At 35.5% G+C, this 72,089-nt stretch overlaps 2 protein-coding genes across 2 annotated transcripts; one reads left to right on the forward strand and one right to left on the reverse strand.

The window, feature by feature from the left end:
• The first annotated feature begins 6,950 nt into the window (after positions 1-6,950).
• LOC149552585 (uncharacterized) lies at positions 6,951-57,275 on the forward strand. The gene is made up of 2 exons (XM_089788180.1): positions 6,951-7,450; positions 54,465-57,275. Exons 1-2 carry the CDS (start codon positions 7,147-7,149, stop codon positions 56,645-56,647), a joined length of 2,487 nt encoding a protein of 828 aa, XP_089644306.1. The 5' UTR covers positions 6,951-7,146; the 3' UTR covers positions 56,648-57,275.
• Positions 57,276-58,720: 1,445 nt separating this feature from the next.
• On the reverse strand, positions 58,721-59,992 carry LOC149552586 (glutamate decarboxylase 2-like). Its single transcript, XM_089790213.1, has 4 exons — positions 59,960-59,992; positions 59,472-59,659; positions 58,951-59,230; positions 58,721-58,894 (listed from the first exon to the last, which is right to left on the reverse strand). The coding sequence occupies exons 1-4, from the start codon at positions 59,990-59,992 to the stop codon at positions 58,721-58,723; spliced, it is 675 nt and encodes a 224-aa protein (XP_089646339.1).
• Positions 59,993-72,089: the final 12,097 nt, after the last annotated feature.

Raw genomic sequence — 72,089 nt, forward strand, 5'->3', positions numbered from 1 at the left:
TTCCCTAGTTAACATGTCTGGTGTTATTGTGTATGGTTATCTTCTTATGGTTGTTGTTTGTATTGATCACATGTTTGAGAATTGATAAGGTTAATAAAAGTTGTTTTGATCAGATAACTAATTCACCCTCCTTCCTCTTAGTTATCTTGGTGGACTTTGTTTTCTAACTCATATTAATGTTCACAAAATTCGGAGGGGTGTCTAGATGATAATTAAAAGTGGAGGCAAATACTCATGCATGGCTTTGAGTTGGTGATTAGACAAATGCTTTATTACCACATTTGATAATAATTACAATGATTTGAAAGCTCTCTTAAGTGTTAAGATTAGTATTGTTAGATTGCTTATTGTTAGCTCTATTTGCAATAAGGGTTTATGTTAAGTGGGAATTCTAACATTTGTCATTCTAGAGTTTTCAGAGGGATTTAGGAAGAGTTGGAGATAAAAGGAGATATGGTGTGGGTTGAGCCTCCAAAAATTGAGTAAACCATGCAGAAATGCCCTTGTGCTTGAATGAAGATTAAAGAGGGAGGCCTACTTTCTTTGATGGAGTCTATGGAAGGGCATGATGATTTTTTTTCTACCCAATTTGTGAGCTCTTGGAATGACAAGAAGATCACCATTAATGACTTAACTCTTCAAATCAATGAGGAAGTAATTGTTATGGCCACTAGTTTATTGAAGGAGGGTATGCAGTGGAAAAAAGTCACCAAGGTATCAGATGAGACCAGTTTGAATATATTTTTCAAGAAAGATGAAGCCCATGTCAACAATGGGTTCAATTGTTATCTTTTTCTGGACATGTGGAGAGAGGTACATTTCATAATCATGAAATATCTCACCTTAGAGGGTAGATGTGAAGTCTGTTATTACTATCACTTTCCCTTATTAAACCGTTTAGGCACCATGATATTATCTCTATTCCATTTTCCCCATTACATGACTTAGAGGCTACTATTGCAAAAGTTTGTGAGAGAAGTAAGGGTAAAAACTTTATGATTTTCTATCAAGGACTTATTCTCTATCTATACAACTTCTATTTAGCTCTACACCCTCCCTATTCTATTACTATCCAAGATGCCCATGACCCTCCTAACCCACCTATGGCCTTAGGAGGGAATAACTTTGTGGTCCCCACTCCCTAACCTTCACCATCTTCCACGTCTTCTAGGATGTCTAAAAGGGAAAAAAAAAAGACATTGTTAGGGCTCAGGTGACTACCAAGAAAGACAAAACTAAAGTGCTTGTAGATCTTAACCTTGTGGAATTGGAAGAGGAGGCTAATGTTGGCCGTTAGAGGTCAGATTAACTAACTAAGAGTAAGACAAGATGGAAGCAAATGATGACTAGAAGGATGGATATTGAGGAGGATGATTTGGGGTCGAGTGTTAGTGCTAAGAAGGAAAGTTTAGAGAAAGAAAAAAAGTTGTCAGGGATATGTATATTGAAGAGGATGAGGAGACTACGAACTTAGAGAATGCGAAAGATAAGAAGGATAAATATTCTGGCTTGGATTCGACCTATGTTTCTACTAGCTTCACAATTAACACTATGTATTTCACCTCCCATGTTGTCCCTATTGCGAAAGACAATTCTCCTATGACGATCAGGTCCCTAGTGGATGCTAAGAAAAAAGGAAAGGAAAAAGTTTTTACTAACCCTAGTGTGATGCAGGATAAAGCTAGCAAAAAGTATAAGGATAATTGTAATTGTAACCTTGAGTCCCTGTAGATCAAACATTCCTCTTTTGACGAGAGTTTCAATAGTTTGACAAAATTTGCTATGAAGGTCATGAATACCGTTGGGACTATGTTGCCACTCCTATAACAAGAGAAAGAGAAAGAGACTAAGAAGGGAGGTGACTCAAGGAAGCTCTATGAATTTCTAGGAGATGAATAGACAAGGGTCCTTTCAAGGATGGGGAAAGATTTTGCCAAAAATTAGTTTGGTTATTTATAGTTCTTTCTTGATGTTTTTATGGACTCGCTAGGATGTCCTATTTGTTAAACTTTTAAATTGGCCTTGTGCGGCTAATTATTATACTAGAAATTTCAATTAGTAGTATTAGGACTATTTTGATTATGTTTCTATTTCCAAGTAATATTAATTTTAAGTATAGTTTGTTATTAGATAGATACTTTATTTGGTTATGTAAGTTCTACAGGACAAGTTTTAGATATTATGTTTATTGTATGTTATTAAAGGTTTTTCCTTTGTATTGATGGACTAGCCCCCTAGTTTTAGTTGTTTTAATATGAAAAACAATATTGTAAGAAAACAAGCATTTACCTTATGACAATTATTAGTATACATTTGACAACTATTGAATTCCTTCCCTAAGAAGGATACGATTCTACATGAAGGTCTCATCAGCTCATGTACATATATTGAATGCTTGGAAACTCAAAAAACCCCTAAGAAGTGTAAACCTAGGGCCCGTTTGGTTAATGGAATATGAATTGAGAATTAGCATTCAAAATTCAGAATTTGGGATTCTGAAACTTAAAATCTAGATTACAGTTTTGGGAATTTGATTTGGGACCATTTGGTTCAAATCCAAAAAAAGTGATATTTAGAATTTGTTATTCCAAACCTATTTGGTTCAAACCTAGAAATTCAACTTTCCATATCAGAATAGTTGAATCTTATGAAAGACAAACAAAAATACAAGCTTCAAAAATGAAAAGAAGAAAAAAATGGGAGATTATACTTGGCCAAAAAATATTTGTTTCCTTCAATTGGATGATTAATTCAATTTTGCCAGCATTTCAATGGTTGTCTTGCATTTTATTTTCTTATAAAGCAATGCATTCTTTCCCTACTTTGCATCTAAAAAACATACGTAATAATGGAGTTGAAAATTATGTGTTGTGCAGGATGTATAACAATGTTGATCTTCCCCACATTCTTAAGTTGTGATTGTTGTCTTCACAAATTGAAAGTAGCCTGGGGGAGGGGACATAGTACTTGAAAACCCTAACTTCACGCTTATGAAAATTCTACGTGAAAATTTCAAATTGCTTCTATTTTTTGATAGCAACTTACTTGGTAAGTCGCCTACTTATAACTAAGGTTTCAAGTCCGCATCACCCATTATGATGCCACATCAACATGCCTTTTGCAAAGTTGTCCAAAACAACCCAAATAAAAAGTGAGACTAATGGTCATGCATAAAAGGGTACCCATAGTTGAACAACTGATGTGACATCACTTCATGCTACATCATTAGTTAATTTTTATAACTAAGGGTACATTTTATTCAATTTCAATTAGAAAGCATTACACTAACAACTTTAATTACTCAATTAAAATTGCAAATGAACTATTTTCTAATGAAGATATAACTCTAGGGATAAAGAGATTAGCAAGTGGAAAAGCTTGGGATATTGATGGGCTGGAGGTTGAATTCCTAAAGTGGGGGACAGATTTGTTGACTCCACACATCAGGAACATTTTTAATATGGTCACGCAAGCCTGCTTTCCCACAAAGTGGACCACCAATGTAGTTATTCCTCTCCTTAAAAGTGGGGATGTCAATGACCCTTCTAGCTACTGCACCATCATGGTGAACCCCCTCTTAAGCAAGCTCTACAGGAGTATGGTAGAGCAGAGAATTAGTGGATGGGCAAAAAAAGAAGGGAAAAGAGCTACGGGATAGGTGGATTTCAGACCAAAACATTCCACCATTGATCACTGCATTACCCTAAGGTTCCTCATTGAAAAAGTGTGGGATAAACATGGGGAAGATGCTTTTTGTTGCTTTTTTGACTTTAATAAAGCTTTTGACACTGTCCCTAGGGATAAGCTATGGAATAGGATGGAAGAATTGGAGGTCCCAACATAGTATAGTGTTGTTGTTTATAAACTTTGCAAATAGGTTAAAGCGAAAATCAGAACTAAAGTGGGCATGTTAGAATGTTTTGGCAGCAGCATAGGTATTAAATAGGTGTGCCCGTTATCTCCTACCTTGTTTGGCCTCTATATTGACAAGTTAGAGGAATGGCTAAACAAAGCTAATGGAGAGGGAATTCAATTGGCTGAATATTTGATCGAATTGCTTCTTTATGCTGATGACCTTATTCACATTGCTAAAATAACATAGGGGCTGAGGGAACATTTGAAGAACTTAGAAACTTTTTGCATAGAGATAGGGATGCAGGTCAACATTTCTAAGACCAAGATCATGGTATTTTGTAGTGACCCTAGCTAATCACTACTATTATTATACTAGGGAAATTAATTGCTTCAAATAAATGTGCTATTTTGGATTATTGTCTAACTCTATTACACCAGGAAAATTAATTAAATAATCACAGCTAATGCATATAATAAGAAGTCTACCATATCTCATTATTTATCAACATTTGTAGCACTGTCAACCAAACATATAATAATCAACGGGAACCTGTTTGGCGACCCAAAATGCGTGGCGCCACCATCTTGCAATTGAAAAATGGCATCCACCAAGTACAATATCGGTGAGCTCAGACTTGGCGATGTCCACTGGTCGGATATGAGCACCGAACTCGTGTGGAGCCGACGGTAGAAATGTCTGGGTCTGCCGTAGAGGTGTAGTTTGCCGCTAACGATGCCAAGACCCACAAGGAATGCCCTCTCCTGCCCGACGGTATTGTCTCTGTCTAAGATCGTGGTGGCTGGTCTGAAGATTAATATTGGCCCAATTTTAAAATCGCGGCCTGTTCATTTCATGTCATGACCTTTCGAAAGGAGCACCCGCTAATCTTCACCCTTTTATCCTTGGACCTGCAAAATGGATAATCATGCGTCACCGAGAATTCGTGGCATAAGAAACTATTGAGAACTTCGTCTATGAGCTGTAATTTATTCCCCCCCCCTCTGATTGGAGACGGATATCAGACTCTTATCTGGTTTGATTGATATTCTGGCTTCTTCTACGAATTCGCTCCAATCTTGCAATGACTTGAAGTATGGTGATCTATTCTTCTTGAATCTCCCACTTGGCCTTAGGACACAAATTTTGCCCTATCAAAGTGACTGCAGTATCACTTTCAGATTGCAATAATTCGGATGATATTCCACATCCTCAAAATTGCAGATCTAAGAGAGTTTCCGTTCTCTGAGACCTCTAAGAATTTGCAGGCCGGGGACTACAAATTGCTCCAACTGAAAATAGAAATCGAATCATTAAACTGCTTGCTTTCAAAAGGGCGCCCTATGTCCTCTATTTATCTCCTTGCCGAGAAGTTTCTGGAAATTATCCGGAATCATCTTGCACTACAAATATTAACTTTATAAAATTAAATAATTAACTTTATAAAGTTGGAATACAACCTTTATTTAATATTGGAATGAGTAGGCCCCGCTTACTTAATTTGGAAGACAAAATCGACCCTCCTCCCATAATTATTTGCCTACGAGAGTCAATGATAGGCAAATCCCCTGTTATAATTATGTTGCTAAGAGAGGGACATGACATATTTTCCTTGAGGAAAAGAAAACAACAATGCACTTTCATATTTAATGACAAAGCGTTAGAAATTGTAGAAGAATACAAGTATTTGGGGATAGATTTCCATTATAAGCTAAGTTGGGAAATATGCAGATTAAAAAGGATATAGGGGGGATGGAAGACATCTTATCTTCTTCAAAACAGGTGTAGGACAGGGGAGTTATGGGACTGGAAGACTAAGAAAACCCTTTTTGGGTTGTTGGTGATACTGGTTATTTTATATGGCAGCGAGGTATGGGGGAGCAACATATCAAACCATAAATGATGACAAATTGAAAGAATTCAGAAACACTTCATCACAACTAATCTCAAAATCAAATCAACAGTTCCATACGAGATTATCTTAGCGGAAGCAGGCATGTTCTCGGTGGAGGCCTCAACAATTGATAGATTGTTGAGCTATCTAAAAAAAGTGAGTAAAATGGATGCCCATCGCTGGCCTAGTAGGGTGGATGATGGAGAACTGGCTCGTTGGAAGAAGACATGGAAGAAACAAAACGATAAATGGTTGAACAAGTGGAACATTGACTACCAAGAGTGTTCGGAAAATAATTTTGAAATAAAAAAATAGGTGGCAGAAAAAATCAGATTTGCCATGTGGGCAAACCAGTTAGGTAGAAAAAAAGCCTATTATGTCAAAGCATTTAATCCCACATGCGAACATGACGATAAAGAGTATTTATGAGCCAAGATCAAAGGAAAGACAGAAATCCTAATCGCTCAACTGAGATCTGATTCACACCGTCTGAGATATGAAACTGGTAGATGGATGGTCCCTAAGGAAGAGTGGGAGGACATAATTTATAGATTTTGCAATGAGGGTGGGATGGAAATAGAGTGACACTATCTGAAGGATTGTACAACATACGAGGACATTCACAACCAACACAAAAAAACTTTAAAAGTGAACATAAAATACCTTTTCAAAGGACCAAGACTACTCAAGTGGGCCATTTTACTTATGCAAATTCACAACAAAAGAGACAGTCTAGAGAAATTACATCAGACTGACTAAGAGTTCTATGTGGGTCCCTTAGGCTTATGGCCTTGTGGACGTCATTAAGAATCTTTCATTCATTCATTCATTTAATGTTGTCAAAAAAATTGGGCATTAAGTCAAATAAGTGTAGGTGTCAAATCAACAACTCCCATCACAACTATTGGAACACATTCAAGTAGTAGATCCTCTCCCTTATTACTCTTCCTTCAAGGCTATTAATGATGAGTATATAATACACAATGAGAGCATGTGGGTATGAGTCCTTTGCAATAGGTGTGAGTGGTGGTGATATGGCCTGAAGGAAATTTCTTTTAAAGCTTAAAAAGGTGGCTTGCTAATTACACAAATGAAATGAAATGATTTTACTAATGTCCATGAGACGAAAGGTCTATGAGACCATATAAAGGGAATGAGTAAATAGCCACTAAATATCTTGCTGGATTTTTTTGAGGCTGTCCCTTCTTTTGTGGAGCTGCATTAGCAAGACCCTTTTTTGTGGAGTTTCATTAACAAGACGGCCGGCCACCTTGTGAAGTCTTGGTCCCTCGTGCTAGATTTTATTTCCCTCACCATTGTCGAGTCCACCTAACCACACCCCAGAAACGGGGGTTTGAAAAGAAGAGGAAGAACTAACACTACAGGCGATCTATACAGTATGTTTGCTGGGGGATCAATCGATGATTATACGGTTAGCAGGAGGAGAAAATTAGTGAGTGGGTTTGGTCTTTGGACAATCTACAAGCATCTGAACAACCTCCCGCATGGTCGGCCTCTTCCACGAACCGAACTGACCCCTAGAGATTTTGAAATATCCCGGTGTGAAAGCAGAGGACATCATTCCATTTTGTCAGAAAACTTAAGCCGGATCATGAAAAAATACCCATTTCCTCATCTTCATTGCAGTTGCTGGACTTTTCAAGCGCACTTATTGCAGAGACATACAGATCACGCACAGGCAGGTAGCACCAATTTTTATATTTAGCTATGTTTCCTCTGCATTTTGCGAATTCTTTTTAACTTACTACACTCATTTAGCTTTAAAAAGCTACGCGAATTGTTCGGTTGTTTAGTAGATTAAAACTGCAGTTTACCAATCCCATCTCTTCGATTCAACTGTCGTGTAGGGATAAACTGGTAGACGTTTACTGCATCTGGCCCAGGTGAGGATTGTTTGGAATTCTTTGGACTGGGAATTCCCATATGACACCATCCACTTATTTAGCTGACTGAACCACGAAAAGGGTTTTCAACCAACAAATCTTAAATAAAGGAAAATTTGCAAATTTTGTGGTGAATTTTTGTACGGTAAGAGGTAATGCCAATTTAAATGGGTGAATTATACTAATCTACTCGTGCACGTTTATTAGATAGAGCTAATGCCACGATCCGTTTTGGTGATGAGTTTTCCATTGACTGTGCTTCCTGACTTTCGCAGTTTGTACCCAACTTCTAATCACTTCCTCTTTCTATTACTGTTACCCTGTATGAATTTCTCATTAAATCCTTTGGGAGGTAGTTTATGATTCTTTTTACCACACGGTCTATCACTCAGTTGCACCTATCTTCATGGATTTTCCCTATGAATTGCTAATTAGATGATACATGCAAAACAATGCATCCCGGATACTATTTTTTCCTTTCCCACGACCACCTTTCCATTCTCACCATCGATAGAGATGTAATGTCCTAGGTAGGATGGTTAGCTCAAATCCACCAAATTTTTAACGATCAACCTGAATTCTAGTTCCTAGTTCTTGATATAAGGAAGATGAAGGCATATGGGGATTAAAATGTAATATCCCCTACTAATAATTACCATATGTCATTAAACATCATTATGCCTTAAACTATTCAGATAAGAAAACAGCCGATTCTTCTAATAATAAATAACCAATTATATTTAGGGTTTGTCCTCACTATTTACTTAACCCTAATAGAGGATGGTGAAATTGTTGTGCTAGGGTGCTTGGAAACCGTCTACAAGTAAGCTCCCTTGAGGCTTCAGAAATACATGACCTTCGCCCATCTTTGGTTTACTCGTCTTGTGAGGAATTACTCAGCCTCTCCCTCCACAAACCCCACCTTTTAATGAAAGTGTTAGCAGGAGACTAATGGCTAGGCCATGAATTATATTGGTCTCTCATGTATTACGAATTTGTATGCATATAAGTGAAATTGTGCATGACTGTCATATAAATCCGAATTCCACTATATGCATATCTTCCAAGACCACAATATATATTTGAATATGCTGTGAATTCCATTTCTTATTGGATCTGATCTGCTCCTTTCCTCTAATGAACCTTCTTCCCTTTATGTCTCTCAATGTGAGGGAGAGGTCACACCGTTTTTTATCATAAATGCCTTTGGCAAGAGACACAACCTTTCACCATTACTACCCTTGAAATAGTGCAACACTTTATCATTTTTGATCTTTGAAAGCTACACAACTTTTCACCATTACTACACTTGAAATAGTGCAATACTTTATCATTTCTGATCTTTGAAAGGGACACAACCTTTCACAACATATGTGCACATATTATTTAAGTCAGATCATTACTTTTGGATCCTCCCTTTCTGATTATAGAATAAACACTTATTTCAGATCATTACTTTTGGATCCTCCCTTTCTGATTATAGAATAAACACTTATTTGCTTGATCCTTTTTGAATCCCCATTTCAAATGAATCCTTGTCCCTTTTATATCTTCCCATACAAGGAAGGAGTCTTGCCTTTTCATTATTCCACCCTCTTGAACAAGTTACAATTATCCTCAGGTCCAAAGGTATAAAATCAACTTTCTTCAACACCTCCAAACTTAATCAAACTCATGAACAATACATCAAATAAAATTGTTCATCAGCATTCAACTTATTCATTCCATTTTTTCAGTATGTGCCAACTAGTAGAATAATATCATAGTTAACATTAAACTTCAAACTTAAAAATAGTAAGTAGCATAAACACATAAAAAACATCCACATAAATATTTAACATAGAAATCCAATTGGGAAAAACCACCAAGTAACATGTTACCTCTTTTTCACTCTTCTGAAGTGAGCTTTGTAGGAGCCAACCCTGTTAAAGGTTACAAAACACATTGTTAGGGTGTGACCCTGTTAAAGGATTTAATCACCCTGTTAGGAGTGACCTTGTTAGAGGGCTTTAGAACATTCCCTTAAAATGTCACCTTGTTAAAGGATTTACTAATAACTATTAGATCAACCTTAATCAAAAGGATTTTACTATTGTCACAATGATTGGAAAGTAACAACTAGTTTTGATCTAATAACATACAACTCACTTTGCAAATTCAGATCTCTATTCGGCCCAACCTTGGTTCATTGACTGGACCATCATTCTCAACAACTCAAATCTACTTGGCAATTCTTCAAGCAATCTTCGACATTACAAACTTCACACTTCTCCTTTGCAAGTTTGTTCTCCACTTGTCTCCACAAATTCCAATCCAACAACATAAATAATCTCATATGCCTCCTTATAGGTAGCTTTGATCTTTTGCCGCTTAAACAAAACCGTAGATCTTAGGGTTACGATTAGATTCAATAGATTCAATGAATCTAGCCAGCTTCCATTCTTTGTCTTCCTTCTTGATACTTCTAGAAACATTCCCTCAAATCTTAGCCTTTGATCTCTCAATTAATCCTTTCCATGCATTAAATAATCCAACTCATCAATCCTTATCGTCAACACATTTTGATTATTTCAAGAATTCAACTGTGTCGGTCACAAATCTTGTCTTTCTCAAACTGTTAATTTGTTGACACTCGGTCATAACTATGTTCAGCTGCTCGGTCATCACTGGATCACTCGATCATCACTAAATTGTCTTGCTCGACTTACATTGCGCAACTTGGTCGTTATTGTCACTTGGCATTCTCTGTCACTCGATCAATATTGATACTCGACAAAGCTTAAGTTTCTTAATCTTTTGCTTCAGATACTCGGTCAAATTTATTAGCTCGGTTGCTTCAATTAACTCTTTTTGCTCCTCAACTGATCTTTTGTCCTTGCTTATTGTAATGAATAAACAACACATTATCTTGTGAAGTACTAACTTATCAACTGCCCATTGTAATTCCATCACACTTTCACATCTCAACTCAACCTTTCACTAGGTCATCTCATAATCTCTTCTTTTCACATCATCTTCATCAATCAAATGATATGACACTCTACATTGTTAGCAAATGTCTTACTAGTAAGGTTTGACATCAGTGTTAACATAATAATTATTCCATAGTTGTAGTTCCTACAATGGGGAACTCCACATTTGTTTTGCTTAGTAGTGTATTGGTTTGCTAGTTTAGTTGATAGGCTATTTGTGGGAACTTTGTTCCTGGAAATTGAATTTTTGACGGAAAAGTTCTTGTCTGGAAAAATTCTCAGTTTGGCCGGAAAATTGGGAATCCTTCCCGTTAATTATTTATCGGTTAGTTTTTATCTCACTCCACTTTTAACTCTTGCTTTGATATTTATTAGTTGTTTTTTCTACTTTAATCTATTATTTTTCTTTTTTTCTTTATTTAAAAAAAAAATACTTGTGATCTCCACATTAGCTCATGTTGTGATCTTATTTATTTAACTTTTAATTTTTAAAATTGATTTAGATTTTAGTTTTTAAATTATTTTAATTTATGTTTTCTATTAGTTTAGTTTTTTCTTTAAATATTGTTATTTAGTTTCGACAATTTATTTAGTGAATAAAATCTTTGTTAGAGACGTTATTTTTTCATTTTATTTTTTTGTATTTGTCTATTAATTTTTCATAATAGATTTTTTATGGTTTTTTAAATGAAATAAATTGAATTTAAATAAATAATATTTATTTATCTATTTAAAATATTTTAGTAAATATCATGTTATTTAAATTGAAAATTATTAATAATCTAATTTGTTCACTTAAAATTATATTTTAAATCTCCACTTTCAACTTTTTTTCCCTATTTATTTAAAAAATAATTACTTGTGATCTCTATATTAGCTCATGTTGTGACCTCTATTATTTAACTTTTGATTTTTAAAATTGATTTAAATTTTAGTTTTTAAATTATTTAAATTAATTTTTTAATATTAATTTAGTGTTTTCTTTAAATATTATTTTTTAGTTTCTATAATTTATTTAGTCAATAGAATATTTGTTGAAGAGGTTATTTTTTCTTATTATTGTTTTGTATTTCTCTTATTAATTTTTCATAATAGCTTTTTTGATGGGATTTTTTTAAATGATTTTTTTCATGTTTGATAAATTGAATTTAAATAAATAATATTTATTAATCTATTTAAAAGATTTTAGTAAATATTATGTTATTTAAATTAAAAATTATTAAAAATCTAATTTGTTCACATAAAATTATATTTTTAAAAAATAATTTTATTATCGAGCACCTATTGGCTTATCGTTGCAAGCACAAAAGCATGTAACTGCTAGTTTAGTCTTAGTTTGATAGTAATTTTTAAGTCTTAGGTGTTGACAAGGTAAGAAGTTTGAGCAAGATTAAGATGCAAGTTGATTCGTAGTTTTGCAAGCCAGGATTTTGGACTAAGAAGTTTTAATCGTCAAGTCCTGATCCATATGCTTAGTGAAGTCTCTGGTATGATCCTAATCAAGATTCCTCAAGAGTACCTCATTCCCAACTTGGATGAGCCATTTTGACCAAACAACCAACTAATTGGTAGAAATTTGATCTCTGCTTCATGGTGAAAACCTTTGGCTATCGTGGAAATTGCATTGCTTGTTGATTAAACTTCAAGCAAGTGTAAAATTCCAATTCAACCCAAGGCAATTTGTGCAAATAGGTGATGGAATTCGATCTGAATATTGATGGAAACCAAAGAAAACAAAGAAAAAATCTGATTGCTCCAAGCTGAGTTCCCAATACTTAGTGAAATTTTTGAAGTCAATCGAAGTACAAGAGCCCAAGAGGTTGGGAATCCGACCTCCCTTGGGACAAGTTTCCCAAACCAAGGCTAGATTTCGACCTGCCTATGGAGAAGAGTTTTTATTACACATTGGAATCCTGGTTTGATTTCAAATGGAATTTCTGAAAACTATCATTTTTTGCAATCTACCACGAGGGCAATTTATGCAAGCAGGTAATAAAATCTTATTATCATATTGATGTGAAATTTTAAGGTAAGATGAAATATGGCTATTGTGAGGGGAGGTTCTGTTGAGATAATGGGTGTTGCACACATTGCATAATATTGTTATTTTATTATGTAATGTTGTACCTAGATGGACGTGCAACATGTAAAGATTCCCATGAAATATTCTTGATGAATTGTATTGTAACATTGTGATAATATTTCATGTAATTATTTAATATTGGGGAAAAGAATTAAATGCCCAATATTAAATGTGGGGTCAGTGGGTTAGGTAGCACATGGTTTTAGCGCATGGTTTATGTAATACCACTTGGTGGTTTTGTGGGACTTCCTACTATATAAGCAGCCACAAGGGTAGTTGTTGTAGAGAGAGTAAAAGTGAGAAAGGCAAGAGTCGAGCAGGACAAGGCTTGACAGGTTAGCCAAGGGAGCATTTGTGAAGGTTGGAAGCATGGCATGGGATGTGTGGATTCATGCTTGTTCACATAGTTTGCTCGGTTGTGGCTATGGCTATGAAGGCTTCCATGGTTGTATTGCAATGGTGTTTTTTGCTGAATAATACATGGTGATGGATGCTTTTGGAGGTTGGGTTTTTTCCCTCAATGAGGGTTTCCCAAGGTATATCTTGTGTCACAATTTTGTGGGTATGTTGTCTATTCTCTTGCATGTGGATTTTAACTGCGTGTTTATTTGAGATTTATTATGGGTTATGTGGAAATGGTTATATTCTTTATTGCCAGGTTTTCTTACAAGTGGTATCAGAGCTATGGTTTTATTATTGTAACCCTAGATTGAATCCATGGGAATGCATGAGAGGATAAAAGAAAGAGCAAGATTTATTGCAGATCTAAGAGATTTGGATTTGCTGTTATGATGGGATGTTAAAAGATTTGGGCATGGGAAATTGTTGGACAAAAGGGTTTTTCGGATGTTTCATTTAAAATGAGGGTTTTGGGGGGTAGCTTGCAAAAATGACCTCCTGGGTAAAAACAGATTTCACCATTGGATCCGAGTCGACATTTCCATAAATTTTGATATATAATATGCCCTAATTTGGCCATGTTCAAAAGAAATGGAAGAGTTTTTTAGTTTTAGTCCATGATGGCTGTCAAATTTAATCTCGTCGGAATTTTCGTCACAGAAAAAAATAAAAAATGAAAAATCGCCGTGAAACTGGTAAAAAGACTGTCTTAGTAAAACGGCCATAACTTTCTCTCAGAATATCGAATTTCAGAGTTCTTACAGACGTTGGAAAGCTAATTCAGAGCACTACAACATGGTGTAAGTTTGGTTCTATGATTTTGACATTTTGTCAGGTTTTAAGAGCCCTAAAGTCAGATGTTGTTTATTTTGAGCACGGATTAGGGCATAACTTGGGCATACGGAGTCGGATTTTGGACTTCGAGTAGTCAATGGAAAGCTCTTGGAGAGCTCTACACATTGGTTCAGATTTGGTGCAAGTTTGGCATAATTTATTTGGTGATATATTGATCTGAACAGTTTATGGTATATTTTGACTATGGTAACATTGTGAGTTTATGGCTTTGGAGATTTAAGAATTGATGTCATTGTATACTCAGTTCATATTTCAGTTTGGTCTCATGATGATATGGTTATTAGTGTTTGGTTTGGATATGTATGTTGACTTGTTGGATCTACAAGTTGTGCAGTGTTGTAAGCGGTCTATACTTACAGGTTGCATTTATAGCTTGGTTATGGGTTGTCTTTGCCCATTGATCTTTCATTATTGATGCATATTCAGATTGGTGGCTTGGATTTGGGTTGTCTATGCCCTAAGTCACATGATTTACTATTTTTTTCATGTAGAAGGGATGAGATGTTTTTACCAGGTACAATCATGGTGGAGGATTGTGGTTGACTATTTTATGTTGACAGGTTAGACATATTGAGAGCTAGATGCTCGGTTCACAGATGTGATCATGGTGCTATGGATTTTGGCATGATATGATTGGATATATAGGTACATCCTTGATGTTTATTAGCTTGAATTTTTTTTGATTTAGTTATGGTGATATATCTTCTTGGTTGAGGATCATGGTTATTTAGTTTCTTTTGAAGAGCTCATGATGTGCACTTTGAGTTCTTTGATGTTTTGATGCCTTGGTTGATTCTCATGGTTAGAGGATGGGTTTTTCATCATGATGTCATGGATAGCTTGGGTACACGGTTTAGTGGGAGCTTGTGATAGTGATGGGGTGACAGTGCAGGATTATTTCCTGGTTTTGGTTTGGATCTTCAAGTAGGAGATGGATTTTATGATGCCATAGGTGACTTGGTACCACGGTTGAGTGGGAGTTGTTGGCATTGATATATTTATTGAGTGTTTGCAGATGTTGGAGGTTTGTCTTAGATCCTGTTGCTGCAGAAGCGTTTTTGACATTTGCATGGTGCACTTGTTATCTTCATGGTATGTGGAGATGGTTCTTCCTGGTATGTGGAGATGGTTTTCTTCATGGTGTGTGGAGATGGTTGCATCTTGAGGACTCAGAGGGTTCTTGGCAAAGGTGTGGTTTATGCATTTATTTGGCATGTTATCTTTGGTATGAGGATGGTTTAATTATTATGTCATGGTATACTCTTGATACGCGTTTAGAGTTGTGACATGTTATAGTATGTTCATATGGAGCATGTTATCTCTTTAGTTGAGATGGTTAGATCATGTTGTCATGTTTATGTTCCTGAGGCCATGGTTGGAACTTTGACATTGATCTTGGTTTAGTTTTTTAGTTTTTTGGTATTAAGTACACTGATCATAAACTGGATACTTCATGATATTGCTATGTTGCATTTGGAGTTAGCATGGATTGATTGGTTACAGGTGCTCATGGATACTTAGAGACGGTGGTGATGCTGATTTCTCTTGGATTAGAGAAGTATTTGTTGGGACGGTTGATGGTTTCAGCAGGAAGTCCGAGGGGCAGTCACCTGATATGGACTTGAGAGGAGATTGTTCTTAGATGAGTCTTGGTTGGAGACTTGGGTATCTTGATGAGCATTCTCATTCCCCACTCTTGGTCTACTTGGCAGTTTGCTACTTGAGAGGTATAGCCCATTTTTTCTCTCAGTTGCATTATATTTATGCTTGTCTTTCATGGATATGGATCTTGAGCTATGGTACATGAGTTAGTTCTGGAGGGTTCATTTGAGAGATGGTTTAGCATTGGTTATCTCCATTTGCATATGTTGTTATGCTAGTTGAGTTTGGAAGATGGTTTTATATTGGGCGTATTCCTTGATTTAGGAATGGTTTATTGAGTTTGATCTTCTTGTGAGAGGCTTACATCCATGATTAGTTATATGGTATGGTTTGGGTGTTGTTGAGGCTTCTTGTTGGGGTTTTATGGAGGAGATCATACTTGCACAGTTTACATCTAGAGGTGTGTGTAGAAGGACATGATACAGGTTATGATTTGCATGGTTTCTCTGGTCTTGGTTATCTTCTTGGATGTTCAGTTTTGCCTACATTGGATTTGAGATTGGTTAGATATTGTGATTACTGGTTTGTGCTCATGTATGTCATGTGAGTGATGACATGGTTATTTCTTTATCTCTTTCCTCTGTTGGTTGTGGAGAATTTGGATGACTATTGGAGACTTGTTATGAGAGTTTTTTCTTGCAAGATATTAGTTTATGTATTGTGGATGTCCTTGATACTACATGGATTCACTTCTTTGAGATGTTGTGAGTGGATTGGTTATAGATTTGACATTATCTTTTGCAGTGGGAGCTTCTTGGTATATATGTGGCAGGTATTGCTCTTGAGGCTTGTGATTGCAGGTTATAGATTGGATATGTCAATGATACGAGATTCACTTGTTATACCTTAGAGGTATGCATAGTTGGATAGGTTTGGCACTTGCTGTGGGTGCTATTTCAGCTATGGATATTTTGACAACTACGGATACATGTGATTACCTTTGGATCAGGTTATTTGTGCTTGGAATTTCAGTTGGTACAGGATTTTATGATCTTCTAATGCGACAGGTTGGGTGGTTTTCTCTTTGGATGGCTTCTATGTATGTCCAGTGGCAGTGGCATAATAGGAGGTGAGATCATTCATGTTCGAGATGCTGGATACTTTGATTTTGTTGTGGGTACCAGGATGGAGCACTTGGTGTATTTTGATCCATGATGGTGGATGTGCTGGGAGGGATTGTTCCCTTATTCATTTATGTGGCTACGGATTGACCCTATGCAATGTATATAACAAGTGGGAGATTGTTGAGATAATGGGTGTTGCACACATTGCATAATATTGTTATTTTATTATTTTATTTTATTATGGAATGTTGTACCTAGATGGACGTGCAACATGTAAAGATTCTCATAGGATATTCTTGATGAGTTCTATTGTAACATTGTGATAATATTTCATGTAATTATTTAATATTAGGGAAAATAATTAAATGCCCAATATTAAATGTGGGGTCAGTGGGTTAGGTAGCACATGGTTTATGTAATACCACTTGGTGGTTTTGTGGGACTTGCTACTATATAAGCTGCCACAAGGGTAGTTGTTGTAGAGAGAGTAAGAGTGAGAAAGGCAAGAGTCAAGCGGGACAAGGTTTGACAGTCGCCAAGGGAGCATTTGTGAAGGTTGGAAGCATGGCATGGGATGTGTGGATTCATGCTTGTTCACATAGTTTGCTTGGTTGTGGCTATGGCCATGAAGGCTTCCATGGTTGTATTGCAATGGTGTTTTTTGCTGAATAATACATGGTGATGGATGTTTTTGGAGGTTGGGTTTTTTCTCTCAATGAGGGTTTCCCAGGGTATATCTTGTGTCACAATTTTGTGAGTATGTTGTCTATTCTCTTGCATGTGGATTTTAATTCCGTGTTTATTTGAGATCTATTATGGGTTATGTGGAAACGGTTATATTCTTTGTTGCCAAGTTTCCTTACAAGTTGAAACACTTGGTAAAAACTTCTGATCTGATCCCAGGCAATTTCCAAACAACATGTAAATTTCTGCCTAACTTACGAGATTGTCCTTGAAATTCCAACTTACTTAGACAAAGGAACTATCTTGAGGCAAGGTGAATGGTCTGATTGTTCTAGGATGGATTTCTCAAACTTAGTGATTTTTTTGAAGTTGATTTTAATAAGAAAGACCAACCAGCATCGAAAATCCAACCTCCCTTGGCTTAAATTTCCCAAACCAAGGGTGAAATTGACTAGCCTAGTGATGAAAATGCTTAAATGAATGGTGAGATCTGGGCATTGTCGATGAAGTTTCTAAGCATCAATCAAATAACTCAAGTGTTTGCCATGTGTTTGTCCAATAAAATTGCCAAAACTTTCAATCAGCATTGTGTCCAAACAAGCACTATAATCTTGATTTGCATTTGAAAGTAGAAATCCAAAACAAGGTAGAATATCTAAACTTTGCATAGGTAAACTGTAAACACTTTGATTTTTTTTGAGATGGCCTCAGTGAGAAGAGTCCAAGAGAGGTCAAAAGTCTGACCTACCTTGGGGCAAAAGCCCAAGAAAGGTTGGAATCTGACCTCCCTTGGGGCGAATTTCCTAAAGCCTAAGAAAGGTGAAGTCGACTTGCAGTCTATGAAAAAGCTTGGTCTAGTTGTTATCAAAGAGATTGTCAAACATTCAAGCAACCCAAGCTGATCACCACGCACTTGTGCAGTTAAACATTGTAAGATTTCAAGTTGAGAATGAAGACTTGATTTTGCATTTGGAGAAAGAAATCCAAGAGCATGGCAAAAATCTGAAATTTTCATGGTAAAATTTCCAAAAACTGGCAAAGATCTAATATCATTTCAACATACACTCTAGTGAACTTCGCAAACTGATTTAAATTGGAGAACCCAAGAGAGGTCAGAAATCTAACCTCCCTTTGGAACACAAGCCCAACTAAGGTTGGAAATCCAACATCCCTCAAGCTAAAAGCCCAAAGATATGATGATTTCTTCCCAGCAATTGGGACATATTCCAAAATGCAAGATCAAAGCTGATTTAGATAGAATAAGGTGAAAAAGCAAAGTGATTGAAGGATTTATTTTTTCACCAAAGTGAAAAATTTGAAGGAAGGAGAGAAATTTGATTTGTAGTGGGAGCAAACATGGGCTTGCAATGTCATTCAAACAAGAGCCCAACCAAGATCCAAAATCCGACCTCCCTTGGGCAAGATTATAAGTGCATCTTCAAGAAAGTCGACCCAGGTTGAGTGGGAAATTCAAAAGTTCAAATCGTGTCAACCTTGTTAAGTTTTTAACCCATAAACAGATAAACAACAACAAAAGAGTATAAACATTACACAAAAAATTGAATACATTTATCCTGGGAAAACCCTTCCACTTGAAGGGAAAAACCCAGCCACACCAACAAATATCTCTTTTATTGATAATAAAGAATGTTTGAGTACAAAGTTGTCACTTGGTTTATTGACAATATACCAAGCATGTTAGATTGTGGTGACTGATGAGGAAAGTACTGTACATACTTCATAAATTCTTTGGGGTTCAAATTTTTTTTTTGGGCCGTGGCCGACGTTGTAGCTGACATATGGCTGACATGTTGTAACCCTAAAACGACATATAATACTTGTATAAAAGGGTTTAGGGTTAGGTATTTTTCATTATGTTGTGATGCAAAATTTAGTTCTTGCTGGTATTGAGCTGTAAGAGATTACAGATTGTAATCAGGTTGTATTCATTGGATCGTAATAATATCGGACTGGCTGTTTGGTGGATGTGGCCCAAGGATTGGGTGAACCACGTTAAATCTTGGTGCCTTGTGTTCATTTCTGTGTGATCTATTATTTTTTGTTATTGGTTATATTTGCATGTAGTTTTTATTTCTGTCCGTGATTTTATCCTAACAAGTGGTATCAAAGCAAGGTTGTCTTTCAGTTATCCTTTGCAAGAAAGCCTCACGATGAAGTGGGAGGCTCACGGTTGAGTGGGAGCAATAACAGATGAGGGTAAGTTGAGGGTTGATAGGTTTAATGGGCATAACTTTTAGTTATGGAAGATGCAAATGGAAGACTATCTGTATCAGAAGGATTTATGGAAGCCGTTGGAAGACAAAGTCAAGAATCAGGGAACTATGTCAAATGATGAATGTGATCTTTTGGACAAAAAGGCACTTGGAAGCATTCGATTATGTCTAGCACCATGGGTGGCATTTAATATTACAAAAGCAAAGACGACAGAAGAATTGATGAAAACCCTAGCGACACTATATGAAAAGCCCTCCGCTTCAAACAAGGTATTTCTCATGAAGCGTTTATTTAATATGAAAATGGTAGAAGGTAGATTTGTTACAAATCATTTAAATGAGTTTAATACTATTACTAGTTAGTTATCTTCTGTGGGTATCAATTTTGAAGAAGAAATTAAGGCTCTTTTGATTTTGTGTTCTTTGCTTGACAGCTAGAATGGCTTGGTAATGGCTGTGAGTAATTCTGTTCCTGGATCTAGTACCTTAAAATATGATGATGTGATTGGTGTTATTTTAAGTGAGGAAACTTGTAAGAAAATCTCAGGTGGATCTACATTAGGAAGTGCTTTGAATGCACAAAGCAGGGGCAGAACGATTGAGAGAGGAAGTAATTCTAAAAATCGTGGGAAAGTCAAAGGGGAGGAGGTCTCAATTGAGAGGACCCAATGACTGCTGATACTGTGGAAAACCAAGGCACAAAAAGAAAGATTGCTAGAATCGAAAGAAAAATGAAGGAGATAACTTAGATGGAGATAAGGAGGCAAATATGGTAAGTAACAAATCCGAAGAGGATGCTTTGCTTCTGTCTTTAGAAAGTGTTGATGATTCATGGGTATTAGATTTTGGTGCTTCATTTCATGCTGCACCTCATAGAGGTTATTTCATTGATTATGTCCAAGGGGATTTTGGGCTTGTTTATTTGGGGGATAATGAACCGTATCAGATTGTTGGAAAGGGAAAAATTAAGATTAAGTTGCAGAATGAGAATCATTGACTACTATATGAGGTAAGACATGTTCCAAGGCTGAGTAGGAATTTAATTTCAGCAGGGCAACTCGGTGATGAGGGTTGTGTAGTTACTTTTAATGATAAAAATTGGAAGGTTTTAAAAAGTTCCCTTGTAGTAGCAAAAGGTGTGAAAGTAGGCACCTTATATCTTTGTACAGGTTATATTGTTCCTTCTACTTTAATTGTTTCAGAGAAAAATGAATGTTCAGGAACAATTGCTGCAGTTGAGCAGGGAGAACAAATAGTTGCTATAGATTTTGATACAGCGCCGTGGCACAACAGACTTGGGCACATGAGTGAGAAAGGTATGAAAGTTCTTCATTCAAAGAAAGTTTTACCAGGTTTGAAATGTGTTAATATGGATTTCTGTGAAAGTTGTGTGTATGGAAAACAAAAGAGAGTGAGTTTTGCAAAGATTGGGAAGGAAAATAAAAGGGAGAAATTAGAGCTTGTGAATACCGATGTATGGGGATTGGCTCAGGTATCTTCCCTTGATGGCTCTCATTACTATGTTACATTTATTGATGATGCAACTATAAAAGTATGGGTTTATTTCTTTAGACAGAAATCTGATGTATTTCAAACTTTTAAAAAATAGAAATGCTTGGTTGAAAATGAGACTGGTAAGAAATTAAAATGTCTCAGATCTGATAATGGTGGTGAATATTGCAGTCATGAATTTGAAGATTATTGCTCCACTAATGGTATTCGTAGACAGAAAACTGTTCCAAGGACTCCACAAGAAAATGGAGTGGCTGAACGCATGAACAGGACTATAATAGAGCGCGCAAGGAGCATGAGGTTGCATGCTGGGTTGCCCTTACACATGTGGGCGGAGGCTATCAATACTGTTGTATATTTGATTAATAGAGGTCCCTCTACTCCTTTGGGCTGTGGTATTCCAGAGGAGGCATGGACTGGTAAGAAAGTGAGTTATTCTTTTCTCAAAACCTTTGGTTGTGAAGCATTTGCTCACATAGATTTTGAAAATAGAACTAAGCTAGAAGCTAAGTCAAAGAAATGTGTATTTGTTGGATATGACATTAATGAGTTTGGTTATAGGCTTTGGGATTTTGAAAATCATAAAATTGTAAGAAGCAAGGATGTCATATTCAATGAGAAAGTGTTGTACAAAGATTTGTTGCAGCAACATGAGAAGAAAGAAGATGATTATGTAGTGCTGGATGATACTCCAAAAGTTGATGTTCCAGCCATTCCTCATGATGTGCAACAACCGCAACAACAAATACCACACACATCGGTGAATGTTAGACGGTCAACAAGGCAAATTAGACCTCCACAAAGATTTTCTCCCTTGATGTATTCTATTTTACTTACTGATGTTGGTGAACTTGAAAGTTATGATGAAGCTGTGCAGGTGGATATTAAGATTCAATGGGAGTCTGCAATGAAAGATGAAATGGACTCTTTGCTGAAGAATAAGACATAGGATTTATGCAAGTTGTCTGGAGGTAAAAAGGCTTTACATAATAAGTGAGTATACAGGTTAAAAGAAAAGGATGGAGGTAAGAAAAGATTTAAAGCCAGGTTAGTTGTAAAAGGATTTGCACAGAAAAAAGGAATTGATTTTGATGAGATATTTTCTCCTGTTGTTAAAATGACTTCTATCCGTACTGTTTTAAGTCTAGTGGCTACTGAAGATTTGCATTCAGAGCAACTAGATGTTAAAACAACCTTCCTTCATGGTGATTTGGATGAAGAGATATATATGGCTTAGCCACAGGGATTTGCGGTCAAAGGTAAGGAGAACTTAGTGTGCAAATTGAAGAAAAGTTTATATGGCTTGAAGCAAGTACCTCGGCAATGGTATTTGAAATTTAACAGTTTTATGCATGAGCATGGTTACAATAGGTGTCATTCAGATCATTGTGTCTACTTTAAGAGGTTGGATGATGATAGCTACATTATCTTATATTTATATGTTGATGATATGCTTGTAGTTGGGTCTAACATGGATCACATTAAGGGGCTAAAAAGCCAATTAGCACATGCATTTGCTATGAAGGATTTGGGGCCAGCAAAACAAATCCTTGGTATGAAGATTTGCAGAGATAGGAAGAACAGAACATTGATGTTATCTCAGACTGATTATGTTGAGAAGGTGTTGCAACGTTTCTCTATGGAGAATGCTAAAGCTGTTAGCACACCTTTACTTGGTCATTTGAAATTGACTAAGGAAATGTGTCCTAAGACATAGGAAGAGGAGGATAAGATGTCCAAGGTACCCTATGCTTCAGCTGTAGGAAGCTTGATGTATGCTATGGTGTGCACTAGGCCAGATATTGCACATGCAGTGGGAGTCGTTAGCAAGTATATGAGTCATCTAGGAATTGAGCATTGGAATGCAGTCAAATGGATTCTCAGATATTTGAGAGGCACATCCAATAAGTGTTTACACTTTGGGGGCTCTACTATTGATTTACAGGGCTATGTTGACTTAGATTTGGTGGGGGATATTAATACTAGGTGGAGTACTACAGGTTATGTCTTTACTGTTGGTGGGGCAACCGTGAGCTGGGTTTCTAGGTTACAGAAGATTAATGCTCTATCCACTATAGAGGCAGAGTATGTTGTTGCTACAGAGGTAGCCAAGGAGATGATATGGCTTCAGTTCTTCTTGCAAGAATTGGGACATCCTTAGAAGGATAATTATTTGTTCACAGATAGTCAGAGTGCCATTCATCTTGCAAAGAATTCAGCTTTGCATTCAAAGACCAAACACATACAGTTGTAGTACCATTTCTTTCGATTAGTTTTGGAGGATGGACAGTTAAAGCTGGAGAAGATACATACCAATGACAATCTAGCAGATATGTTGACAAAGGTAGTAACAAGGGAGAAGTTGAACTCCTTTTCAGCTTCGGTTGGTCTTCTAGACTGAATATTAATAAAAAAACAATAGAGTCTAGGGTGGTTTGATCCAGTGGGAGCCCCATGTGTTAGCGGTATTACTACAGGATTAGTGTCCAAGTGGGAGATCGTTGTTTAGTGTGGAGCCTGATCAGTCCCCAAGTGGGAGATTGTTAGATTGTGGTGACTGATTAGGAAAGTACTGTACATACTTAATAAATTCTTTGGGGTTCGAAATTTTTTTTTGGGCCGTAGCCGACGTTGTAGCCGACATATGGCCGACATGTTGTAACCCTAAAACGGCATAAAATACTTGTATAAAAGGGTTTAGGGTTAGGTATTTTTCATTATGTTGTGATGCAAAATTAGTTTTTGTGGCGGTATTGAGTTGTAAGGGATTACAGATTGTAATCAGGTTGTATTCACTAGATCGTAATAATATCGGACTGGCTGTTTGGTGGACATAGCCCAGGGATTGGGTGAACCACGTTAAATCTTGGTGCCTTGTGTTCATTTGTGTGTGATCTATTATTTTCTGTTATTGGATATATTTACATGTAGTTTTTATTTTTGTCCGTGGTTTTATCCTAACAAAGCAATCACAATAAATAGATTGCATAGACTCTCCATCTTTCATGCGAAGGTCTCGTTGAATCCCAAAAAATAAGACCCACCATTTTTGCCAAATATTCAACACTTCATATTTCCATATGCATGCCTCTTTGCATGACATATGTCACATGTCTTTTTATATGATATTATCACAATGTCTCTCAGCTGAAGATGACCATAATGGCCATAACAAACATATTTCTATATCATAAAATTTGAGATAAAGATCTCTATCGCAGCTACAATCTTTTACAAACCTTGCTAGGAGATGCAAACAAAAATGTTATTTGCTAATCAGGTTGGCGTGCTTAGAGGATGATAAATCACAAAAGGAAATTGTTCAAGTGCTAAAGAGGTTGGCCTTGTAAGCCTAATGGACATGTCTCTTGGATGGATACATATAAAAACCTTTATCCCAACCACAATTCAACTTGGTCCATTGAAAGCATGTAGATTGAATTAAGTTAGATCAGACTTAAAAAAAGTGAAAATTAGAATTAGAGAGTGAGTTTAGTGTTTGGTAACTTTCAAAGAGGATCAAGATTGCAAGCTGAAAGGTTTTTAGAGTAATAGCAGACTTAAACTTTGAAGAGAATTCAGAATTACCAAAATTTCAATCGAGTTTGAGTTTGAAAATAGAATGTGCAGTGGTGAAATTTCAATCAAACTGGGTAATTTGCTGGGCATGTTCAAGTGAAGAATCAGGCGTTAAGTGTGAAAATCAGAAATTGATTTTGTGATGAATGATGGGTGGTGATCAAGATGTCATGGTTCTTTAAGGGTAAATTTGCAAACTAGGTGAAGTTACAAGTTGATTTCTTTTAGTGTCTTGAATAAAAATGTTAAAGATCATGTTCTTACAAAGTATTCTACTCTTTGCACAAGTCTCTCCACTTGTTTTGTAAGGATTCATACATAAGAGGAAGAATTTCAAGTGAAAGACGATTTTCAAGATAGAGATAACAAGCAAGAAGATGGCATAGGCTAAGCACTTCACATGCAAGGATAATGTTTAAGATTGAGCCTTATCATGAACAAGGGAGAAATCATTGCAACATCCAAGAGCAACATGAAGGAATAATGCACCGTTGATGTGATGATAAATGTTGTATATCCTAATTTTTTGGAAGCAACAACCAGGAGTAATGATCGAATAGCAAGTATGCATCTCATGGATTAAGTCAAGATGCAAATCAAGTTCAAAGACAAAGTGATTGTGAGGGAAGATGAAGGTTGAAAAGATCAAGTCATGAAAAAGGATCAAGATCAAATGTCAATATAAGAACAATTTAAAGAACATGTTAATGAGAAGATTTTGAAAACAAGGAAGTTGAAACAAAGATTGCAAGATAAACGTGTTGGATGACATCCCTTTATCTCCTCAATCAGGTTGTTTGAAGTGGACATGTGGAATGTATTTAATGTTTTACCCCATCAAATTTTCTCATTTGTTATTATTTAATGCTTGTAAGTGGTAGTTAGGGAAAACCCTAATTAGGGTTATTTTAAAATTTAAATAATCTCTGCCATTGATTTTGAATCAATTTCAGCCATCCATTGTACTTGAGGCCTCTATATAAGGCTTGCTCAAATCATTTGTTAAAAGGGGAGATTTTGGAGTTGTTGCTGAAATGCTGCCGAAGTAATTGCAGATTAGTTGTTGATTTCATCGTGATTATGTGTGTTATTTTGGATTGTTGCATGCTATCCTACTTTTCACTTAGGTAGGATTTGTTTATGTAGAGTAGTTGACTAGAAGATAAAAGATACTATTGTTGGTGGCTCATGGTGAAATTTATGTCATACTTTTTGGTTGCAAGTAATAGTGCAAGGTTAGACTGAACTCCATTGCAGAGCACATAATTTCAATTGCTTCATGCTCATTGATTTGCATATTTAATGGTTTTGATGTGTATGAGCAATTTGGAAATCATCTACGCATCCTTAGAAGATAGAACCTTGCTTTGTGTAGTTGTTTAAGTTGGCAAAACAAGGATTGATTTAGTTTCAGCACATCATCAATAGTCTCTTGCATTGGTAGAGTTAGATATGGAGCTGGGTTTGTTAATGTTCTGGTCGCTGTGAGAGAATCCTTCATTCCTATATTTGATCCTTCAATGTTCTTCATCTATGTCGGAATGTATATTCAGCTCTGGTCCTAATCTTTCTGATCAGAGATGCCTTCTTGAATGCATTTCTCTTTAATGTTTGTTGCCATCCAGCTAGAGTCACTGTGGGGCTTCTTTATTATGATTGAACTTTTCTATTTGATGTTGATTTCTTTCATATATTCTTCTTATTATGTTCATCTTCTTCTCTGCTGGATTAAGATGACATGGCACTGTACTTGGATGACTTGGCGTTACAGTTCACTTTGTGTTGTATGTCGACGATACAAGTCTATAGTATGCCGATGGTTTATACTCATTGTATGCTGTAATTGCAATGAAGTGTGTCAGTGGTGACAACTGCGTCCTCATATTCCACTGTGAAGCCATTCAATTCTGTTGGAGTCTTTTGATTAGTTGGTGATGTGTAAGAAGAGTTATGTACGACATTTTATTTCTGGACTTCAAATTTAGTGAAGAGGCTATATGAAAAACTGTTCATTTATTCTTGTATTTTTGGTGATACATATTTTCATTTTGGTATGCATTATAGAATATAGAGCGGTGTTATTTTGTGCCTTCAATCATACATATGATTGATATATATTTTGTAAGATTTTCAGTGTTAGAAGTATCTGCAAGATAATCACGATTTTTGCTTTATCTGTTATGAATAGTTGAAGTATTCAATCTGCGTCTTTTGTGAATAAAGCTTATTGGTGGTCTGTTTAGAATCTTCAATCATAAGCGGAAGAACATTGTTTTTTAATTTTGAAAACTCAATAAAGGATCAAGATTTTTGTGTGCTGGGTTTTTTGCCCTCAAGTGGAGGGTTTTCCCACGATAAGTTTTGTGTTCTGTGTTTTTTAGCATGTTTGAGGCTCAGTTCTTTGCATATTAATATATCTTGATCAAAATCGAACATGGTAGTAGAGCGGGTCTAAGGACACGATTCATAACCAATTATTTTTAGTTTTGAATTACTTTTTTCTCTACTTTCAGTTTGCTTGTTTCAGCTTCCTATAATGGTGAGTGGACTGAAAGTTGAAGACAGGTTGGATGGATGCTTTAATTTCTCTTCATGGAAATTCAGATCCTAATTGTGCTTGAAGAGAATGATCTTCTTGACTACATGAATTCTGATGTTGCTGAACCTTCTGATGATAATGAGAAAGCAAAGTAGAGAAAGAACAAAATCATGGCAAGGTAGATTCTAATTGATTCTATTAAGGATAATCTTGTACCTATCATATCAAAGTTGAATACAGCTAACAAAATGTTTGAGACTCTGGAGAACTTACATCAACTTCTTCATGTTAAAATGGCTAGAGGAGAATCTGTTTTTTCTTTCTTTATGAAGATTACATAATTCAAGGATCAACTCAATGCTATTGGAGATTCCTTTGAGGACAAAGATCTGGTTAGCCATGAATGGCCTTCCTAACTCTTGGGAATTTTTTATTCAAGGGATCAGTGGAAGAGATGAACTACCTAAGTTTGATCGTTTGAGAGCCAATTGCATTCAGGAGGAATGTAGATTGAAGGCTAGAGGAAATAGACATAAATCTCAACATGAAGAAGATTATGCCCTTGCCCACATACTTCTAAAGGGAAAGGAAAGAAAGCTAACTTAAAGAGGTATAGAGATAAGAATTTTCAGTCCGCTCCTGAATCTAAGGAGAAGGATCTCTCTTGGATTCAGTGCTTCATCTGTGACAAATATGGTCACCTTTCTAGAGATTGTACAACAAGACATTAGCATCAAGTTGCTGCTACAAATGTTGAAAATGCTTCTTCTCATAGAGAGTCAAGTGAACATGTAGAAGGGTTCGTATTTTTTCTGCTCTTTGAAGTAATGTTCCTATTGATAGCGATACTCGGCTAATTGATCGCGGAGCCTCTCATCACAGTACAGGTTATCATGAGCATCTCTCTAATCTGAAAGAAAAAGATTCTCACAAGTTATTGTTAGCGGCGATACTTGATATTCTGTGAAGGGTGCTGGTTCTACATCTTTTCATTTAGATTCAGAAATTCCTCTTCATCCGAGTGATGTGTTGTTCGTTCCTGGAATCAAGATGAATCTGATTTCTTTCAATGTTGGAAGATAAAGGCTATAATGTAGTATTTGCTGAAGGCAAAGTCCTCGCATGAAAGAACACTAGCATTAAGACAACTCGTGAGATTGGTGTCACCATGAAAGCTTGAATAAACTTTCAGTTTGTCCTATTCAAGCACATGATTCAATGAGTAGCAGTGAGCTGTGGCATAAAAGATTCACTTATCTAAATTTCAGAACTTTGTCTTCCATGGAGAAGATGGTTGCTGGCCTTCCAAAGCTAAATCAAGAGCATGAGGGTGTTTGCAAAGGGTATGCTCTAGGTAAGAACATTAAAAGCCCTTTTCATAATAGTGAAAGTAGAGCAAAGGAAATCCTAGAGCCAATTCATTATGACTTGTGTGGTACTATGTCTATAGCTTCATTAAGTGGTTTTTGGTATGATGTAACTTTTATTTATGACTTCTCTTGTAAGCCATGAATTTATTTTCATCAAAATTTAAAGAGTTTGATGAAGTACTGTCTAGGTAAAAAGAATTTAAAGCTCTCGTAGAAAACTTGTCCTATAGAAAGATCAAATTCCTAATTATCATTATTTAAGAGATATGGTTCAAAGGAAAGTAGTTGAGCTCAAGTATATTTGCACAAATAAGCAGGCAACATACACTCTCACCAAGCCTCTTCCTAGAGTGACATTTTCCTATTTTTGAAATATGCTTGGTTTTGTGGAGAAAGATGCTCTTGCTAAGAGGGATTCTCAACTTTTATGATGTTTATCCATGTTAATGCATTCTTCTCTACGAGAGAAGTTTGAGGTGCAAGCCCTTGTTAATGCATTCTTCTCTAGGAGAGAAGTTTGAGGTGTAAACCCTTGTTAATGCATTCTTCTCTGTGAGAGAAGTTTGAGGTACAAGTCCTTGTTAATGCATTCTTCCATGCGAGAAAAGCTTGAGGCGAAAGCCCTTGTTCAACCCTATGTGAGTGGCCATGGTGGATCTACTCTGTGGGAGTACCCATGGTGGATGTCATGTGAGAGACTCCATGACTTAGCTCTTGTTTTCTTCTAGGCTCAGAGAGTAGCCATGGTGAATGTCATGTTGAGATGACAATATAATATTGAGAAGATCTATAATAAGGTCTTGTTATTGACACTTCTTGGGTGCATCTTTTTGTGTGTGTCATGGTGAGAAATATCATGACATATGAATGATCTCACTCTTGCTAAGAGAGAGTGTTAATGTTTTGGTAGCTGCAAGAGAATCCTTAATTCCTGCATTTGATCCTTCAATGTTCTTTATCTATATCAGAATGCATATTCAGTTCTGGTCCACATTATTTTGATTGAAGATGCCTTATTGTATGCATTTCTCTCACTGTTCTATTTGTTATCGTTTTCTTTCATATATTTTTCTTATTATGTTCATCTTCTTCTTTGGTGGATTAAGATGACATGACACCCTACATGGATGACCTGGCATTATGGTTCGCTTTGTGTTGTAATTCAATGGTATGCCGATGGTTTATATTTATTGTTTTTTGTAATTGCAATGAAGTGCATTGGTGGTAGTGACCTTGTCCTCACATTCCATTGTGAAATCCATTTGGTTTAGTTGGAGTCCTTTGACGAGTTGGTGATGTGTAAGAAAAGTCACTTATTATATTTTGTTTCTGGACTTAGGAAAGAGGCTTATGAAAAATTGTTCAGCTGTTCTTGTATTTGTGGTGATACATATATTCATTTTGGTAATGCACTACAATATATAGAATAGTGTTTTTTGTGCATCCAATTATATATATGATTGATGTATATTTTGTAAGATCTTCACAATGCAAGAAGTATCTTCAAGATACTCTTGATTTTTGCTTATTCTATTATGAATAGCTGAAGTAATCAATCTGTATATTTTGTGAATAAATCTTATTGGTTGACTATTTAGAGTCTTCAATCATAAGCATAAAACATTGTATTTATTTTGAGAACTCAATAAAGGATCAAGATTTTTGTGGGCTGGACTTTTCACCCTCAACTGGAGGGTTTTCCTAGGATAAGTTTTGTGTTCTTTGTTCTTTAGTATTTTTGAGGCTCAATTATTTGCATATTCACATATTTCGGTCCAAAAATTTAACAGTCTTAGCTTTTCTAAACCCGATCCTTTTTGCATTTTATTTTTTTAGAAGTAATTGAAGAGCTCAAATTGCCAAATCACTCACATTAGAAAGTTGATATATCCCAATGAATGAATAGTGTAAGTCCCCACGTGGTTACTAGCAAATCACATCACATTCATTGAGTTTTATGCAACACAAAAGTTGTGATGAAGGGTACTTCCCTTATTAACTCAAACACTCACAACAAAATAGAGAAATGACAACAATTAGCAAAAACAAGAAACTTGCTTTTTATTAATTCCAATGAAATGGAATTACAATATCCAAAAATATGACATGCACAACCACATGGGCATTTTGATTACAATATTTTGTAAGCTAGAGACACCATATACATCCTTAGTAGTACCATAGATAACCTTGCGAGCCTTTGTAATGTAGGCAATTTTTAACCGCCCAAGAAGGTTCTATTAATTTTAACACTAAACTTTGAGGCCGACCATCCCCAAGATATTATTATTTATATTTTATTACATTGGAATAGGCCACAAACAACTTTCAGAACTCGAATGAGTTTTTGAAGGAGTTTAATTTTTCTATTTTAAGTAGTGCGACTTCTGAAGCCCATAACTCTTCACTTGTTGACCCAATGGGTTATTATAACCCCATTTCGGAAATGATGTAAAGTGCTTTACAAAGATGACTTGCAAAGTCTTGGTCACCCAAGGTTTGACCCCCTTTCAGAGCCTCCAAAGCCTTCAAAACTGAGTTCGAATGTTATTTTACCCTTCTGCCAAAATCAGAAATTTTCAATATCTTTAAAACAAGACTTGATCTTGCAACAAAACTTTTCCGATAGGCTGATATAAGCAAAGTGAACCTCTAGAAAAGAAAATAGCACATTCTGAGCTTCGATGAACAATTTACTAAAAATAGTAAGCGCCCAAAATTACACTGTGATAACTCTTATTGACAAACCAAATAATATTTTTGGGTGATGCAAGATTGCCCTTAGCCCCAGGATGCTCTTGTTAGAAAGTAAAGTCCACCAAGATAATTAAGGTGGGGGGGGGGTTGAATCAGTTATCCAGTTAAAACAATTTTTATCAACTTTATTAAATTCGAAACATGTAAACAGTAGATTCAACAACTATAGCAAGATCACCATACACAATAATGATAGATTTGTTAACTAGGGAAACCCTTGATCAGAGGGAAAACCCTGGTGGGGATGGTACTCACAAAATGATGTACTAATATATAAGTTCTTTGTAAGAGGATGGATTATGTTAGGAGTTAATGAATTACACTTAGTAATATCAGTCCTTATTAGGAGACTTTGAATCTCCATGAGGAGATTCCAACCCTGTTAGGAGTTGTGGAAGGCAAAAGGACCCAATGTCCAAACAACTTCAGGGGCAAGACCACCGAACATACTGTTCAACTGGCCTTAGTACTATTCTTTGTAGAATAATATGAATAAACAATTGTCCAGAACAACCTCTTTACCAAATACAGTCTCTCTGTTAGCTCGCTATGCCTTAACCGCACCAAACACGTCTCTTATCTCAAGATACTCAATACCAGGTTCACTGGATCTCACATCTAAGTTCGCATACTCGCATTATATGTTCATCACTTAAATCGCACACTTACTCCAAGGAAAACAACTTTCCTTAATAGCAAGTCCTTGAACTAATTATTGAGTCGGCCTTGAGCCTTTCCCAATTTACAATTATAACATAGGACCACATTAAGATAATATAATACACGTTATATTACAACTTTACATCTTTTCGCAATTACAACCAAATTGTCGGCTCATAGTCTTCACAACTCATCATGCAGTGCTTATCGGGATGTACGCATTTGACCATTGCATTTTTGTCATGTCTTCTGCCTCTGTACAACTGCGCTCAACCAAATTCTATCTCTGTTAGGTGATATAATCAAAACATTGGTAGCTGCTTTTCAAGAACTCTATTTGAACACTGTCTTAACAATTGATATAAATTCTAGCTCTATAACTATGCTTATTCAATAAATCTCAAATAATTGTCAAATGGCTTCATGTTTTCGCATGTACACTTAACCACATCATTAGGAAACTCTATAGAACATGTCCCCAACTGCGTATAGCCTCATTTGCAATCCTCGAACCTTGCGACCTCAATCTCTGTTTGTTGCTCTGTAAATCATCTATAGAATAACATGTATGTTGACATCAATGAAAAACACATTCATGAATGCAACATACAATCACCGTATCATCTCTCCAACAATGTTTGGATACTCCCCCATAGGAATACCATCAACATTCATGCTAACAACTCTTCCATCAAGTTGCTAGTTTGCAATGTTAACATTGGGTCATATTATTTGATTAGACAATTACTATATTGTTTAGCATATGAGGTTTCCTTGTTTAAGAGAGGATATAATACTTAGTATCTAATGTCCCCATTTTTAGTAGGTTCCTGTAGTTGGCTTGGTCAGTTTACCATTGTGAGCCTCATGAGTTGATAGTGGGATTTGAGGGTCTTAGTTGTGGGGTTATAGACTTTTCAGTAGCCCATGGTGTGTATTGGCTCCATTTGAGGGACATACTATTTATAATAAGTCAAAGTGTTGGTTCCGATGAGCTCAATTGAGTTAGAAGAGTTGATTGATGCTCTAAGTTTTTATTTCAGGTCTCTGGTTTGGGTTCCAAGAATCTTGGAGAAAGTGCCTATCCATAGTAAGTTACCCTGTCAGGTTCATTTGTCATCTTTCTTCATCATGATCACCCTGGTGTTGTCAGATTTGAATTTTGATGCTTCTACAGTTGTGTTCGCAAAATAGATTATTATTATTCATCCAAATATGTTGAGGTTGCTATTTTTGTTGGTGTTGTATGTTGCTCAACCTCAGTATCACAGCTTGTTGGAATCGGGTCAAAAAGTTTTGAATCGTGGGCACAAGAAACAGTGGCCTTGTGTGTCAGACTATTATGTTATGGTGGAAAAGGTCATTTTTGGGAGCCAAAAGCAATTAATAAATCATATTATAATGACACTTTATTATCTTTTAATGTTGTGGAGTTTATTTGAGAAACTCGTGCCATTTTGGAGATTATAAATATGAGCCCATTTGATGAGAAAAGCATCCAATTATTTGATTATCTTATTTTTCTCTTGTTGTCTTTGTGACATTTCTTTGGGCTGCCTTTTTTGTCGAATTATGTTTGTTCAGGCTTCTGATTTTTTTGAGTTATTTCAGTTTTGTGAACTTGGAATTTTGATACACTTGGACTTGAACAAAATGCAATTTGATAGCAATCTGATTCAAAGAGTGAAAAGATAAGGCAAATTGGATTTGGTTTTTGGTGAGATGGAGTTTAAAGTTGGACAAGGAATCTGAATTTCTCTCAGCATGCTAATTCTGCCTTGTGTTTGGGGGCTTACACATTATTCATGCCCTTCTAAGTTACAAGATGACCAATGAAATGAGCAACTTAAGTGATCCAACAAGTTTTGTTGGTAGGGAATGAGATAGTATGAGGAAAATTCCTCTAAGGGTGGTAGATTCCACCACACGAAGAGGAATCATCTTTCCTCTTATGGGTATGATCTCCGCCTTCGTGTGAGAAACAAGTTATCTTGGGCAAGGTGGCTGCTTGGTTGGAGATGATTTGGAGAAGATGAAAGTCAATGCCAAGGGGGCTGAGTTTGACGAGAGCTGAAGCTTTTGAGTCCAAAATTCCTCTCACCCCTTTGATTTTCGCTAAGTGTGGTGGGCCGAGAACATGAGTTGACTCCAAACTTGGGGGATGTTCAAAAAGAAGTAAGAGATTAAGTATGGACCAAAAGTAGGAGAAAAGCTAAGCTTGAGGGAAATCGAAGGTGTACGAGGAAAATTCCCTTGAGAGTGGTGGATTTTGCCACCCTTAGAGGAATCTTCATTCCTCTAACTAGTCTAAATTCCGCCCCTTGATAGGATGATAATGAAACGCTTTTTTTTCTTTCCTAGATGCTGATTGAAATCTGATGGTTGTTAACAAATTGGTCTTGCCACCAACTAATCACTTCCTCGATTATTTTGTCTTCCTCCCTATATTGATCATTAAGTATTGTTTGACAATGATTAATCTCCATCCATATATCATGGATCCCTGTGGTACCCTATCACATTCTTCCTTATGTAATCATTTAGTCTTCTTATTGCAGTCTTCTTACTTAGATCGTTGATAATTTATCTAGGCAGTTTTGTGCCAATTTTTAAAATTTGTTATAGACTTAAGGTTGTATGATTAAATATTCCAAATATCTATCGGTTCATAGCTTTGTACTTGGTTTTTTATAAATAATCTTAGATCTTTAATTAAAATTTATTTTAATCATACTATAAATGTTCTGATTTGGGGGACATTATAGACAACCACCACATTAATGTTGGTATGACATTCCTCATACTTCATCGCTTGAAGTACATTTGAATATGTTCCTATGAGATGGATAATTGACTTGGATAGGAAAGTTCTCTTGGAGTAGTTGCAACATCAAATTTGATCATTAATTGTGACTTGGATCATGTAGGTAGGTAGGTGCGATTAAATAGTTCAAAAAGTTAGAGTTTTGAGCATTAAGGTGTGGGCATACCTCATGACCCATACCACATGTAGAGGATTGGGGATTAGGTGTACATCATACGTTATGCCTAAAACAAGTAAATAAATGTATCCTTGTATCAATGACTCCAAAATGATATGTGGTTGAAATTATTGAGAGGTTGGGGATACTATAGAACTCATCTCACAAGGTGTGCAAGTAAAAATGGTTTAAACTAAAAGACTTAGTAGAATAACATCACGAGCAATGTTAAGGATATAATGGCATCTTCAACTTTGAAAAGTATATGAAGGGAAGCTTTGGAAGTTTGGGATTAGGGATACCAAGTAATCAATGCTATAAGGTATGCAAGTAAGAAGATGACTAGCATTGTGACTCTAAAACGCGATTTAGCGTAAAGTGTTAGTGTCGGGGTCCAAGGAAAAGAATTTTGCTAAGAGTAACTTTGAAACTCTAACAAGGACAAGGGAAAAATGTGGGGGTCAAGGCAAAGGTATGCCAAGCTGGCAAAATTTGAAACTTGACATTTAGCATAGACCTTATAAAACTGAACATAAAACCCACTCATTTTTTCAGTTTCTTGGGACTTCTAACATATGATAGGCACATAAGGGATGGTAGAGAACAACACTTGTACAAACTTTGACCAAGGAAGACACATTAAGAAAGTATCTCAGATTGATTATAAATGATGAGAAAGATAGGGTTCAATGCACAAAAGAGTTGGGGTTAAAGGAAAATTTAGCATTTTTAGATTGAATCCCAATAGGAAGAAGAAAATTTTGCATTCACTAAGTAAATCCCAATAGGAAGAAGAAAATTTTGCATTCACTAAGTAAAGTGGAAGAATTAGGTCATCGTTTTATCACTTTGCTAGAAGCTTTGCATCCTTTCTAACCAAAAATATCACTTCAGAAATTCACACTCTTTGCAAAGCCAGTTCATAGGTCTCCTATGGTAAAGTTATAGCCTAAGTTACAGATCCTGATTCTATTTCAGGTTCAGATTTGGGTTCGGTTATGTGGGTTTGGCAATTTTTGTTTTGCTTGGTTTCCAATTCCGTATATAGACACCCACACACACATTGATATACTATAAATTTATATTAACATTACAGAGTAATACATATTTTTTCATCCTTTGTTCAAACTTCAAATATATAATAATACTAATAAGTTGACCAAAGGCTCGCTTTAGATGTTGAAATTAGGGATTTTGTTGTTGGGGCCTGTTTTAGAGCACCCAGAGCTGTGGGTCCCTTTTTTTGGATTCCACCCAGGTCCTTCAGTGGGGGCCAAATCCTCTATGGGTTTTGCTGGACTAGTCCCACAAAGAATCCAATTTCCTAGGAAGATCCAGGCAGAACCCAAGTAGAATTGTATCATAACGGGGCCATAATCAAACTTGTACTGAATTATAGGCCAAAATACAAGAATCCAGTAAGTTAGGTTCTAGTTTTCCATCCAAAACCAAGAAACTTCCATCTTGTTAAGCAATCTCAAATCTTAGATCTTCACTTTTATCGAAAGGAGTAACCCAAATTTGTAAGAGGATAAACAACAATAAATCAAATTGGATCCTTTGAGGATACAATGCTTGATAATTCTAAAGAACCTTTGTCAAAGATATAAGTAGGTTTTCTTGTTTTAAATTTTGTTGAAGCTTTTTAATTCTATTTACTAGCTTGGAAGTAGTGATTAGATAGTTAAAAATTGGCTATTGATAGTATTTGGTTATTGCTTCTTAGTTAGGTTAGAATTAATTATTGTGTCACTTCTTACATTAGATTAAAATTGCTTCAAGATTAACTTCTGCAACTGTTCAAGAAGTCCTCAATAATTACAAGGTAGTTCAATCCAACACTTCAACTTAAGTCAAAATTGAAAATCCGACAGCATAATTTAAATTGCATTCAAACCATATAGATTTGTTAATTGTGAGTGGGTAGTTAGATCATATTAAACTTCAGAAAAAGAATGAAAAAACATAGAAGACATACCATTAGCATTCGTTTAGATCTCATTATTATTCTAAAAATATGATCAGTACACAAGCCATTCAACAACCATCACCAAATCCAACATTCAAACAAAATAAGAAAACTGAAATGAGCAAAAAAACCACCACCCACTAATACTTTCCTCTTAAAGTTCTTGTTCTTCCATCACTTATGGTTGTCGTGCCCAATGTTTTCTAGTATCAAGAAGAATTAGATTGAGCCAATCTTAAGTGAAATTTGAATAACTTAACCCACACAAGAAATCCCGACTAGGAGCAAACTCAAGAGCAAATAGAGACTCTGAGGCAAATCCAAGAAGCCAATCAGAAGTGTTGAGCTTTTAGCTTGGAGAAGCACAGGTTTAGCATGAATGAGTTGGAGAGTGGTTCAAGTGGTTTGAGTTATTCTATTTTGCATTTCATTTTAATTATTAAAACTCTGCTACAAAGGGATGCATTCCCAACCCCCAATCCCCTGTCCTCAGCCTCTATAGCATTTCAGGGATGGAGAGGTGTTGGGGGCATACCCTTGCCTTTCCCCCCTCCTCAAATATGAGAAGATCGGAAACTTGTAATATTCCTTTCTTGGACACCATATATTTTTCCCTAAATTTACAAATCCGAAATGAAACAAAGAGAAAAGATATGATCCTTACTCAAGAATAAGATGAAATAAGCCTGTTTTGGAAACCTGCAACTATATGAGAAAATAATGTAGATATAACTCATGAAATACATCCAATTTTAGGGTTATAAAATACACACACACAACGAATCTCAATGATTACTTGGGAACTCAGCCATAACAAGGGTTGTATTGGGAGATATGATGAGGTGCCGTAGGTATCCTCTAACCTAGGCCCAACAGGCATGACCTTATCCTTTGTGGCCTCATGTGGTCCTTAACTGAGAGTACTTAACCATCATCATGAGGTGGCGTACCTAGTGAGGGCTTCACACTATCCCCCTCCATCATGTCAACCTTTCACCTCTTATGATTGATTCACTTCAAAAATTGATCAATGTGGAGTTGGTGAGGGAGCTGCAATAGGGTGCCCTTATCCTCCTTGGCCTCATGTGGTCCTTAACCATCATCATGAGGTGGCCTTGTGGTCCCTAACCATCTTTACGAGGTGCCATACCTAATGAGGAATCTTTCACCATTCCCCCTCCTTGCATTCCCATCCCTCAACAAGATCAATTGTTGCAAAATTTCATATTGATAAATATATAAACAAATTGTATATAATGAGATATAAACATTATGTATTCTCATCTTTATAACTGTGTAGTTATAAATGCATGTGTAAATCTATTCTTTCACACCACAATGATTTAAGAATCTAAGATGCTACCACATAGATCTCCCTGCTGCAAATATGACTACTTTTGCTGCCTTTTCAACTGCCTCTATTATTTTTATCTGATTACCTCTTCCTATATCTTTCTGCTGACTGATTTTCTTCCCTTTGATTCCCCTGTGGTTCTCTCCTTTTATATCTGCATGTCTCTTTGAAGAGAGTAACTTTTGAAGGCTGCTGCCCCTGGAAGAATGGTCACAGCCTTTCATCAACAAAACCTCTTCAAGTCCAGTATCACTTAAAGATCAATGATGGTCTTGTTGATTCCTTGATCATTGGTTCAATATTTTAATCCCTGGGTTTTGTATTACATATTAATTAGTTAAATCTAAGCTTTAGTCCACAGCTTGTTACCAATGTTGATCTCTGACACTAATATGGTTGCTGTAGGATACATGTGGGTTTGATGGTCTGAGATCACTAATGAGTGCTGCTTTTGCTCTTGTGCAACAGGTTCAGATTTAAATTGCTGATGAGTGCTGCTTTTGTTCTTGCACAACGAGCTCAGTTTTAAATCACTGATGAGTGTTTCTTACTCGATGAGTTAGATGTAAATGATTCTCTGCTCTTCTTTCCTTCCTCAGTTGAAGTCCCCCCTTAAAAAAGCCTTCACTCAACAATGGAGGGTTGTGTCCCTTCCAAACATTACCATTCTCTAACCTAGGTCGGCCAGCAAGACAATTTATGTATTGTAATAATTAAATAGCTTTGCCCAAAGTTGGGCACTTCACAAAAGGAGGTTGATCCTTTTTAGGATTCCAAAATGAGAGGCCAAATTGAATTCATTTCTTTTCAATGTAGGTCACTGAGGGCTGGAGATATTAAGATTTTTTAAATCTAAATTGTAGTTTTTTTGTATCCACACAAATGAGTCAGCCCATAGTCATCTAGTGATCATTTTTTGCACTTACCCTAGGCAGGGAATGATAAAATGTTTCAGAATGCGTTCCGATATCTTGGATGGCTGGAAACATGCAAGGTATGCTTAGCCATCCCCAAGGCAATTGGGGATGTCTTAGGCATCCCTTTACTGTCTCAGGATGACTAGGTTCATAACAATAAAAAAGGACTGTTAAATATATCATGACAGCATTATAACAGGAGTATAACATAACAACCTTCATATATCACGAGAACATTATCACAGCAATTAAATTAATCATGATAGCAGTGACAAAAATGACTCTAGTATGACAGCAATAAATATATCACAATTCAAATTCATATTTGATGATAAAAGTTATATGACAGTTAACAGCAATAATTTGGCTGTTTGATTTCATTGATAAAAAAAGTTGCCGACATTAAAATTATTTGATATGGTACTAAAGATGTGCTTGTCCTAGTCTGTTATAATGTGGTATTGTGTGAGAAGTACAAACAAATAATTTCTTTTTAGAATATATATATTTATATTTATTTATATATATTCTCTCTCTCTCTCTCTCTCTCTCTCTCTCTCTCTCTCTTCTCTCTCCAATATTTATATGGATGATATGTTATCATGAAAACTTGATATTTCGATTAATGAATTATATGTTATCAGATGTTCTTATTTCTTAATGATTACTAATATTGTTGTTCCACCTAGACCAGAATTGTATTAATCAATGGATTACATTTGACAATATGTTTATTAAAGCTATGCTTATAAATTAGTTGCCTTCTTAAAATCAAGAGGAAATTATTATTCAACAGCAAAAATCAGGAAGGTACCAGGAAGGGTCATCACACTCTTCACGTGGAAGAACATCTGACAGATAAATTAGCATGGTCATACATAGGGGGTTGCACCAATTTACTTGAGTTGAAATAGTTGGGTGGCTATAGTGTCTCATTCAAATATTTAAAGTGATATTGTGATTCCAATCTCAAAAGTTCAATGAGTTCCTCTATGAGAGAAAATTCTCTTGCATAAAACGTTTCTCTTACGCCCTTTCTTGTAAAGTTCCAAGCAAGATAATTGAAGTCCTAATGTTTAACAAACAAAATTATTCTTCGAACATTGCATCAGTCACAAACTGTTCAAACTCAGCATGTGGACGCATAAAACAAATACACAAATAATTTACACCTTTAATTCAGTCTTCAATTCCTTTGAAAAACCTATAAGGAAACTTTACAAGCTGTTCATCTAACAGGTGGACAGAAATTCACTGCATAGTATATTTTCTATCTTGCTCCTATCTTAATACTATTCAAAAAAAAATATCAATCTTACAAAAGCATTTTTCTTTGATTACTTATTTGACTAAATTAGCTAGAAACAGACTCTCACTTTAATCCTATGTACCACAGAGTTTTGGGGGTAGAAATACAGGTATGGCAGGGGATGCATTTCAGGAACAACAATCTGAGGGCCATTTTAGGGGGACTTTGGAGTGAACCAATTTTTGAATTCACAGTCTAGGATTGAATCTGGTAACGTAGAAATATATTAATAACATTGATAACTATTTCAAGGAATATTTCTATAGCAACCATATTAGGAATTTGTTACAAACATTTGCAAACTCTAATCTGAAGGATGTGTGTCCTATTGCAAGTGCCTGGGTGGATCCTCATAAATTTATCTGGGGTTGGTGTACTTGGGAAGATACTCAAGCTCAAGAGTGTAAATCTCCTCTTGGCCTGAAAGCGTTGCATCTTGGGGTGGTGTACTTGAAACTCACTCAAGCCTAGGAGCACTCATTTGCCTCCTGCCCCGTAAATTTGGCAGGATCTTGGTCCACTCCATCCCTTAGTTCCCCTTGGATAATTCTACTTCAAACAACACCTCAATTACTTCGAAAGGACCATGACAACAAGAAGATCAAAACAAAACAAACCATCAACTCATTGGTTCATCAGTGCTGTCACTTCATCTACTCTTATCCCAACTCCGGTAATAGACATCCATTCATCTGACCATGGGAAGGTCTCTTTTTGTATGCCAGTTTTCGTGTGTACAATACTATTGTCATAGGCCAGTGATAAACAAGAAAATAATAGATGAAATAACAAAGTATTAGCTGTTCATTGGATTTTGGACAAGCAAATGAGAATATGATGGAGTAATTGATCTTAAGTAAAAGTTTGGTCTTGTTTCCCGAGCATGGCACAAGATACAGATCCAAGCAAAGACATAAATTAATTTGTGTCTCAAGGCTGCAATTTTGCTGCTGTTGTCTCAAAATAACTGCTGGTAAAAAATCTTTAATGCATTTGTTGATGCGAGTTTTGTATCACTTACATAACATATTAGCAATCGAACATTTGATATAGAGTATCAAACATACAATTCCTCTCTTGAAAAGTTATTGTTCATGGGACATGAGTATAACTCCAATGTTCCTTACACTGTTGGATACCCGCTCAGTTTTATTGGTGTGATTTTCTGATAATCACGTAGGCAGCCTTACACTATTCTTTCGAGGATGACTTGGACTTTGGTGGGATGAAGGTGATGGTGGCTCAGTTTGTGAATTGTGCGGGTGGCAGATAATGTTGATGGTAGTGATGATGGAGGGTGTGTCTGCCGATGATGATGTTGATGGAAAGAGGTGGTGGTGGAAGGTGATTGGATGCATTCTAATACTTGACCTACTCCTCTAACTTCCTTCACTAAACTTCGACTATTCGGCTACTCACTATTCTACTCCTATTCCTATGAATGGAAGGTTAGCAAATGGACGGGGATGTTGATGGAAAGAGGTGGTGGTGGAAGGTGATTGGATGCATTCTAATACTTGACCTACTCCTCTAACTTCCTTCACTAAACTTCGACTATCCGGCTACTCACTATTCTACTCCTATTCCTATGAATGGAAGGTTAGCAAATGGATGGGGATCGAACTTAATGAGAGCTGACCAGCGGCCTCACTTCCACAGGTGCAATGATTCAAAGGAATAATAAACTAGTTTACCATACAAGGCTTCCCAACTAGCCGCTAAGATGCTAGTGCTCTAGTATTGATCCCTATCAAACACTTACCAATGCTACCAAACAACTATCCATCTACTTTAACCTCACTTAAACAATTTGAAATGAAATCAACTTTAACAACTTGAAAAGAAATCTAAGTGGAAGTAGAAAACATGCAATAATACCCAGTGTTCTTAATCAACATGCAAATCACAACAATGAAAAAAAGAGCAATTTTGATATTATCTTCGCAACAATTTCTCCAACGCTATACAAATGAGAGCAAATGGCCTTTTATAGAGGCCAAAAATACAACGGATGGTGGAGATCAAAACAAGATCAACAATCCAGATTGGATCCTTAACAATCCAGATTGGATCCTAAAAATCTTAATTAGGGTTGCCACCCCATCGACCAATGAGAAGCTGCCACCTCATCAATGGACCAATAAAAAAAGTGCAAAAAGTGGGAACCAATGAGAAGGCACGAAAATGGTGGCCAATCAGAAATAGACACTTGTCCTATTCTAGAAGAAAGAGAAATTTGCCACTTGGGCTTACATCAAATGATCTTCTAATATAACTCTTCCCTTTTTTTTTCATCTTCTTAGCTAAGGCAATGAACTTAGCTAGCCTTTCGTTAACTTCTTCCATAGGAGGACAAGGTGTGTGCTTTGCCCTGAGTTTCGCTGACTTCGCCACGCCGCTTGTTGCTTGTAGTATCCTTTCATGATCCTTCTCATATTTCTTCGCAAATCCAATAAAAGCACTGAAAGAGGAAAGGGTGCCCAAATGCTTCTTCCTGATGGCAACCTTTTCCAACTCATCCATCCTTGATCCAAAATCTGTCTCGTTGACATCCTCTTCTCTGATATCCTCAAAATCAAGTGCCACCCCAACGTCGCTCATCATGGTTGAAATAGAAGTGTCGACGCTTGGGCTGTGCCGTGCAATCTCATTATGTGTTTCTTCAAGTGTTCTAAATCTGGTAGTCAATGCAACAAACTAGGATTCAACTATACTCAATCCTCTCTCATCAACCAACCTGGCCCTTTGCAGGTATGCCTCTGGTAGCCCAATGAACGCCTGTACCCTAGGAATAGCCATATCTTTGATGGGAAGGAAATTTTTCCACTTCTCTTCAAATAACCTGAACTTGTCTCTAACAACTAGTAATGACTGGAATGTCGAGATGAAGGAAGGCAAGAAATTTCGCCCATCTTGGATTGTATCATAGATCCAATCCCTGACTTCATGTAGTTGAGCTGATATCTCTTCTGAATTGCTCCCGCTGTCTTGAGGGAGGGCTGACAATCTCTCCAATACTTGTTCTCGGCCTCCAACTTTGCTATTCTTTCATTTGCCTTCCTCAACCTTTCTTTGATTGAAGTTATACCTTCCTGAACCTCCTCATACTCCATATCATCTGTATTCCTTCCCAAGTTAATTTCCACTATCTCATATTCCTGGGCCACAATCTCATCTACTGCCTTGTTGACTGTTGGAATGTCATGTCCTCAATTTTTGCCCTTCCTTAGTGACAACATTTCTAGTAGGGTTGGTCTATTATCTGGTTCCCACAGGCCAACAGAGCATAGAGGGAACCAACCCAGGGACTTTGAGAGTCATGCATGAGCTTCCCAAGTAGTTTGGAGCAGTAGACAATAGTTTCCTACAATTTAGGAGGGATTCCTAATTTGTAGGGATTGACTAGGAGTGGTCTAGGAGGCATTTGGAGACCTCGGTGAATGTTTTGGAGACTTAGAGTGCATCTCCTATTTTTTAGGAGGAACTCCCAGTTCAATGACAGTTCTCTTAGAGGTGCACACAACAGGGGAGTCATTGGAACTCAATTTTGGTTGATTGGGGTTGTCTCCTACTTTTTAAGAGCATCCCTAGATTTTAGGGATGAACTACCAGTTGACACATCTTGTCCGGCATCAGTCACAAACAGGTGACAAGGTCAGATTCATGTTTGATTGGTCATTTTGGGCCTTTTGGGACCATTTGGGAAATATTTTAATATATTTAAATATTTCCTAGGTTGGTGATTAAATAAATTAAAATAAGGTTAATAATATAACCATTTTGGAGTAATAAGGGATTTTGGCTTCAGTTGATTAGGTACACCTATGTGTTATAGCTCGTTGGAAAGGTCTCGAATTATTATACATGATTTTTACTATCTGTAGACTTTTTGGTGCCTTCAGCTATGGAATTTTAATAAAGTAATGTTTTTCCTATAACATGGATGACTTTAATTGGGAAAATGTTATTTTATTATATTTTATTTAAAGAGCAAAGTGTAATTTCCCTTTAGGGTTCGATTTACAGTTGGAAGGGGATATAAGGAGATGGAGACCTAATTTCTTATTATCTTTTGCATATTGAAAAACTTGTTTTTGTGAATTGGCTCTGAGAGAGCAATTCTTCATCTAGGACGCAAACCCCAAGTTCTGGATTGGCTGGGACGTAGCCCTCAGTAGTTATTGGCATTGGATTCTTTAGACAGTGTGCGTTGCTATCAGGGATAGAGTACGCCATTTTTTATTGTGGATTCAGGTTGCAGATTTATGGTTTCGGTGTTGCAGATTGATTCTTTCAGCTGGGACGTGATTTCTTGCAGTCTTAGGGCTGCCATTTGCAGCAGTTTGACATCATTGTTGGATGTAAGCTCCTTGGAACTGCATTGGATTTATTATTTGGCTTTATAAATAAGAAATCTGCTTGATCAGCAAGGGCATCCATCAGGGATCTTTCAGTGGATAGGGTTGGTCTATTATCTGGTTCCCATAGGCCAACAGAGCATAGAGGGAACCAACCCAGGGACTTTGAGAGTCATGCATGAGCTTCCCAAGTAGTTTGGAGCAGTAGACAACAGTTTCTTACAATTTAGGTGGGATTCCTAATTTGTAGGGATTGACTAGGAGTGGTCTAGGAGGCATTTGGAGACCTTGGTGAACGTTTTGGAGACTTAGAGTGCATCTCCTATTTTTTAGGAGACATTCCTATTTTTTAGGAGGAACTCCCAGTTCAATGACAGTTCTCTCAGAGGTGCACACAGTAGGGGAGTCATTGGAACTCAATTTTGGTTGATTGGGGCTGTCTCCTACTTTTTAAGAGCATCCCTAGATTTTAGGGATGAACTACCAGTTGACACATCTTGTCTGGCATCAGTCACAGACAGGTGACAAGGTCAGATTCATGTTTGATTGGTCATTTTGGGCCTTTTGGGACCATTTGGGAAATATTTTAATATATTTAAATATTTCCTAAGTTGGTGATTAAATAAATTAAAATAAGGTTAATAATATAACCATTTTGGAGTAATAAGGGGATTTTGGCTTCAGTTGATCAGGTACACCTATGTGTTATAGCTCGTTGGAAAGGTGTCGAATTATTATACATGATTTTTACTATCTGTAGACTTTTTGGTGCCTTCAGCTATGGAATTTAAATAAAGTAATGTTTTTCCTATAGCATGGACGACTTTAATTGGGAAAATGTTATTTTATTATATTTTATTTAAAGGGCAAAGTGTAATTTCCCTTTAAGGTTTGATTTACAGTTGGAAGGGGATATAAGGAGATGGAGACCTAATTTCTTATTATCTTTTGCATAGTGAAAAACTTGTTTTTGTGAATTGGCTCTGAGAGAGCAATTCTTCATCTGGGACGCAAACCCCAGGTTCTGTATTGGCTGGGACGTAGCCCTCAGCAGTTATTGGCATTGGATTCTTCAGACAGTGTGCGTTGCTGTCAGGGATAGAGTACACCATTCTTTATTGTGGATTCAGGTTGCAGATTTATGGTTTCAGTGTTACAGATTGATTCTTTCAGCTGGGACGTGAGTCCTTGCAGTCTTACAGTTGGCATTTGCAGCAGTTTGACATCATTGTTGGATGTAAGTTCATTGGAACTGCACTGGATTTATTATTTGGCTTTATAAATCAGAAATCTGCCTAGTAGGATTTATAGCAATTTTGATTTGGCTCTATGTTCTTATTTATTTTCAGTCTCCTCTCATGTTTATTGTTCATTATTCATTACTATTGTGAAAACTATCAAAAAACACAAAACAAAAACAAAACCTTCTGCAACTTCTATCTATTCTCAAAGACCATCAAAGAAATCACAGGAAAATATAGTTTATTAATTTAAAAACTACAGCAGATCAGCAAGGGCATCTATCAGGGATCTTTCATGGAATAGCAATTTGAACCTTTCGGTGACCATCATTGTTGCTCCTGATTACCCTTGCCACTGTTTTTGCCATTTGTTTTTGGTTCTCGCTATCACTTCTTACCATTAACCCTTGGATGTCCTCAACTGTATGGGTAGTTACCACCTCGCCTCTTGGCATAAGCATTTCCCTTAACCATAATGGTGCAGTGCATCTCCCCAAATTTGGATTCAGTTCGACCAACATAGCATCACCAACGGCCTCGGGTGCCTGACTTATTTCCTCGATGTCGATTGGTCCATCTTTTTCTCTAGTAGTTTCGACCATATCATTTCTTTGTTGGTTCTCCGAGAGGGGGATAACTCGGTGCTTTCACTATAGCCACTTAATTCTGAATTAGAGCTCACCTCCACCACAACCTCTTTATCACTTGAATTGACCTTTTGGCTTCTAGCCTCAATTATACTCTCTCTTGATGGCATTGCGTGTTGTCTTTTGGCTGGAGATTCAGGATGTTCTTTGCCCTTCTCTACCTCCAAAACTTTCTTCTTGCTATTTCTAACCATCTCCTGTTGTCGGCCACTTCCTTCATTCCTTTGTCCGACTGATTTTGCTTGTCTCTCCTTTGGCATCATCATCTCATAGGTAAGGGGAATCCTTTGCCTTTTTAGCTTCCTTAGTCTTTTATTATACCATGACTCAGTATGTAAATCTACGACCCTCGTAACTGCCTCCAAGGAAGGATCCTGATGGTCATCCCAATCCACTGGATTCAACTCTGTTCCTTCTACTATATCATAGTCTTCTCTCAACACATTTCCATCATCCTCCAGTTGATCCGGAATATCAAGGCCTCTCCATCTGATAGCCCTCATCATGTTCACTGACAGCCTTGAGAAAGCTAGCTTTCTCACATGAAAGTCATCCTTGGCGTTGGCCCAAAAGTCTTCTATGGTGGGAACATGCTTGAATTCATTTCCATGAGATACCTTGATAAGACCCTTAGGATCAAATCCTTGCCTTGCTTTGTACCATCTTAGATGATACCATTCCAATTCCTTTTCCGTAGCCTCAAAGGAGGCCCAATTTGGGCAACTATCATTGCCAATTATGATTGAGAATGTAACGCTTGTTTTCCCTTCATTTCTCATCATTCTATCATAGTGCTCAAGTTGCCTAGCCAATTCCATTAAAACTACCTTGTCGGGTGGGTATCTTGGAAGCCTCTTGGGACAAACTATACTTCCTGCCACTGTAATGTATGTAAACTATGGAAATTGGATGAACCAACTCACATACTTCTTAATTATTGCTTCTGCTTCTAGTGAAAGTCTCTTAGCAGGTGTCCCTTGTAGTACCCTTACTGTCTTTATGGCGAAGGCATCACAAAACATCTTGTAATCCTTGTTATTGTACAAATGGAGCTGCGGATAGCATTCATGTACCAAATATTGCCCCGGTCCACTACCAACTTCTCCTAAGGCCTTAAGTCCCGGACTCTTGTACAATCTAGCAATTAGGTAGAATAGATAGGAGCCCATGTAGAATTGCCTTTGGTTTTGTACGGTTATGAGTTGCAATTCTAAGTTCTCGCTTATGATCTTGGCCCAATCAAATCTTTTTTTCCCCTTTACAATCTCATCAATGAAGAAGTACATCCAGTTTTCAAATTGCATCCCTTGAGCTAGGCCCATGATTCGGCTGAGAAGAACAACGAGATCACCATATTCTGGTTTAAAATTTGCCATTGTGAACCTTGTTGATTTGCTAACACCTTTTTTTCCCTCGTGATTCCAATTCTGCTTTGAGATGCGTGAAATAGGCCTCTTGGTTATCTTGAAATGATTTGGTTGCCTGATCCATCATCACAACCGTCATACCTTCGTACTGGGGAATTTGAATGTTTCTTTGATTGCTTGTTCGCCATTGTTGGCCAACACTCTCTTCCTTTCACTAAAAGTGATGGATTTACTGTTTAGATCAAATTTGGATGCACACTCTATACTCTGGACATGGCAATGTAGGAGGAAAAGCCGCCGCATGTACAATTCCACTTTTGTATATCCTCTTTGCCAAAGGGGATTGTCCTTCCTTTAGTCTTTCCTTCATCCGTATCATGTCCACTGTACTGATATTAGTGTCAGTTATTCCCTTCATTATTGAGAAGAAGGGCATTTTGGGCATCATATCTTCTTTGTCTTTCTTAGTGTTTGTCCGCTTGGGATTCTTACTTGCACTAACATCCTCCATGCTCGTGGCCCCATTACGGGATGGTAGAGTGGTGGACCAAAAGGCAAGTAAAACCAAGGGAAGCAATCCTAAGACTAGAACGAAAGAAGGATGTTAGCTTAAGGACCCCTTGCAACTCTAGATGATGAAAATTCACCTTAACCAATAATCTTATGCGACTTTTCGGAATTAGGACTTGACCTTAAGAACTTCAAATCCTTTGCAAATCAGAAATTTATCATGCAATTCACCTCCAAATAAAATTACTTAACCTAGGGTAAAAATTGCAGCCTCTTGCAAAAATCAGAATTTTATCTCTCACAAATTTTGGCTCCCACAAAATTCGCCCTCCACAAATTTCGGCTCCCACAAATTTCGCCCATCACAAAATTCGCCAAGCAAGAAGAGTGCAGATCTGCTGTTGCAAAATCACCAATGCCTTGAGAAGTGAGAAGTGAGGAAGAAATGGGAGAGAGGCCTCCTCTTATACCCAACTTTCTTACTCCCCCCAAGCTAGTCGACTTGGACCTTGGGAGCAAGAAAAACAATAATTAATGCAAAAATTATGGCCCACAATTAAATACTTAGCTAAATATTAATTTTACTAAAATGAAAATTACCTTTTAAAATTGCCAATTAGTTTTAATTTGCAAAAAGAAATTAAATGGTGCCTTGGAGATATTAAATATTTCCATTTAATGAGGATTTAGTAATTAATACGTCATTAAAATTGGATTTTGGCTAACCAAAAACCATTTTTCAATATTAAATTACTAATTTCATTAAAGAAAAAAAGTTTTCAAGGCAATTTTAATCTATTAAAGCCAATTTTTTGCAATTTTTACCCAAATCGATTTTGCTATGCCAATAAATTTTTTTGACAAAAATAAAATAAAATTTCTTCTAGAGCCAAAATCAATTTTTGCAGTTTAGCCCAATTTCAACAAAATTAAAATTTACACCAAAGAAAAATTCAAGATTTTCCAAAACTTAAGTCTAACAAAATTTTCCTTTTGAAAGATTATTCAAATTTACATAGTTATATCGGGATTTTCAAAAGAAAATGACTAAGTACAAATTTACAATTTTATCCTGCCAAATATTGCTCTTTAAAATTTTGTCCGGCCTAAGGATGAAATTGGTGGCTTTGGAAAATCAAGTGAAGCCGGGTGAAAATAAGCGAAGCTTCCCCACATTTGTCCTAAAGGTGCCAAGGTGTGAAATTTTCAAAACTCAAAAATTTTGGACAACCCAAAAATTTGCCAAGGCGATAAAAAAAAGAGGTATCCAAAGAATTTGTGGCAATGGTGTGAGAACCTCACACCAGTATTAAACCCAATTCCTGCTGCAGAAGTCAGAGAAACATTCACTGGAAACTTAATTAGATTAGCAAAGGGAACTCTCAATCAGATATCAGTCATAAATGTAGGCAGCTGGTTTTAAGACTTCATTTACATTGCTTCCTTGTACCATAATCGCCTGTCATTAATTGCTTGATAATGGTTTTAATAGGCCACATGATTAGAGTAGGTGTATCTTTCCTTCAACTGAAATACATAATTATACTTTAAATGTATTATAAATTCTTAACCACCATCATAAATGAAGCTCTTTTTCTTATTGTCGGATTTTACTTTGTTTCTTCAGCTCAAGTATCCACAAAACCTATTTTATATTTGACACTTAATGAATCAGGATGAACAATATGTCCAAATATAGTCTATCGTTATGTGACGCATCAGATTTTCTCAGTTGGATGTTGGCCTGCCAGCCAGCTCTGCTTATTATTAATATGGGGCAATAGATTTTCTGCCATAATTTTCTACATCATTGTTTGGGAGGATGCTGAGATCTATAGCTTAATGAGTAGTAGTTTCTGTGGTTTATGCAGCATCTTTTTACATATTACTAAGCCTTAAGTAATGACCTTTGAGGAACACATTAATTTATTTTGCATTCATCGTAGTAATGCATAGATTTTATCATTGTGTTACTGTTTTCTCTTGTGCATGTGTTGTATAACTGCAGTGGAGATGCCATAGTTTTTTGATGTCGTGGTGAGCCTAGAAAGAACCATAAGAGCTAGTAAGAAGGTCCTCTTTCATTTATGTAGTGTCATGCCCAAACTACGAGGGCAAAAACACAATTTTTTTTTTAAAATTTCACACATGAATTAATCATTGATTTATCCTACATCATTAAATCGGTTAATTATTTAACAATCAAATTTCAAAAAAAAAAAGAGTTTTATCACAGTGGAAGTTTTATATACTTGTATAGAATATCTTTAAAACTATTCGAATAACTTTTAGCTATTAAGACACTAATTAAACAAATTATCAAAGATACTATTAAATACCAACATTTCTTAAATCTCCAACTTAGCTTAATTCTCAACAAAAATTTAATAGAATATAAATTAAATCTAAACTAAATTTAATAATAATTTCATACTAAACTAATTTATCTTAAACTAACTAACTAAATCTAAAGTTGATCCAATCATTCATAAAATGAGTGTCTAATCTTTTAAATAGAACTTAACTTTACAATTTAAATAAAATTTAAAACTATCAATTAAAACATGAAATTAAACTAGTATTACTAAAGCAATATATATAAAATTTAAACAACATAACTTTAACAATTTACAATTTAAACTAATTAAAACTAAATACTAAAACCACTTACTAATTAAAACTTATTAAAATTAAAATTATTAAACAAACTAACTATCATCATAATCTACAACACCTACCCCCTACAACACCTACCCCAAGGTCACATCGACCCAAGCCAAAGGCATGAGTGCTTCAAACAAGGGGATGAGACATGGGAAAAAGGTAAGATTTAAACATAAGCAAATCCCTTCATCCCAAAGCCCCACGTTGTGACAAGTACAAGGTCAAAAAGGGGGTAGTACAGGGATGACGTCATCAGTATGATGACATAGACTTTGCAACAAACAAACTTATTAAAATAAACATTTTTTTTAAAAATCTGCCTTCCCAAAATTGGTGTCCAAGGAGAAGGAGAAGGTAAGGCCTTAATGTAATAAAGTTTTATAGGTAGAAATGTAGATATTTAAGATATTATGTTATGTATATTTTTTTTTGAATTTTATTGTAAATTTATCAAGTATATTCATGTCTTTACTCTATTATGTTTTATTTCAAAAATTAAATAAAAAAAAGGATAATTAAGGGAATATTCTCTATTGTTCCCTTTCAAATTAAAAAGGTCTCCCATACAATTTCCAGTGAGCAATTTTGCTCCTAGGAGTGTATTTTTTTTTTGGAAATTATTCTAAGTATAGAATTTCAAGGGCAATGTAAGATATGTTTTTTTTGGTTGCGTAATAATCAAGGGGAAAATAAATGGTCCTTTTTAAAGCAATCTATAAAGACTTATTACAACTTAATATACCAAGAGTATGGATTATTCGTTTAAAATCCATAATGCAAGAATTGTTTGATTCAAATAACCATACAACCTAAATCTACATCCATGATCATAATTTTCATTTTCAACTTAAAGGAAAACTTGAAATTTTACCAAATTGAACATCATCAATTCCATCCTAATTTTGAGATTCATCCATCTAAATTTAAATCACGAATAAATCACATGATAACCAATTATACTCAAAACACCAATTTTATTGACAAACCTGATTCAAAGGCTCAGCCGGGAAAGAATCAGGAAGAAAATCCGGCTTCGTTGCCAATCCAACAAAGTTTTAAGATACAAATTACATAAGATTTCAATCCTGAATTACAACACTTAAATGAAATTTCCTTCATGACCCTCAACAAGGGTTCCATATCCAATTCTGCAACACATTTCTACGAATCGTGGAGGAAACAAAATCTGATCAGGTGATAACAAGCATGACCAAGAAACAAATCAAACATGCATAATCATACAAGGTTTTCACTATAAGATTCACAATGAATCAACACTAGGGAAAGGTGGATTCTTCCAACCAGGAGAAGTCAAGCACAACACCAAACAGATGCCCAATCGGGGCTATATACCAAGAACTTCCGTTCTTCCATTTCAACATACCATAATCATACAAGGTTTGTGCTGACAGGTAGGGGCCCATAACACCCTACCCTTTCTCCCTCTTCTAATCCTGAGAAGAGACTCTACACTGGTTGGAGTCCGACTAAACAGACCTTTCTCAAAATTGGTCACTTCTGCCCTCTCCAAGGGTGAGTAATACCAAAACACCCATGCAAGAAAAATCTCAAAATTTCAAACATAAACATGAAAGGAAATCATCCAAAAAATAACATGGTTTTCAAATCTTCCCAACATACCCACAAACATACAAACATTCAAACAAGAAGAAGGTAGCATAAGCATGAAACAAGAATGAAATTTGAACAAGGGACATGAGAATTCCAACCTTCACAAAGAGGTAATGGCAATGAATAAGTTTGAGTAGAGTTTCCACTTCCTTCCTTCAATCTTCAAAACTCCTCTCTAAATGTAGAGATTGGGTAACAACCTCCACAATTCCAAGAAGGGCCTCTAAATAAGCCTCAAACTCAACCACCAAAAGGAGCAATAACTACTCCCACCCACTAGCAATTCTAGAAACTCCTAACTCAACCCACACTATGGTTAAACACTAAGTGGAGATGAGGTGAGGTAACTCAAGATAACCATGGTCAATTTTCGCACAAAGGCAAAAAGGGACTTTTTGAGTGACCTCAAAAGTCAACAAAAGGGGCTTAGGGGTTGGAAAAGACCCCCAACCCATACCCATACCCCTTGGGTATAATTATTCCATGTTCTAAAGCCTTAGGAATAGGTTTAGAGTCGAACAAAAGCTAAGAAATAATTAGGACCAACGAACAACTCTAAAATGCAGATTAAGCACTAATCCGGATTAAGGATGACTAAACTCGATTAAGAACTCAATTAGCAAACTGACACCAACTTAAACCAACTTGGGTCCAAAGGTTGCACAACTAACCCTAATCAGCACATTGAAGAACATAAACAATTTACGAGTGTCAAGCGACACTAAAAGAACATAGTTACGAACATTAACATTCATTGAACACAGAAATAAAATACATACATCTCACAGTACAATACTTGAATTACGAACAACAAGGTTTTCAAAATTAACATATAGAGATCAGCTCTGTTCCTCCGTCGGTTTCCTCGGCTAAAATTATCTGCACACTCATTGCACACATCAGTAGTCCCGAAAATCACATGCACATATATACGTGTCAGAAATTTACATAAATTGAAACATACATCAATCAGGGTTTCTTTCATCCTACTTAATTCTTAACCAATTAAAATATCCTGAACCAAAATATCAATCCTACATTTACTGATTTCATCAACATACATATGCATAAAACATTAAATGACGAACTCAAATATCTGAAAATATCATCACACAACATGGAATAATATAATATGTTCAATTATCTGATAATGCCTCAACATCTCGAGTAGTGAGTAACAAAATGATAAAGGAACAACTAAGGCTACGAAGGGTCGGGGCGAGGCCTCACATGTAGGGTATGCTAGGTGTAGTTGATGCTGTTGTGGTCCAAATATTATGAGGAATGAGACACTATGAATACCCCTTAAAGAATTCGTTTCTCTTTCTCAATAGGGTTTCCCATCAAGAAGAGGTGCATTGTATTCCATTAGTGTAATTTTGGCATGAAACAATTCTCACAAGGAACTGCTTTTCCAGTATATGTATTATTAGCAAGTATTAGTAACTTATAAAATGATGTTATTGAGTGAATTCAACTGCCTTTACACTGCAGGCCTGTATTTACATCTCTGGTACCAATATTCTATTTTCAATTGTTCACTTGCCTGGAGAAGGCAACTTTCGTCATTGCCAAATGAAGCTTTTCAAGCAGCTAGTAGATATCAGCTACTTGACTGTGGACAGCAATCTGAAATTTGTATTGTCAGAGGAAGTGTACAAACATGTGTAGCTCGTGTGTGTGGCATTATGAGCATATGCAAATGGGGTTCTGATATGGAACAGGCACTTGAAAATGTTGGCTGTTGTATTCATCCAGTGTCTATTACAGAGGTATTGAAGAGACAAAAGGATACAGAAACAGCACTGAATTACTTCAGGTGGGCACGAAGTCAAACAAATTTCAAACTTAATTCAGAAGTTTATGATCCCCTCCTCTTATTGCTGGCTAATAACATGCAAACCAAGAAATTGCAATGTCTACTCAAGGATATGAGTACGGATGGAATTGAACCATCAGTTACTTCCTGTGTAGAAGTTGTAAAGATCTATACCAGTGTTGGATTACTGAGACATGCTGTTGATATAGTACGTACTATGAGAGAGAGGAAATTTCAGAATTTATTTTCTTCTTATGAAATTGTCATTGGTGCTCTTGCTGAGGCTCGTGAAACAAGTATGGTTCTTTCCATGCTGAGAGAATTGCAGGAGATGGGATACAAGGTGAGTTCTCATCTCTTTTCAACTTTAGTTCGTGCATTTGTCATGGAAGGTAATTATGGTGCTGCACTATCCTTTTTAGAAGAAATGAAAAGTAACTCTTATAATGAGGATGTTGTATTATACAATGCTTGCATAGATTGTTTTGTGAAGATAGGCAAATTGGAGATGGCTTGGCAACTCTTTCATAAAATGAAAGAACAAAGCATTGCACCAGATGATGCAACATATACAATTATGATTGGTGCTCTTTGCAAGGCAAATAAATTGGGTGAAGCCGTAGAGTTGTTTGAGAAGATGGAACTCATGAGAAAGACTCCATGTGTTTTTGCATACAACACATTGATAATGGGATTTGGAGTTGCTGGTAAGTTCCTTGAAGCCTATGCTTTACTAGAAAGAATGAGAGATAAAGGGTGCATACCTAATGTGATATCCTATAATTCTCTTCTTACATGCCTTCGAAAGAGAGACAAAGTGGATGAGGCCTGTATGCTTTTCAATGAAATGAAAAAAGATGCAGAACCTAATTTATCTACTTACAATATTCTTATTGATCTCCTATGTAAGAAAGACAAATTAGATGAAGTTTTTAGAATCCAGGATGAAATGGCACGGGCAAATCTGTTCCCTAATTCAATCACAATGAATATAATTATTAATAGACTTTGTAAGTCTTCAAAACTGTCTGAAGCTTGCAACTTTTTTGAGGGCATGAGAACCAGAGGTTGTACTCCAGATGAAGTAACGTATTCCTCTTTGATTGATGCATTTGGCAGGCAAGGGAAGGTTGACGAGTCTTACAGGCTATTTGAAAGAATGCTGAAAGAGGGTCTTACCCCCAATGCTATGGTGTACACATCCCTGATTAAAAACTTCATTAGGTGGGGTAGAACATACAGTGGACATGAAATCTACAAGGACATGGTCCAGAGAGGTTGCAAACCTGATATTATTTTGTATAATGTATACATGGACTGCTGCCTTAGAGCAGGTGAAACTGGCAAGGTCCACGAGATATTTATGGAAATAAAAGAACATGGATGTGTCCCAGATGTTCGGTCCTACTCTATTTTCATGCGGAGTCTCTCAAAGTCTGGTAACATATCTGCTGCATCTGACCTTTTTTATAATATGAGGAATCGAGGTTATGAGCCCAATGCTTTAGCATTTAATATTGCAATCGACTGTTTATGCAAGTCAGGAAAACCATGTGAGGGATATCAAATCTTTGAGGAAATGAGAGCCAAATGTCATTTTCCTTCTATGGTTACTTATATGGTGCTCATAAATGGACTTGTTAAAGAAGATAAACTGGATCAAGCATATAATGTTTTCAAACAAGCAAAAATCCAAGGTGTGCTCATGAATATGGTGGTCTACGGTAACCTTATAGATGGCCTCGGAAAGGCTGGCAAAATAGATGATGTATTTCTTGTTATGGAAGAAGCCGTGCAGAAAGTTTTTATCCCAGATCCACATACTTGGAGTTGCTTGCTTGATGCTCTTGTTAAGTGACAGGAGATAACAAAACACTAGTTTGTTTTTCTATGTAAGGTTCACAATGCACTGCAATGTAGTAGCACACAGTACTCTCCTTGGTGGCCTCTGGAGACAAAAGAAATTCAAGAAAAAGCTTTCTGTTGTAAAAAAAAAGCTCAAGCTAGGTCTTCTTGCTAATATTGGTGCATATACATACAATGGTTTTCAAGTAAGGCAGCAAAGGTATATGAAGCATTTGATTTCCTTGAAGAATCTTAAGGTAAAGGAAGTGAGCATGATTCAGCTTGGTATTAATATTTGAAGAGGCAAACACTAAGAGGATAAGTAGATGAGCTCTTTAATTTTCCTTGATGCGCTTCAGAGGGCTGAAAAGATCAAACATGCTGCTACAATTAGTTTTATGGTAAGGAAAAGCCAGAAAATTGCAGCACATAGTAAAATGTTTATAAATTTAATACCATGAGATGTATAACTAGATATTTATTTCGACAGTAGAGAGTTGATTTTTGTTTGTCCGCGGAATCCCTTAAACATCTAAATTAGTTCTCGATGTACAATTTATTGTATTAAAAATGAGATATAGACTGCAGTAAACATGAAAAATAACATAAGGAGTAATTGCTGAACATAGAAATTGTGCACCTACAGCTTAGCAGAGTTCAATAATTTTCTTCAATTCTGATAAGTTGTTTTGAATTGAAAATAACATTTATAGCCATTGTGTTGATTCCCATAATTAATAGATTATACTGGACTGCAAAATATAGCATTACTAAGAATATTTTTTACGGAAATCAATTAGGTGCTAACTACAAGTTACACTTTTATTGCCGACACATCATATATGATATCGACAACTAACACGAACTAATCATTTGATTTGCAATTGTTCATAGACTTCATTTATTTAAGTAAAATGAATCTAAACTCCTAACCAATGTTACATGACCTGGGTCTTGGCCCAGATTTTGCAAACCCAGACCAGACTTGATGATCGTGGAAAACATGGGAAATAGAAAAGCCACAAAATGAAAAATTTTAAGGGTTTAAAATTTTGTCATGCATCCGTTCAAATATAAAGTTGAAAGAGACATCTTAGTAATCCAATCAAAGTCATTTTGCTTACGCATGCAATTATACATTGACCCATTAGTATAAAACTGGACTTTCATTGGAGGAGATAACATTTTACACAAAAATATTTTTTCAAGTGTTTTAGAAAATTAGCGGTACAAAACATAGGTTAGGATATCTATTGTATCAAAGGCAAAAATTACACCCTGGAGTCATGATCTATTGCGGAGTCATGATCTATGGTATAAAGGAGCTTGTGTTATTAGTTCCTGCCGTGCAGGAAACTATTGAATCCGTTTGATGCCAGTTTGATGCCAATTAAACGTAATCTTTAAAAAAACTAACCAATTTAATTTAAGAATTATTCTAAACTATTTGTCTCTTCTAAAGTTGTTAAAATTTGAGCAATTTAAAAATCTAAAATAACAATATTTCCTTGCAATATGATTGGCTTCTACTATTTTCGGTAGGGAGAAAAATAATTTTCCGAATAGCTAAATTGCTTAGAAAATAGAAGAAGTCTCCAGATATATCGGTGAAGCCTCCAGATTTCCGTGCAGGCTAGTGTAATGAGCATTTATGAGCTTTGGTGAACTGTACATACATGGGTACTATGGTTGGTGAGCGACAAATGCAAAACAGGTGCAATTGATGAAACAAAGCGATTGACTAAACAAAGGGAGGCATTTCCATGTTCTCTTTTTTGCAGAAGACTCACATATCGATCTGAAGCGGAACCATTTTAGTTTGATATAAGATATTGCCGTCCTCTTCTCTGTGCCAAGCAGCAGACAAATCATATTGACATCAAAAAAATAATGTAAGTCATTTTCTAACCTTAATATTCCTAATTCTCATGAATACTTTGATGGGTTTTGATGGGTAATCTTATTGGAATCAATATTTCATGGAGAAAATTTTTGCTACGTATTATAACATTGTAAGCCTGAAGCTCAAAATTGTGAAGTCCAGAACTGCTAAAAATAGAATCGTTTCTTCAAAGCCTTTCTTACTTTAACAAAATTCACAGAGATCGCAAAGACCCCAAATGGTGAGATTAGCTAAATTCTTGGTTAAAACTCCCTGGTCATCTACATTTGAATGAGCAGCCACATGACCCGTCTTCCTCTCTCGTTTGACTGGTAACGAGTCCAATTCATTCAAAACTGTAGAGATGTCTTCAGGAGCCTGTCAGCGAAACTTCTGTTATAATCATCTCGTATGACCAGTCGCAAAAGGCTTACGTGCTTAGCATCTGGAGCCATATTATACGCAGGCACCACCCAATTAAACCTTCTCAGATGTCCTGAAAAATCATGTTCATTGTACTTGAGCTTCTCCTTGAGAGAGAATGCAACTAGAGGCACACCCTCCTCCCTCGACAGCATATTGAATCGCCCTGTTCTTATGAGATTATTACACAAATATTTGGTATTTGCTCTGCAGTTTTCAATGATTCTCTTGTATCCCTGCACCAGTTTTGCAATTGGGTTTTTGTCAATTGGTTCTTTCAAACGTAAATTACTGATTAAATGAATCATATGTTTCTTACCTCATACCCAAGACGAATGAGTTGGTAGTACTGAGCAATGACCTAACTTGCACCTGCATTAAATTGGGCTAAAATTAGACCCTCCCCTGAAGAATCAATCTATCAATATTCTGTATTTGCTCTTTTCATTTAAGGTGAAATGCAATGAGCTTCTCCTCAGTTTTATAAACATTGGAGATCACGCTGAATCAATAGAAACCCAGTTAATGTTACTTTGTCACAATGTTAGGGTTGTCATAAGGCTTCCCTTGAGCTTTTCTCCTGTTCTGCCACTTGCGTTCGAATGCAAGGCCAGCAAGCATAATACCCTCTAAAGATCCCACAGTCCCAATACCAACAGCTTGCTCTTTTTCAGAAATAGGTGCATTGAACATTCGAGCTATGATATTCACACACCGGTTCTGAAATACCCAATTTAACAAATACAAATTAAATACCATCTCATGTCTAAATGAATTCTATACTGCTACAGCCAATCTAACGATTTCACCCCTGATTTCTACATAAAATACATACAATAAAATAGTGCATTTTTTTTCTGAAAATAGGACAAAGCTTAAAGAGATCTTTCAAATTTCAAATTTCAAATAAGTTTCTACAAACAAATGATGAAACTATTTTCATCAGAACTTAAGTTGTAGATGTTAATTGACAATCAAACAAAATGTTTCCTTGCTGAATTAAAAAAAAAAACAAATTGCCTGAAGCTTAGTGGTGACAGGGTACTCATCCATGTCAACAAAATTCACAGAGATCGCAAAGACCCCAAATGGTGAGATTAGGTAAATCTTTCATATGTTGTATAGTACCATTTATTGTTAAGTGGAAACATTTGAGCTACAATGTTTTGTTTTATGTATTTCCAGAACTTGGACATTACATCAATATTTAATCTTCTTCCTCCACAGAACAGTCTCGGTCGACCTCCACAAATCCAACTTTTACTGCTAGTCCTGAGCATGATGCCCACTAAAGCAGAATCAGCGTCCAAATGTTTAACCCATTATAAACGTACTTTATAAATGGACTTTCATACAATGAATTTTAAATTTACAAATTCAAACATTCAATAAACCATGTGAAGAAATATAATTAATTTGGAGCTATGAAAAATTACCTTATCAAAAATAAAAAAAGCAGAGGCTATTAAAAAAAAGCCGTGATTTTCTTTCAATTTCATTCCGCTGCAACCAAAACAAGATTTTCACATGAAAATCTAGTGTCTATCATACAAATCCCCTGTTCATTGATTCCACAACTGTTATTAACATAGCCATGATATTCGATCTGAAACTTGATCTGAAACGTGGAAGAAACTTGAGGGTCAAAAACTAAATGGTATGAAGACTATTTTTCTAATTTTCTTTCAATTTTACACAGCTCTAACCAAAACAAGATGGTTATCTCTTGTTAATCCCCTGTTCATCAATTCTGCCACTATTTATCAATATAATCAGTGACTGGTCAGGAATTTTAATCTGAAAATGTCAAAGAAAAACCCTTACACCATCAACAAAAAATATTTAGAAACTTCGGCGCTAATATATGTCAACTGTTCCAATTAATGTTATTCTTCTGGAAGACTTCGGAACTTCCATTATTTCTCCTTTCATTCCCCTTCGTTCAAGTTAATTATTTAGTTTTATAAATGATAAATATAATTTAATTTCTCTTATATTGATAAAGAATTAAAAATATTCTAAAATTAAAATTATACAAGTAATAATAATCTTAGCAAACTATTATGCTAATAAAACCACTTGTAAAATATAGCGGTAACATATACAAGCTTCAAGTAGTCAATAACTTTTTCACTCGTTCCATGGCTATTCCTTCTTCTCTTCACCATTGAAGCAATTTTTGATTTTATTTTTGCCAAATATTTTAAAATGACCATGAAAATTTTCAATTACAGCAAATGCAAATACTTACCTCATTCTCTTTGTTTTCATTGAAAACTATATAAATGAGATATGAGAAACCATACTTCAATATTTTACATTCCATTCATGTTTACCTTTACTGTTCTAACTAGTGTGTTCTCTTTGCAGTCCACATATCAAGTCAAACAGCATAGAACGAGCACGTCAAAACAATCAGTCAATATGTTTAGATAAATGATGTCAACATTGTGCAATTGAACAAATTCTATGAATTGTATAGTAAGTTTGAAAAGTTTGAGATGGAAAATGTGGTGTTGAGTCACTTGATACTTAGATATACACAATCTTATTCCAAAAGACTTGTATGAGAGACTTATCAACAAAAAGAGGAGAGTAGCAGAAGAATACCAAAAAATAAGAGAAAATCATGTGAGAAAGCTTTGCAAAGCTACTAGTGAAGAGCACTTGCAAATTTTAGTGAGTAGTCTTGGCCCTTACCTTAGGAACAATAAAAGACCTATACTGATCATGCAAGGAACTTACAAAGAAGTTAAGAAGGAGATCAAGACAACAATCATAAAGATGATGGAATAATTCAAGCCATCTAGGCTAGAAACATCAACACAAAAGAAGGAAATAAATGTGATATGAGGAACAATCCCTATAGTTCAAACACAAGCAGAGGTAATGGATAGAGAAGAAAACCCAACAAAAGATTCAGAGATGAACGAGGAAATAAGATCATTATAAATACCATAGGTAACAATTGGCACACACTCAATGTAGATAGATAGCACCAACATAACAATAGATACAATAGAAGATCCTTTCAAAATTTTTAGCCCTTCCATTGTTGAGAATTTGGTTGACTATACAAGCTCTGAAGATGAAGAAGAGGAAAAGAAGAAGAAAGAAGCACAAAAGAAAAAGAGAATAGAATAAATGAAGATAAGAGAAGACAAAAAGAAAGAGGAAGAAAAAAAGAAGAAAGAAGAAGAAGAAAAATAAAAAGAAGAAAAAGAAAAGGAAGAGGAAGAGAAGAATGATGAAGAAGAGGAAGAGCAAACAAAAGAACAAAGAACTAGGAGAAAATTAAGAACTACTGGAGACTAATCATGCGTGAATCAACATTTTTTCTATAGTTAAAGCATACAAAGTTTGCGATTGATAGAGTCATATTTCAACATGAGGTAGTCATCCTATTAGAAACCCTAGTCAAATCCAAGTGTCCATTGGAATCATCATTGGAAAGTTTATCTAGTGATGATGATGATCAGATTGGACTAATATCATCTTTAAGTAAATTATTTGAAAATAAAAAGAAGGTAAAGAGTCTTCATGAAAATTTAGAGGAATTTTTTGAAAAAAAGCATAATATAATATCAGTTAGAATTATAGAGGTGAATCCTCAAGTGAAAGCTAAGGAACTTATTAAGGCTTTTCATAATGAGGTTATGAAATTATTAGAAGTAGAAGCTTCACATGCATAAGTAAGACATGATGCACATTTATTTGATAAAATGTACATAAACATTAGAAATGACTTAGCAACACTTGACTCTTGTATAAAAGAGTTAAGAAGATGTGTGATAGAAGGAAGGACATTGTATGGATAGTGCACTTTGCCATACAATTTTATCATAGATGTGAATGAGGAGCTAAGTGAGAAGCATAAGGAAGTACAAAACCTTGTTAATGAGATTCAAAAGTCTGAGAGGAAGATTGAAGACTTAGAGATAAGAATTGTGAAGATATATGATGAAATAAGTCTGATTGAGTTGAAAAGAGAGAATTATCAAAAGGTTATCATTATTGAGAGAACATTTGATGTTGAAAATCAACATTGTACATAAGCAGCAAGAGGAATATCTTAAGGCCAAGACATCATATGAGAAATTTGTATATTCATACTTAAATGCAGTAGAGGTAGCGTCTTATGGACAATGTGCCCTGATCAATGTATCTAAGACAGTCTAAGACATGTGGGAGAAATAATTTGAAAATTTGAAAGCAAGCTTTTCTGATTGCATTATCAGAGTATGAACATGAAGGAAAATGTAACAATTTTGACATGTATATAATTTTTGTTACTACCTCTGTCATTGATGTCAAAGGGGTAGTGAATGAGGAAAATTGTATGTAAAGATATGTAGAAGATAGAGTATAGTCAAAAGGGGAGCATCCCTATGTATGTAAATTGGTATAAATGATGATCCATAATTTTTGAAAATTTTGTAATGACCATGTAACAAAGGTTACAAATATTTGAAATTTTGGTTTTAGGACTTAGCCAATTTTTCCATATGTTGCTATCAACGCCAAAGGGGGAGATTGTTGGAAATTTGGTTAGGTTACTTAGTATGATGTTCTCATTTATAGAAACATATAGTCAATATTAATTTAGTAGATCTTTGAGATAAAGTTTTGGGACAAAGACTTAGAAAATTGTCTAAGTACAATAGAGTTTATCTATCAACATAGGTACTATTTTCGTCAACACAGGTTTTAGAAGCATTTTTGGCACATTCATACTTATTTAAAGTAAATACAATATGTTAGGATGATGTATGCATGAGTGTAGGATAGTACAGTCAATACAAACATAAATATTCCATTTTACAACAATAGTGTTGAAAAGACAAAACGTAGCATAATTAAAAAAATGGGTATTTTGGGTTAAGGGTTTTTTTTTTTAATATCAAAATAATTACTCAACTAATTAGGGATGACATCCTAGATGTTAGCCCTAAGTGAGAAAGGGTTAATTTTGTGTTTTGGTAAATGTTCAAAGGTATGAAGACTGACATATTAAAGAAATATGGTATAAAGGAAAAGTTGTGTTTTTGTGATAAGTACGCTATATGTTTGAGATATGAACTTTGATGTAAGATTAGAGTAGTGCAAATTTGTGGTAAAGTTTTTGTGAAGAGCAGTGAAAGACAAATTTAGATATTGAAGATATCAACAAGAATAAAGAGGTTTTTGTATCTATCTCTTATATTAAAGAATTTCATTGTATATTGCATGTTTGGGTAGTGAGCTCATCTTGCATAATTTGTATATTGTAATAACAACTCCTAATAGGGTTAAGGCTTCTAACAAGGCCTAGTCTTCTATCAAGGACTGAGACACTATACAAATGTAATAGACTCCTAATAGGGTCAATATCTTTCACAAGATACTTTTGGGTAGTGGATCATCTTGTGGGTACCATCCCCATCAAGGTTTTTCATTGGCCAGGGTTTCCCTAGTTAACAAAATATGGCGCTATGTATTACAGTAATTTATGGTTGTGTTTAGTGTTCAATATAATTAGTTTACTTTCATATGCAAGTTATAAGTTTGTTAATGATATCCATAATTGGTAATTTTTTTGTGAAATATTGATTCACCCCCCTCTTATTATTTCCTATTTCTAACAGTGTCTACTTGGGGTTTGGGGTCTAGAATGATCACCAAGATAACACAAGGGGTGAGGGATATGTGATGATATTCACCTAGTTGTATGCTAGAGTCTTTATACCTTTTATTTATGTCATCTCTTTTTGAACATGTTGAATAAATGAGAGGGGGTGAATTAATTATTCCCACACATATATTTTTGATTTTTCAGTTAGCAATTAACAACCATTAACCACTACTTAAGATATTTCAGCTAAAGCACATTAAATCACCATAAGAAAGATTGACATGGAAGCTCAAGAACACTAATACAATTAACACTAATATCGATGTAGAAAACCCAAAATTGGAAAACCCACAAAGAAGCTAATTCTCATGAAACAAAAGATGCCTGTTAAGGTGACTACAATTAATGTGATTGTATACATTGCTTTAAAATTATCAGTATAATAAGAAGGGGTAATAATAGTAGAATTCACTTCTAGAGTGGCTACACCTCATAGATACAATAAGGTTTATTGTGATAAGAAAAAAGATCTATTCTAGTAGCCTTATATCCAATATATGATAGATGAAGTAGAAACCACCACAAGATATAACTGTCAAGCCTTTGCTACTGTACACACCTTCAAAAGTTAGCTCCGTAAGTTTGCACTTATATCATATATATCTTACATATAAAAAAACAAGAGAACATAGATTTTCATACACAAACTTGCATACATCCCACTCGAAATAATTCTTTATTTATATTGGATGTGCACCAAAAATATGTTGGCTAACATAAATTTAAGATAAGTCACACCTCCTCAAGCGAGACAATGATCCTTGAGCACTCCAACATAATATAATGATCTTCGATGCTAATAGTTATGATGAGCATAGTAGGAAAGGTTGTTCAGACCGAAATTAAAACCACATGTTATAAAAAAGATAAACCTAAAAACATGATCCACCAAATTGTTGCATGCCACCACTGAGGCACAAAATACTAAAACAATTAATGCTTAACCAATGGTAATGCAAAAAAACTAATACACATGCTATTGATAAATGATAATCAATAAGCGACCAACCGATACACCACACATACATTAAATTATGGGTACACAACTAGAGAAAGATGACGACATCAATGGTAACCATCAATCTCAAATTCTAACAATCTCCCCCTTTTATTGATGGAAACATTCATCAATAAAAAAACAAAAAAACACCAACATAAGAAAACCCTCCAAAAATTCTCTCCCTTTGACAAAATGACAAAGGGCTAGGAAGAAAACATTTTTCCCTTGCAGAGGAATCTTGCCAACATTGATTAAAAAAAAATATTGATGTGTAAAACCATCGAACCAATCACACATTAATATACACTAATAAACACTAGGAAGGTTCATAACAACCAACTTCTCTCTGAGATTCTGAAAAGTATCCTTACACAAAGATTTTATGAATATTTATGCAATTCACTTCTTTATGGATACATAATCCACTTTAACTTCTTCAACCTCAACCTGTTCTAGGATAAAGTAAAATCTAATTTGATTTTTTTTCCTACACTTCATTACCAATTTCCTTGACATATTTATAGTGCTGCTATTATTACACAATGTAGGAACTAGTTTACCAAAATTGATTCCCATGTTCTTCAAAGATGCCTTCATCTACAATATGTACACAGTATATGAGGATTCTACAATATATTCTAATTAAGCATTTAAAATTATTACACAATCCTACTTCTTTCTTAATCAAGCAACTAACCAAAAGCCACGAAAGAAGCCCCTCCATTGGTACTCTTATGGTCATCCAAAAATTAACATCTATGTATATTGGCAGTGTAAAATATGACCCTTTTAGATACCAAAACCCAAAATCTCCAATCTCTTTCAAGTATTTGAGGATCCTTTTCACAGCCCTCACATGAGATTCTTTCAACTATTTCTTAAAGTTGGTTACTAAACATATTGCATAAATGATATTTGGTCTAGATGCAGGTAGGTACAATAGTCTTCAAATCATCGATAAATACTTATCATATCTACTTTGGTGAGTAATCTTGCTTAGTAACTTTCAACCAATAATAATAGGAGTGTGTACTCTTTGAATTTTCTAAGCCAATATTCTTCAACAATTCCTTCACATACTTGGATTAAGAGATAAAAATACTTTTCCTAGTCTACTTTACATGCAATCCAAGATAGAATTTCAATCCACCTATCATAGAAATTTAAAATTCTTTTTGCATATCTTCAAATTAATTCTTTCATAGATCATCTTTGCCTCTAAAGATGATATCATCCACATATATCAAAGCAATCAATTTTTTTTGTTATCTACTTTGGAGTACAAATTTCTTTCTCTCCATACTTTTTGAAATCCTCAACCAATTACACACATAGCCAACTTAGCATAATAGAATCTAGGTGTTTGTTTCAATGCATAAAGTGTTTGTGCAAAAGCATCCATTAGTGTTAAGAAAATCCTGTATCATCCAAAAAATATGTCTACTAATAGTTTGTGTTTGATGTTTTTATATTTTCGGATACCCATTTGGACAAATTATAGATTCCAACTCTCAAATTTCCAGTGCTACTTTTCTAGGTCAGCACATTTGGCACACATGAAGATTTTAGGCATATGTGAAAATGTAGAAAAATGAACTATTTTGTTGTAGGGCTATAATTATGAATAAAAATAAGGTGTGAGCTTTAGCAAAGGTTGTAATTGACATTTTAAGCACTTTGGAAAAATAACTGAGTCATAATGTTTCACCTTTTGAAAGTTATTACAATTTTAAGTTGGCTAAAGACCTCTTAGAAACCCTTTAGAGTCCTATTTGAGGCACTAAACTACTACATATGCCCCCCCCAAATTGGGGTAAGACTTGATGTTTTTATATTTTTGGATACCCATTTGGGCAAATTATAGATTCTAACTCTCAAATTTCCACTGCTACTTTTCTAGGTCAACACATTTGGCACACGTGAAGATTTTAGGCATATGTGAAAATGTAGAAAAATAAACTATTTTGTTGTAGGGCTATAATTATGAATAAACATAAGGTGTGAGCTTTAGCGAAGGTTGTAATTGACATTTTAAGCACTCTGGAAAAATAATTGGGTCATAATGTTTCACCATTTGAAAGTTATTACAATTTTGAGTTGGCTAAAGACCTCTTAGAAACTCTTTAGAGTCCTATTTGAGGCACTAAACTACTTCATATGGGCCCCCAAATTGGGCTAAGACTATAGGCTTACCATAGGACTATGGAACAATCAAAGAACTTTTCAACAATGTAAATAATTTGTCAATCAGAATCTTATATCAAAAGTTATGATTCCTAGAAATTGGACCAATTTTTTCAGAACCTTCTATTTTACCACCTACTACTAATTCAAATTCTAAATATTCTATTTTTGTACCTGACCACCAATGTCATAATGTAACTTTTCTCTTATCCCTAGACCTAAAATAGGCTATTTAAGGCCCATCCTCGTAAGAAAAATGCATTTTTTTGAGAGTTTTGGGAGAAGGTACCATGAGAAGGGGTTTCTCTATAATCTAATAATATTATAGCCCCTAGGGCATATCATTGGGTCTATTTGGACTACAAGGCATGTATGACATCTTATTTCATATAGTAGAAATTTCCTTTGAGTTGTGTTCATTTGTGTCTCGAGTCATGCTTTCATCAAGTGCCTTCTTCAATCTACAAAATGTGTCTGGATTTTCTTTTGATATGAATCCTTTCAGTTGCTCAATGTGAACTTTTTCCTTTATCTCACCATTCACAAATGTTGACTTGACATTTATCAAGTAAAAGTTGAATCTTTTGAAAGTTATAAATTCCAAGAACGTTATGATGACCTCCATTTGATAAATAGTTGCACACATCCCATCAAAGTCAATTTATTTAACCTTAGTGCAACCCTTGCATACAAGTGTAGCTTTGTTTCTCACAACTTTATGATTCTCATCCAATTTATTCCTAAAAACCCATTTATTTCCAATCACATTCTTTCCCATCATTTTGAAAACATGCTCCTAGGTCTTATCCTTCTCAATCCGATTTAGCTCTTCTTTCATTGTCTTGATCCAACTTTGATAATTACAATCTTTTATCATATATTTAGGTTCAACTTTTGAAAGAAAACAATGTACACCTTGTTCTTTCGTTGTCTTACTTCTTGTAATAACTCCCTAAATCTTATCATTGATAATCTTATTCTTAGAGAGATGCTTATGTATATACCTTAGAGTTTTACTAGTAGAAGTAGGTAACAATCTTGATTCTTATCCTTCCTTCTTATCATTTTTTTTCTTCTCCTCTATATCAGATTCATAATCAATAATATTCTTTGGTTTTTTAATGAAAGTATCAATCAATCCTCACATTCATACTTTCAACACTTTTATTTTTCCTTTTGTTAAAAAATTGATATGCTTTTCTTTTGGTAGAGTATCTCAAAGTATTACCTCATAAAATTTTCTATAAGTTTTTTTTTCCGAATTTGTCTTCATCTCTTCCAATCTATCATTTACTTGCTAAGAATTTGAAATATTTTATGTTAGGTGTCCTTCCATGCCAAAGTTCATATGAAGCCTTCTAGTATCTTTTTTGGTACAAAAATCTATTTATATGTAGACAAAAGTGTGTAGCAGTAAGAACACTATTGGCTTATGCTATATACAAGAAGTTCAAGGTCTATCAAATGGATGTAAAATTTGAAGTGCTGAATGAAATTCTTGAAGAGGAAGTCCACATTGAACAACTTGAAGGATACATTGAACTTGAAAAGAAGAACATGGTCTACAAGTTGAACAAAGAATTATATGGCCTAAAACAAGCCCCAAGAGCATGGTATGAAAGATTGCACTCTTATTTGATTAAGATTGGATTTTCTAGAACAAGTGAAAACAATAATCTATATTTGAAAAATGAATATGAAGATATGGTGTTGATTGCTGAGGTATTTGTTGATGACATAATATTTGGTGAAAATGATATGTTGTGTAAGATATTTTTTGAACAAATGAATCTAAGATGTCAATGTTTGGAGAGATATTTTTTTTATTGGTTTACAAGTTAATCAAACAATGAAAGGTATATATGTTACTCAGTCTAAGTATCTGAAAGAAATCTTGAAGCCATTTTAGATAGATGAGTCTAAGACAATTGGTACACATGGTGACTAGAGTGAAATTATCAAAACATGACACTACTAGTGAGGTAGATCAAACACTATACAAATAAATGATTAGAAAGCTACAATATGGTGTATACACTAGATGACACATTGCCCTAGCTATTGGAATTGTTGCAAAGTTTTCATTTAATCCAAGGGAAACTTACATGAGTGTAGTGAAAAAGATATTCAGATATCTCAAGGGAACTAAAGATTATGACCCGTGGTATACACAAGAAGATGACTTTAATCTTAAAGTCTACACAGATGTTGATTGGGCTGATAATGTTGATGACTAGAAAAAACACAAGTGGTGGAGCTTTCTCCTAGGTGAAAGATTGATTACATGGATAAGCAAGATATAAAGTTGTATCTCACAATCTATTGCTAAAGCTGAATATGTTGTTGTTGCTATAAATTGTTCAAATATTGTATGGATGAAACATCTGTTAGAAGGAATGCATGCTAGAAATAGATCATATTGAGCGGGGGGGGGGTGAATTCGTATTTTCAATCTTTTTGCGCACAACTGAATATTATTAATTACTTTGCCAGACACCTAAGAAAATAAACCAACAATGCTGAATAGTAAAAAAAACCATATATAGAGAGAGCTCATAACACCATATTTTTTAAACTAGGGAAACCTTGACCAAGGGAAAACCCTGACGGGGATGAAACCCAGTAGATGATTCACTATATAAAAGAATCCGGTTAAGAATATTGACCCTGTTAGGAGTCTATGAAGAATGTATAGTGTCTCAAGTTCTTGTTAGGAGACTAGGCCTTGTTAGAAGCCTCAACCCTATTAGGAGTTGCTTCAACCTTGTTAGGAGTTGGTAGATCATATACAAATGTGTGCAAGAAGAGCCCATTGCCCTAACATGCAACTATACAATAAGTTCTTCAAGAGAATAGGCATACATACAATATTGGATCACTTGTTGTACTTCACAAATCTTCTGATTGTTAATTCTTCATACAAAGAGTGACTACACACATATCAATTTGCATCATATCTTGCATAACATTGCTTCACATCACATATCATAATATCACATTCACACTTTTCTCCTTTTTAACTTCACAATTGAAGTTATTTATTTATATCAAACATATTAATAATTTCTTCCTTAGTCGGCTCACATATCACCCTTAGAGTCAGCTCAACAAGATTTAGTAATCAATTTTTTTTGCAAGTCGTACAAGTCAATTTGCTGACATGCTCTGTTCTGCACTGTGAGGTATTTGCATCAGTATTTCTTCCATAACTTGAACTTGGTTGATCATATGAACATGTGCACTAGTGTGCGTCATCAAGATGATGTCATGCATCTAGGGTTAACTATGCAAGAGAATATTCCAAGGGAATATTTTGCTATCAAAAAATCTTGTCATGCTACTGTAACATTGTCTAATACTTAGACAATTTTCCTTGATAAATAATCATGACTAAACTACAAAACAAATGTTGCCATAAATGACAACCACATATCTCACCTTATTTGATTGATTGGTCATATTGCTAACAATGCAAGAAGAGGTAATCAAGCCTATCACTATTTACTGTGATATTACAAGTACCATAAATATTTAAAAAATTTGGTGATGCATGCAAAAAAGAGAGCATATCTATCAAGTATCATTACTTGAGGGACAAAGTATAAAAGAAACAAGTGAGGCTTGAATATGTGAAGTCAAAAGACCAAATTGCTGATATATTTACTAAGACACTACTTAAGGATTCTTTTGAGTATCTATGAGGTAAACTGGGGATCCTACCCCTATCCAAAATTCACTAGGACAAGATCCATGCTGCATCAATTCATGGATGAATTGTAATAACTTTATGGGGTTGATGCAGAAGTGTTCACACTTTATGAGCATTTTCCAAGTTGTGAAGTTGACCATGATGAAACTAAAGTAATCAGTACATACAAGGTACACATATAACTACAAGGTTTTATAAGTTTCATTTTAAAATTTATAATGACCTTTGTTATTCTTATCAAAGGGGGAGAATGTACTAAATAAGAGAATAAACAAAATGGGGAGAATATACTGAATGGTAAGAGAAATGTATGTCAAAGGACAAGAATATTACTAAACTGATATGATAAAGGGAGAATATACCCAAAGAGGAGAAGTATGAGAATAAGAAAGGAAGAGAGATTACCCAAAGGGGGAGTACCATAGAGATGAAGATGAGAAAGAAGAATGAGCCCGAAATAAGATATCATATCCTAAGAGGGAGAAATGTTAAAAATATTGAATATTGTTGCTATTAAAGATACATACCGAGTACCAATTTGAAGAACCGTAACTACAAAGTTTTATTTTTGTCAATGCATCCATTT

The sequence above is a fragment of the Cupressus sempervirens genome, chromosome 6 (assembly GCF_028749045.1).
Source record: "Cupressus sempervirens isolate cs-2001-9-10 chromosome 6, ASM2874904v1, whole genome shotgun sequence".
NCBI lineage: Eukaryota > Viridiplantae > Streptophyta > Pinopsida > Cupressales > Cupressaceae > Cupressus > Cupressus sempervirens.

What these genes read in the sequence shown, in the direction of transcription:
- LOC149552586 (XM_089790213.1), bottom strand. Translation starts at nt 59,992, where the DNA reads ATGGATGAGTACCCTGTCACCACTAAGCTTCAG. An exon ending in AACCCTAACATTGTGACAAA is followed by an intron (nt 59,231 to 59,471) that starts GTAACATTAACT and finishes TCATTTAATCAG; the next exon opens with TAATTTACGTTTGAAAGAAC. An exon ending in TGGCTCCAGATGCTAAGCAC is followed by an intron (nt 58,895 to 58,950) that starts GTAAGCCTTTTG and finishes TTTCGCTGACAG; the next exon opens with GCTCCTGAAGACATCTCTAC.
- LOC149552585 (XM_089788180.1), top strand. Translation starts at nt 7,147, where the DNA reads ATGTTTGCTGGGGGATCAATCGATGATTATACGGTTAGCAGGAGGAGA. An exon ending in TACAGATCACGCACAGGCAG is followed by an intron (nt 7,451 to 54,464) that starts GTAGCACCAATT and finishes TTTACACTGCAG; the next exon opens with GCCTGTATTTACATCTCTGG.